Raw genomic sequence first — 72,089 nt, 5'->3', positions numbered from 1 at the left:
TTTCCATTCCTTGCTTTTTTTCTTTTTTTTTTTTCAACGTTTTTATTTTATTTTTGGGACAGAGAGAGACAGAGCATGAACGGGGGAGGGGCAGAGAGAGAGGGAGACACAGAATGGGAAACAGGCTCCAGGCTCTGAGCCATCAGCCCAGAGCCTGACGCGGGGCTCGAACTCACGGACCGCGAGATCGTGACCTGGCTGAAGTCGGACGCTTAACCGACTGCACCACCCAGGCGCCCCCATTCCTTGCTTTTTTAACACAATATATTCTAGACTCTATTCCTATCAGCACTTAGTGAAATTTTTTTTCTTTCTGAAGCTGCATTATATTCCATTTTATGAAAGTACTATTGATATTTCTTTTCAATGTACTTCTTAGTATTCTAGACACTTAAATTTTTTACAATGAATGATTATATATATATATATATATATATATATATATATATATATAATTCCATATATGTGTGTCCAAGGCTAGGGGAAAGGGAATTATAGGTTAAATGCTAGAAGTGGAGTTACCTGGTCAGAGGTAAATGCATTTTTAATTTTGATAAATATCGCACTATTGTCTTCCATAGAGATTGTAACATTTTGCATGCAAAGTATTTGTTCATTTATCATTCGTTTAATTGAACATTTACTATGCACCAGACACTGTTCTAGTCACTGGTAAGACAGTAGTGAACACAATAGACAAAAATTTTTCTTCATGTAACATACATTCCAGTGACTAAAAAAACAGATAATAAACTTTTAAAAGTACATCATAGTTGTCACAGACTTTTAGTCTGGAGTTCTCTCTTGTCTAGCAAGAGAGCAGACAAAGAATTAAGTGTGAGAGAGGCTAATGTCTGGGATGAGACAAAAGCCCTGAGTAAGGGTCCTTCCTCCATTTTTACTAGGATCAGAAGGCTTACAAACATGATGAACGTGCAGAAAGAGACAAGAAACAGTGAACATTAACTCATGTGTGTGAGACAAAAGGTGGGTTTTGAAGATATGTGGTGGTAAGAGGTTTGGGTCAATAGAAAACAAAATCGGGGCACCTGAGTGGCTCAGTTGGTTAGGCATCTGACTTCAGCTCCGGTCATGATCTCATGGTTTGTGAGTTCAAGCCCGTGTGGAGCTCTGTGTTGGCAGCACAGAGCCTGGAGCCTGCTTCGGATTCTGTGTATTCCTGCCTCTCTGCCCCTCCCCCGCTCACACTCTGTCTCTCTGTCTCTCTCAAAAATAAATAATAAACATTAAAAATTTCTTTAAAAAGAAGAAAAGAAAAGAAAAGAAAAGAAAAGAAAAGAAAAGAAAAGAAAAGAAAAGAAAAGAAAAGGAGAACAAAATCCCAGCACCAGGCAGATGGTTATCTTAGCTAGCCTAGAGGATAAGACAGATACAGCATGCTACCTCAGGGTCAACAAGGCACTTTAATTTTACTCATTAGCTCTGCTCAGGGTAATTTTACCCTGCTGGCCATCTATAGCCCTGTTTACCTGTTTACCTATTCTGGACCTTCTGTCCTGTGAAAGCAGCTTTCTGCTCTTATACTATGTTGGGGTACTTCTGCCCTGTTTACTTAATCTTGGGTGCTTTCATCCTAAGTCTTGTTAACCCATTGGTGCAAGCTCAGGGAATTCCTAAACTTATTCCCCACACACAGTATGTCAGAAGTTGAAGATTTGCTGTGGGAAAAAATTAAGCAGCAGAAGTTGCATGGATGGGGGCTAGAAGGACAGATTATAATTTTAAATAAAATAAATAGGCTTCCATGAGAAGGTATTTGAGAGAAACTTTAAGGAAAATGAAGTAGTAAGCCACTGAGGTATCTAGAGAATGTTTTATCCTGAGAAAGTAATTAGTGCAAATGTCCTGAGACAGTAATGCTGGAGGGATTCCAAGACAGCAGGCAGTCCAGTGTGACTGGAGGTGAATGAGTAACAGGAGAGTAACAAATGAAGAGGGCGGGTTATGTGGGGCCTCAAAGGCCATTGCAAGGAATCTGGCTCCTGCTGGAGCAAAATGTCAAACCAGCCATTGTGAAGGATTCCCCCAGACCCTAAGAGCATAGCTCAAGTGCAGGTGGTATGTGTTAGAACAAACTCCCAGGAAAGAGGTGTGAGGATACAAAGATTAAGACAGGAAAGAGGGAAAGCTAGTCTGAGTGGTCACAGTGATCACAGTGGGTCGTGGGCTCACTTTCTGTGGGAACACTCCAAGGAAGCACAGGGGATGCCTCTCAGAAGGTTCCTCCTGGGAAAAGAGGTGGAGCATTTTGTCCCCTGGTTTTTGTTCTTAGTTGAGGGCTGTTCCTAGGCGCACTCAGCCCCCTGCACTCACTGCTGCATTAATCAATTCTAGTTCCTTCGGGCTGGTAAACTTACAGAGTGGAATCAGTTACTACTTTTTAATGGCTAATGTCTCCTAAATTTTTGTCTTCATCTTAGACATCCCTTGTGAGCTCCAGAATTATATAAAGTGAAGTGGATAATTCCACCACTTTGTTCATAGATATTTTGAGTACAGTATGAGCACGATTGCCTCACCATGACCCTCTGCCCAATGCCATTCTCCTGTTCTTGCAATCTCAGTTTATGGCATTATTAGCACCCACCCAACTGCTCATGCATCTTTTCTCTGTAGATACCCAAGAAATTAATGACCGGGTTTTGTTTTTCTCTTTTATAGATTTGGTTTCCTTTGCTTCATCCCCATTACTTTGCCTTACGATAGCTGGTCATCCTTTAAGTTGATTTTTTTCTGTTTTAAGATGTTCTTCACTCCTGTTCTAGAGCATTGTTTCTGAAAGACAAATCTGGTCATACATAATACCGCCGGGGTTTACATGTATCTCTCTGTTGGTTCCCCATTACCCTGGCAGAGAATCTGAATGGGGTAAATGTCCTCTAGAGGAAAACAGGAAACCTATTTATAATTTCATCTTAAAAAAAAATAAAGCACTAAGTTTCATTAGTGTATTAGATTTCTGTTGCTGCCTTAACAGAACCACAAATTTAGTGGCTTAAAACAACATAAAGTCATTATCTTAGAGGTCTGAGGGTCAGAAGTCTCATACAAGCCTCTCCCAGCTAAAATCAAAGTGCCAGCAGATCTGCATTTCTTTCTGGAGTCTGTAGAGGAGAATCTGTTCCTTTGCATTTTCATTGTTTCCAGAGGCCACCTCCTATTCCTTGCATGATGTGCACCTTCCTCCATCTTCCGAGCAAGCAATGTCACATTCCCTGAGCCATCTTTTGTTGTCAGACCCAGCTCTGACCAAAGCTAGGAAATGTTCTGTTTTTAGGGATGCATGTGATTAGGATGTGTGTACCCAGATAATTTAGGATAATATCCTCATTTCAAAGTACTTAAACATTTTTAAAAATGTTTATTTATTTATTTTTGAGAGAGAGGCAGAGTGAGTGAGTGAAGGAGGGGGAGAGAGAGGGAGACAGAGAATCCAAAGCAGGCTCAATGCAGGGCTCGAACTCACAAACTGTGAGATAATGATCTGAGCCAGACAGACGCTGAACCAACTGAACCACCCAGGAACCCCCTCAAAGTACTTAACCTTAATCAAATCTGTAAAGTCCCGTTTGCCATGGAAGGTATATATTCACAGGTAGGCCACAAACATCTTTAGGGCACTATTATTCTATGTACCAAAATCAGTATTTTATTAACTGGAATTATATGTATATAATATAAATAAATACAAATTAAGGAATGAGAAAAATATTTGTACAATGTATGAGTGCCTCAAAATATAAGACAAAGGGCCATAATAATCATCTTTAACAACAGTCAACAGTTGTAACAACTATTACAGGCAGCAGTGTCCTACAAGGACATGACTACAGAGTTTACCCAGGAGGACTGGAAGCAGCTGGACCCTGCTCAGAGGACCAGTATAGAAATGTGATGCTGGAGAACTACAGCCACTGTCCCAGTAGCAAGCACACCTTACCATGTGACTTCCTCAAGAATGTATCTATTTGTTCTTTTTTAATATTAATCGCATTTGTAGAAGTATATTTAACAGCAATTTTTATTGTCCAGTTCACTGAATTTTGAGAAATAAATGCAGTTGATTTCTACCACCAAAATCATAGTGTCCTTGTAACCCTTGCTGTCATTCCCATCTTTCTTCTATTCCCGCCCCTCAGGGCCCTAGCAGCCACTAGAAACCACTCTTCTACTTTCTATCATAATTGTTTGGACTTTTTTACAATTATATATAATGGAATGATACAGTGTATACTCTCCTTTGGTTTATTTCACTTGGCATAATGCTTTTATAAGGCATGTTTATTGTACATCAGTAGTTTATTCTTTTTATTCCTGAGTCATATTCATTTGTGTACATATACCACAATCTGTTAACCACTTCACAATTGATATATATTTAGGGTTTTTTTTCCAATTTGTGGTCATTATGAATAAAACTTATGAATGTTTGAGTGCAAACCTTTGTGTGAACATGTCATTTCTATGTGTAAATAATGAGTTGACTTCCTGGGACCTTTTTTTTAGGTTTACTTATTTATTTTGAGAGAGACAGAGACATCACAAGTGGGAGAGGGGGAGGGAGAGAGACAGAGAGAAAGACAGTGAGAGAGAGAGAGAGAGAGAGAGAGAGAAAGAGAGAGAGAGAATCCCAAGCAGGCTCCATGCTACCAGCGCTGAGACTAGCTACAGGGCTAGAACCCACAAAGCTGCAAGACCATGACCTGAGACAAAACCAAGAGTCAGACACTTAACTGACTGAGCCACCTAGGCGCCCCCAAACTTCCTGGGTCTTAAGGTAAGTGTATAAGTAACTTTACTAAAAATCGTTGGTGTTTCTAAGGGGCTATGCCATTTCTTATGCCTATTAACAATGTATGAGAGTCCTAGTTTCTCTGCACCCTTACTAACATTTGGTATTCTAAGTCTTACTATCTTCACCACTCTGTTGGGTGTCTAATTGCAGGTTCTTAGGCTTTAATTTGCATTTCCCTAATAACTAATGAGGCTGTACATGCTTTTTGTGCCCTATTGCAGAGATCTCTGTCTAATGTGGAGTCACTAAGTGCAGTTTGGGAGGCCCCTGCACAAATCACTAGAACAACTCACAGAACTCACTAGAACAACACAGAAAAGCCATTGTACTCATAGTTATGGTTTATTATAGCAAACAGATGCAGACTAAAATCCACAAAGAAAAGAGACACGAGGTATATCTCACTTCCTATTCCAGTGAAGTCATGTGGGAAGTACTCTTTGTCCCCAGCAACAATGTATGGCAGGGCATGCAGAGTATTGCCAACCAGGGAAACTCAACCCAAGCTTTGCTGTCCCAGGTTTTTATAGGGGGTCATAATGTGGGCATAGCTGACCACCTGCTTGACTAACCTCAGTCTCCAGCCCCTCCAGAGGTCAGGTGATACCATGTGAACCAAGCCCCACCCACCATAAATCAGATAAACAAAATCTGATCAACTAGGGCATCCCAAGAGCCTAGAGCTTACCTCTCCGGGATCTGGACAAGGGCCAGACCTTTCTCTGGGTAAAGTGAATCCTCTACTGCATACTAAGGTTTTTCTCCTGTTTTCTTTGAAAATTGCATAATTTTAGGTTTAATATGAGGTTTATGATCCATTGCCAGGTAATTTTTCTATAAGATATAAAACTGGAATTGGAGTTCATTTTTCACATTTTGCTATCCAATTGTATCAACAATAATTGATTGCACAGATTATTCTTTCCCCATTGAACTGCCTTGACACCTTTGTCAAAAAAATTAATTGACCATAAAGTGTATGAGGGGTCTGTTTCTGGACTCTATTTTGTTTCATTGATCTATATGTCTATCTTAATGCTAATACTACACTCTTAATTAATGTAGCTTATAATACATTTTAAAATCAGGAAGGCTAAGTCCTCCAACATTGTTCTTTTAAGAACTGTTTTGGAACATATGGATTCTTTGTGTTCCCATATAAATTTTAGAATTATTTGCCGTTATCTTCAAAAACCCTCCTGGGATTCTGATTGGGATTGCCTTAAATCTGTGCTCAATTTGGGAATGACTCACATCTTAATAATACCAAGTCATTATGTTCCATGAAATGATGTGCTTTATTTTGATCTCCTTTTATGATCCCCTGTGATTTAGGATTTTTCTTTATCTTTGAAATATTTTATAGTTTTCACTGTACCTGTCTGTGTTGGTTTCCTAGTACTGCCATAACAAAATACCACAGACTGAGAGGCTTAACCAACAGAAATTACTTTCTCACAGTTCTGAAGGCTAGCTGTCTAAGATCAAGGTATCATTTGGTTTTTCTAGAGGTTTCTTTCCTTGGCTTACAGATAGCCACCATCTGCCTGTGTCTCCATATGATCTTTCCTCTGTACACACATCTTTGTTGTCTTCAGATATGTCTAAATTTTCTCTTATAATGACAAAATCCAAATTGGATGAGGGTCCACCCTAATAGCCTCATTTTAACTTAATGACCTCTTTATACACAGTCACATTCTTAGGTACTGGGGATAGGGCCTCAACATAAGAATTGAGAAGGAGGGACACAATTCAGTCCATCACACTATCTTACACATATGATGTGAAGTCTATTCTTTGTATCTTTATGATGTTTTTAAATTTTGATTTCCAGTTGTTTATTGGAAGTGTCTAGAAATATAATTGATTTATGTATATTTTTCTTCAATGAACTGGTTAGGACTTCCAATAACATTGAATACAAGTTGTGAAGGGGCACCTGGGTGGCTCAGTTGGTTAAGTGACCAACTTTGGCTCAGGTCATGATCTCGTGGTTCGTGGATTTAAGCCCCACATCTAGCTCTGTGTTGACAGCTCAGAGCCTGGACCCTGCTTCAGATTCTGTGTTTCCCTCTCTCTTTAACTCTCCTCTGCTCATGCTCTCTCTTTCTCTCTCTCTCAAAAATAAATAAACATTAAAAAAAAAATGTGAGAGGAGGCATCCTTGCTTTGTTCCTCATCTTAGAGGGAAGCTTTTGATCTTTCAGCACAAAATACAATGTTCCCTATAGGTTTTTCACAGTTGTCCTTTGTTGGGTTGAGGAATTTTTTCTCCTCATACTTGGCTCAGATTTTTTTCTTTTTTATATTGTCAGTGGGCACTGAGTGTTATTAAAAGCTTTTTCTTTATCTTCTGAGATGATTGTATGTTTTTTCTTTTTGATATTATGAATTACATTGATTTTATTATAATAGTTTGAGGTATGTTGCATAGCAGAGAATTCATCCATTTTTAAGTGTATAATTCAGAATTTTTTAGTGTATTCACAGAATTGTACAATCACTTCAATTAATTTTAGCACATTTTCATCACCCAAAAAAAGCCTTGTACCCTTTAACTGTTACACACACACACACACACACACACACACAGTTGTTCCCATTCCTCCCAGCCCTGGACAACCACTAATCTATTTTGTGCTTATAGATTTGCCTGTCCTGAACATTTCAGATAAATGAAATCTTACAAAATATGGTCTTTTGTATCTGGCTTCATTTATTTAACATGTGTTGAAGGTAGATCTAGATTATGGAATCTATCAGTGCTTACTTTATTTTTATTGACAAATAATGTTTCATTGTATGGATAAACTATATTGTATCTATTCGTTCATCAGTTGATGGACACTTAGATTGTTTCTGCTTTTTGGCTATTATGAATAATGCTGCTATGAACATTCATGTATACATTTTTGTATAGACATATTTTCATTTCTTTTGGGTATATAGCTAGGAATGGAATCATATGTAACTTTTATGTGACATTTATGTTTAACCTTTTGAGCAATAGCCAGACTCTTTTTCAGAGGAGCTAGACCACTTTACCTTCCAACCAGAAATGCATAAGCGTTTCAATATCTACACATCTTCACCAACACTTATTTCCTATGTTTTTATTGTGGCCATTTGAGGTGGATGTGAAAAGATATCTATTATGGTTTTGATTTGCATTTCCATAGTGACTAATAATGTTGACCATCCTTTCATGTGCTTATTGGCCATTTATGTATATTCTTTGGAGACATGTCTATGCAGATCCTTTGCCTATTTTTTAATCAAGTTATTTGTCTTTTTATCATTGCATTAAAAATTTATTTTTGGGGGCCCCTGGGTGGCTCAGTTGGTTAAGCGTCCGACTTCAGCTCAGGTCCTGATCTCACAGTACATGAGTTTGAGCCCCGTGTCGGGCTCTGTGCTGACAGCTCAGAGCCTGGAGCCTGCTTTGGATTCTGTGTCTCCCTCTCTCTCTGCCCCTCCCCTGCTCATGCTCTGTCTCTTTCTGTCTCAAAAATAAATAAAACATTAAAAAAATTATTTTTTTAGGTTTCCTTTAATTTTTATTTTATTTTTATTTTTTAAAATTTATTCACCGAATTCAAGTTAATTAACATACATGTAGTATTGGTTTCAGGTGTAGAACCCTTACATATAACACCCAGTGCTCATCCCAGCAAGTGGCCTCCTTAATTCCCATCACCCATTTAGCCCATTGTCCCACCCATCTCCCCTCCAGCAACCCTCAGTTTGTTCTTATGGTTTCTTATGCAGCCTCTTATAGTTTGCCTCCCTCTGTTTTCATCTTATTTTTCCTTCTCTTCCCCTACGTTCATCTGTTGTTTCTTAAATTCCACATATGAGTGAAATCTTATGGTGTTTGTTTTTCTCTGACTTATTTTGCTGAGCATAATACACTCTAGTTCCATCCACGCTGTTGCAAATGGCAAAATTTCATTCAGGGGCACCTGGGTGGCTCAGCTGGTTGAGCGTCCAACTCCTGGTTTAGCCTCAAGCCATGATCTCTGGGTCGTGGTGAGCCCTTGAGCCCTGCACCAAGCCTTGCATTGAGCATGGAGCTTATTTAACATTATCTCTCAGGTCACCTGGGTGGCTCAGTTGGTTGAGTGTCTAACTTCAGCTCAGGTCATGATCTCACTGCTCATGACTTCGAGCCCCACATGGGGCTCTATGCTGACAGCTCCCACTTGGGAAACTGAAACCTGCTTCACATTTTGTGTCTGTCTCTCTGCCCCTCCCCCTGCCAAATATAAATAAACATTAAAAAAAATTTTTTCTCTTTCTTTCAAAAAAAATAAACACTAAAATTTCCTTTGTAGGGGTGCCTGGTTGGCTCAGTTGGTAGAGCATGCAACTCTTAATCTCAGGGTCATGAGTTCAAGCTCTGTTTTGGGCATTGAGCCTACTTAGAATTAAAAATAATAATAAAATAAAGAATAAAATAAAATTTCTTTATATATTCTAGTGGTCAGAAGTGGAAGTCCTCATGCAGTGTCTTTTTTAAAACCCAGTACACATGGATGTTTCCAGATTTAATGTTATTTAGGCTTATGATTCAGGGGTTTAAGGATATTGATAACTTTTGAGCATCAGAATATTTTTTTTTACTATCCCCAAAAGGGATCACATAAAGCTGGACCTTCTTTAACATTCAGAAATATTGAAGCCTATGCAATTGACCAAAAGTTTACATTATTTGCCTTTTACAGGGTATCATTTCACAAACCTAAAAGTGATCTTCAAGTTAGAGAAAAGAAAAAATCCATGGTTATTACATGGATTATCACAGAAAGAATTTCTAAGCAGAAGATCCTCAGATGAGTTACTGAGTACTAACAGATGGTATCTAAGGGAAATTACATGCAAAGTAGACAGAGATGAGCATCTTCACAACCTTTATCTTTGGAAAAATTGAAAACTAGATCCAAAAAAACAGTGGAAGGGGAAGAGTATGACATAAGGGATGCAATATAAGCATGTTCATTTTTTCATCTTTATAACTGGGAGCCCAGTTATCTCATTTATAGCTGACAAATTAAATAATGCAGTTATATTTAAAAGAAAAAAAACTAAGGTTATAAAAGCAATTAAAATTTGTGTAAAATATAGAGGTGGGGGAAGATGACGGCACAGTAAGAGGATCCTAGGCTTGCCTTGACCCATGAATACAACTAGATAAATATCAAATCATCCTAAATATCCCAGAAGTCGATCTGAAGACTAGCAGAAAACTCCACAACTAAAGGGAGAGAAGAGGCCACATCAACGAAGGTAGGAAGTACAGAGACTGGGCTTGGGAGAGAAACAGTTCTTGGCAGCTGTGTTGGGGAGGGTGTCATGGTCATGGAGAAGTATAAGAGACATACTAGCACACACGGGAGCACACGGGGAAAACAGACCCCCATAGTAATTGGCTGACAGAGTGAGAGGGCCTGAATTTCATGAGTTCTTGCAACCAGTGGGTCTTAAAGCCTAGAGTTTTAAAGGTCAGCATGCTCTGAGAGAGCACAGAGGACATTGGAGCTGCTCATGAAGACAAGGGAGGGCAAACATCCTACAGACATACAGTGTGAAATAGTGATCAGAAGAGCAACTGGGGCACACAGTGGAGAGGTTAGTTGCTCATCTTAGAGCATGTCCCACAGAGGCAGCGTTCATGGAGAGACCCTCCAGAAATGAAGGAACTAGCCATTTCTCTCCCTTGCTCCTCAGCATAAGCACAGGGCCAACTGCAGGAACCAGTCACTTCCTAATTGCTTACACCAAGCCCTGCTTTCCAGTGCTTTGGTGGAACCATCATTCCCAGTCATGCTTGTCTCAATCACAGCATAGGAGACCTCTTCACCAAAGACCAGACTAAACCCCTCCAAATGCTGCATCTTCCAACCTGGGAATTTTGTGAGGCCTTGCTTCCAATGGCAGAGGTGACAGATCTCATTTCACAAGCAGACCAGAGCACACGCTGTTGAAAGGTACCACATTCAGGCCAGGGACAAAACACTGCCCAGAACAGGTAAAGACAGCCTCTGCAGATGACTGGCCTAAAGGATGAAACAGCCAGGACACAACAGCAAAGTGCATGCAACATGAATTGGAGACATTCCCAGAAGTTCCAGGCCCTGGGGAACAGAGGACACTACACGGCAAGACTCTACAGGACAAATAAGATAAATGAGAAGACAGAGGGCCAGAGATCTAAGCAAAACACATATAAGTACATGCCTGGTGGAGAATTTAAAGCAATGATAATAAGAATACCCACTGGAGGGGCGCCTGGGTGGCGCAGTCGGTTAAAGCGTCCGACTTCAGCCAGGTCACGATCTCGCGGTCCGTGAGTTCGAGCCCCGCATCAGGCTCTGGGCTGATGGCTCAGAGCCTGGAGCCTGTTTCCGATTCTGTGTCTCCCTCTCTCTCTGCCCCTCCCCCGTTCATGCTCTGTCTCTCTCTGTCCCAAAAATAAAATAAACGTTGAAAAAAAAAAAAAGAATACCCACTGGACTTGAGAAAAGAGTGGAGTACATCAGTGAGACTATTAATACAAAAATAAGAAAAACATAGCATAGCAGGGATAAAGGGTTAGTAAACAAAATGAAGAATATGCTTGATGGCATGAACAGCAGGCTGGAAGAAAAAGATGAATGAATCAATGACCTAGAAGACAGAGCAACAGAAAGTAATAAGCTGAACAAAAGAGAAAAAAAAATTTTCTTGGAAAACAAGAATAGACTTAGGGAACTCAGTGACTCCATCATATGTAATAACATTTGTATTGTAGGAATCCCAGAAGGAGAGAGAGAAAAGGAGGCAGAGAGTTTATTTTAAGAAATAATACCTGGGGAACCTGGGTGGCTCAATCTGTTAAGTGTCCAACATGAGCTCAGCTCATGCATGATCTTGCAGTTGAAGCCCCATATTGGGCTCTGTGCTGACAGCTCAGAGCCCGGAGTCTGCTTCAGATTCTGTGTCTCCCTCTCTCTGTCCCTCTCCTGCTCACTCTGTCTCTCTGTCTCTCTCTGTCTCTCTCTGTCTCTCTCTCTCAAAAATAAATAAACATTAAGAAAAAAGAGAAATGAATAATACCTGAAAACTTCCCTAATCTAGGAAAAGAAACAGATATCCAGATCCAGGAGGCCCAGAGAAACCCTAACAAAATTGACAAAAGCAGATTCATACTAACTTATATTGTAATTAAAATGTAAAAATCTAGTGATAAAGAAAAAATTTTTAAAGAAATACAAAAGAAAACAGTTACAGACAAAAGAAATTCCATAAGTCTATCAGCAGATTTTACAGCAGAAATTTTCCAAGCCAGAAGGGAGTGGCATGATATATTCAAAGTGCTCAATGAGAAAACACTGTTAGCCAAGTATATTCTATCCAGCAAAGCTATCATTCAGAATAGAAGGAGACATAGAGAGTTTCTCAGTAAAACAAAAACTGAAGGAGTTCATGACCACTAAGCACCCTACAAGAAATATTAAAAGGGACTCTTAGTAGAAAGGTAAGACCATAAGCAAGAGTATAAAAAAAAAAAAACACAAAAGAAGTAAAAATAAGTATACTTGTAAAAATCAGTAAAGGTATTCACAAAATAAAAGGATGTAGAATATACCATATACCTAAAATCTGGAGAAGAGAGGGGTAAAGAATGAGTTCAAGCTTAAGTTCAATCAATATAGGCTACTATATGCAGAAAATGTTAAATACAAACCTAATGGTAACCACAAATTAAAAAAACACTAATAAATATGCAAAGAAGAAAGAAATAAATCTAAATATATCACTAAAAAACCCCCAGCAAACCATGGAAGAGAAAAAGACAAGAAAGGATCAGAGAAAATCTTCAGAAACAACCATAAAACAAGTAGCAAATGGCAATAAGTCCATGTCTATAAATAATTACTTTGAATGTAAAAGGACTAAATGCTGCAATCAAAAGACAAAGAGTATCAGAATGGATAAAAAACCAAAACCTATCTATATGATACCTACAAGAGACTCATTGCAAACCTAAAGACACCTACAAATTGAAATTGAGAGGATCCATTACCATCTATCATGCTAATGGATGTCAAAAGAAAGCTGGATTACCAATACTTGTATCAGACAAAATAAACTTTAAAACAAAGACTATAACAAGAGACAAAGAAGGACACTACATAATTTAAAGGAGACACCTAACAAGAAGATATAACAATTTTAAATATTTGTGCACCCAACATGAAAGCACTCAAATATTTAAAAGAGTTTATAACAAACATAAAGGAACTAATCAATAATAATACAATAATAGTAGGGGACTTTAAAACCCAACTTACATCAATGGACACATCATCTAAACAGAAAATCAATAAGGAAGCAATATCTTTGAATGACACACTGGACCAGATGGATGTAAGAGATACATTAAAGCATTCCATCCTAAAACAACATAATACACATTCTTTGAAAGTGCACGTGAAATGTTCTCCAGAATAGATCACATATCAGCCCAAAAAACAAGCCTCAACAAATACAAAAGGATCAAAATCATACCATGCAACCTCTCTGATGACAATGCTATGAAACTAGAAGTCAACCACAAGAAGAAAATATGGAAAGACCACAACTACATGGAGGTGAAATAACATGTTACTAAACAATGACTGGGTCACCCAGAAAATAAAAGAAAAAATATTTTAAGTATATGGAAACAAAAATGAAAACACAATGGTTCAAAATCTTTGGGATGTAGCAAAGTGGTTTGAAGACAGAAGCTTATAGCAATACAGGTCTACATCAAAAAGCAAGAAAATTCTCAAATACACAACCTACCTTTACACCTAAAGGAGTTAGAAAAAAAACAACAAAACCTAAAACCAGCAGAAGAAAGGACATAATAAAAATTACAACAGAAATAAATGCTATAGAAACTATAAAACAATAGAACAGATCAATGAAACCAGGAGCTGGTTCTTTAAAAAAATTAATAAACCTCTAGAGAGATTTTTAAAAAAGAAAAGAGAAAGGACCCAAATATATAAAATCACAAATAAAAGGTGGTGGGGTTGAGGGAGGGGCAGACTCAAAGCCAATTTCCGATGAACTAAAGTCTTACCAGCTGGGAGGTCTTGTAGCAAATGCAAAAGGAATCGTCCTCCAGCCTTGTAGGCCTCAGACCTCCTAAGGATACCTGAGCCTCTAACACCTAACCTGGGGTGTGTTGGTTAGGTGTTCATGTGCTAATCTGTCCTACTATGTGCATGGCATTAAGAAGTCAAATGGTCTCTGTTACTCTCTGAGATTAGATGGTCCACTGAGGGAGTCTTCTGGTGACAGAGTCTTTAACGTGTTTTTTATTAGCCCATTCACCCTTGCAATTAGGCCTGCAGCAGTGGGACTGTATGACAGGTGGAAAGTCCATAATATGTCCCAGGCCTCTGTGCATTCTTGGACTTCATGGCTGGTAAAATGTGTACCTCGATCTGAGTCAGCATTCGCTACATATTCTCTAGTCCTGTGGTAGTGTCCACACAGATTAGTGCATACTTGGGCTCTCTGATACCGGCAAACAGCCTATGTAATCTATTTGCCATCAAGAAACAGGGCATATAGTCCACCCAATATGACCCAAGGTATAGCACAATGGCTCTCATCTGAGGTGGCACTGGGGGCACTACTTGTCCGCAGCTTATAGACCAGAATATCTTAAAGGCAAATATAATCTCTTTACTATTTCCTAAGTCGTTTTGGGATCTCGGTGTCCTGATTTATCACGGACCCATTTTGCTACATCAGACAGAGTCAGCATTTCCTCCAGCAGAAGGGTGTGTGCCTGAGCTAGAGTGGCTGCTTCATAATTGCCTGGTAGTATGGATGGGGAGTACGCAGACATGTGCCATACTTGGACAGCTGCATCCAGTTTAGTGCATACTTCCCCAATACCTTTCCATAGTTCTGCTCCCCACAAGGGAATATTTAATACAGACCAGACTTTTCTATGCCATTGTGGCATCCATGTTGTTAACCCTTTCCACTCTTCCCAGCTATCAGTGGCCAAATCAATGGGCATGGTTTCATGTGTCAACACAATTAATATTGCTCTTAATTCTGTGCACCAGACTACTTTTAGTTCCTTCTTCAAACCAAAGTACATCACAGTCCAGGAAGACAGCAGAGGAAGACCAAGTAGGGGAGTTTCCCAGGCAACTGCCATACGTGCACCACTACCCCTTTCTTTACTTGAGTGAGGGGAGGCACAAAGTCAATGACTGGAAGTTGGGTGGGGTCAACCTAAGTGACCAGCCCTAGTAACAAGCGCAGTTCATGAGCTGGGGGGTACGGGGGGGAGGATTGTAAGTGCTCCTCTGCTGTAGATAAGTGTGCCATTTCTGTAAGGTGTTTACGTGAGCACCTGCACTCTTAGGTTTGCTGAACATGTATTTAACCTGTACTCTTACTAAGAAGGAGGTTCATACTGTCACAGGCAGGTGGCTGTCAGTCCTTCCATCTGTTGCAGGGCAAGATAAACAGCTAATAATTGTTTCTGGGGGGGGGGGAGGTGAGGTCTATGCCTGGTTTCTCTTCCATAATTAAGGCCACAATTCTAATGGGATTCATTTCCATTTTGTCATTGCCACAGACCACAGCCAAACCTTTCTGGATATGAACTCACATCTAATACACAATTCACATCTATCATCAATACCTATAGGGCCTGTACTCATCTTACTGCCATTTTTGCCTTTTAGAAAGCCTCTTGTTGGTTAACACCCCAATCCCGTCAGCTTCCTTTCTTAAGTAAGGTATACAAAAGTCTAAAGATCTGCCTAGATGAGGACCAAAAAGTCTCCAGTAATCCAATAAACCAACAAAAGCCTGTAATTCCTTTACTGGTTCAGGGATTGGGAAGGCTTGTATTTTATCAGTGACTGCCTCTGGCACCACTTTTGCCTTACCTGCCCAGATGGCACCCAGGACACTGGTCCTGCCCTTGGATCTGGTCAGTATTTACTTCTCATCCTTGTGACTTCAAGTGCACCTGTAATGACGCAGCTGCTTGAGACAGGGAGGATTAATCTTCACAAGTTAACATTACATCATCCATATAGTGATAAAGCACCATCTCCTCTGGCAATACCCAGTTTTCCTCTGGCTACCATTCTATGACAAATTGCAGGACTATGGAGGCACTCTTGGGGCAATGCCTGAAAGAACCATCGTGTCCTATTGCATGTAAAGGTGAACTGGTCTTGGGATTCAAGTTCTAATGGAATGCTGATGAGGGGGTTAGATAGGTCCAGTACATAATGATATGTCTTAATAGATGCTGTGATTTTTTTTTCTAACAATAAGGCTATATTAGGCACCATGGCATGGCTACATGGAGTAACTTTACTGAGTTCCCTATAATCTATTTTCATTCACCAGGTTCCATTAGATTTCTTTATAGGCCGAAGTGGACAATTTTTTTTAACTTTTATTTAATAACTTTTTTTTTTTTTAGAGAGAGAGAGAGCTCTTAAAAGGCGGAGAGGGACAGGGAGAGAGAGAATCTTAAGCAGGCTCCACGCTGAGCATGGGGCTTGATCCCATAACCCTGGGATCATGACCTGAGCTGAAATCAAGAGTCAGATGCCCAACCCACTGAGCCACCCAGGTACCTCCAAAATGGATTAGTGAATGGGATTGTTCAGTAGGCCTTATTACACCCACCTTTTCTAACTCTCTAATATTGGCAGTGATTTCTTTATGCCCCCCAGGTAACTTATATTGTTTTATAGTTATTACTTTCCAGGGAACTGGCAGCTGTATAGGTTCTCATTTTGCAGGACCCACATAATGGGTTTCACTACTAAATTTGCCTGTAGTTGTAGTTTGATCCAGATCTTGTATAGATGTTTATCTATACCCAAAATATATTCTGGAATAGGGGAAATATGCACTAAAACAATAGCAAGGAGGAAGACTGACAGTCTGTAGGTAAAGATTAGTTTCTCTGACCTTGATAATTTGTCTCCCACAACTATCAATTGCCTTTATTTCTCCCTGAAATATTGAAGGGCTTCCATAGATAAGTGTGCATTGAGCTCCAGTGTGTATTAAAGGTAGTACAGTCTGTTAGTGGAAGACTAATAAATGGTTAATGCAAAATGGGGCCTCCAGTCACCTCCTCTTGCACACACTAGAGGGCAATGTTGGTCTAACCCCTAGTCTTTAGGGGTAGGGGTATCCGCCCTGAAATTCCTCCACTAGTGGAAGTGCATTTGGTGAGATATCTGGCTTTTTTGAGTCTTCCTTCCAGGAAGTAAACTGCTTTCCCTTAGGCTTAGCAAGACCAAACTGGGTTGTTTGCTATATTTTCTTCTGGGATCCCAGATAATATTAGATCTTGCCACAATTGTTTATAAGAGACCTTGATGGGCCCCTTTCTGCCATTTTATGGTGGGCAAGATCCTTTGTTTTTCCATTTCAACCCATCTGTTTCCTTTATCATGGATTCTTTTGAGGTCACATTAAGTCAACAACCATAGCACTTACTATAGCAATGGACCAATTAACCATAGGGGAAGAGACAGATACTGAAGTTCCATTCCATACCCCTGTGGCTGACTCTAAGATATGGTCTTTCATATCAGAGGAATATAATTCATCTGGGCCTCTAAAATGTTGGGCGTAAATGGTATGTTTGATTCCGAATTCACATACAATTTCTTTATAGTTCTTCCATAGAGGTCTAGCCCAACAGAGCTGGAGAAACATTCCCCTCGTTAGGTTAAGTCATCTTAATGTTACCATTTATCCAATCAACCAAATTAGCTAAGCACCTTCAATTCTCACCCATGCAGGCGGCACAAACCTTTGTTGCAGCGTGAGTTGTGCAGTAGCTGACCAAGTGGCCAAATCTCCCCACATGGCAGTAGCTGACCAGCTTGAGATTTCTCCCACAGACAACAGGTTTTTTTCACATGGCCTCTTTTACCCATGCTTGTTTCATTTTCCATCTCTTGGCTGGCTCAATAATTGTTAGAAGGTTGAGGAGGGTCAGGAAAGTATCCTACAGACTGAGAAGGCACTTTAAGACTGAAAAACAAAAGTAAGCCACTATATGACTATTTACACAGAGTTTTATTCAGGACAACTTACTGACAGAGGGGATCAGGTGGAAGGACAATACAGGCAGCATACAGCCATTCTTTACCCCCATTCTCTACCAAAACTGGACCTTAATCCCCAGCTTTTCTAGAATGATGGTGCAGTCATAGGGAAATTATCTAAAGTGGTGTCATAATGAGGATCTCTACTCATTATCTAAGTGGGGCATTCATGTACCACTCATCTCTTCTATTTACCTAAAGTGGAGCCTACTGTGTGACACTTTAGGGAAGACCAGAACAAGCTCTTCCATATTCTGGTCAGGGCATACAGTAACCTCCATGGGGCCTGGAATACATAATGTGGGGAAGGTCTTTGCATGGGCACAAACAAGATGGAGGGCCAAAGATGGAGTCAGTGTTATCAGCACTCCTACAGTAGGATAATTAAATAGACCCATGGAATAATAAAGAGCACAAAAACAAATATGCCTTAATCAGTTTTTTCCTGAGAAAGTATGGCAGAATGCATGGGAGAGCTATTCATATGAAAAATGACACTGTACCCATGCACTTTTCCATATAACATATGTCAATTTGGGGGGATTAAAGGCTGGCTCATATAAAGCAAAACTATAAATATTTTAGAACATAATATAGGAGATACAACCTTTATTACTCTGGATAGGGAAAGATTTGACACTAAAAAACACTAACTATACAAGAAAAGATTGATAAACTTAACTATATTAAAGTTCAGAATTGTAGACATCTAAAGACACCATAGAAAGGAAAGATTAGGTACAGAATAGCAGAATCTATTTTAGTACACGGAAACAAGACAGGACTAGTATCCAGATTACATAAGGCACTTCTACAAATCTTTGAAGAAGAAGGAAAGCAACCTAGCAGAAAAACGGGCAAACGACGTAATTAGTAACTTTTACAAAGAGGAAATCTGCGTGCCCAGTAAACATGGAGAAAGATATTTAACCTCATCAGTTATGGGAGAAATACAAAATGAAACTGCACCATGGTACCACTACAAATTTATAAAATTGGCATAAATTAAGAGTCTGACAATATCAGGAGTGGATGAGGACATGAAGTATCAGACTTCATCCACTGCTAGTGGAGTTAACTAATATGATTGCTTTTGAAATCAGTGGGCATTCTGTAGTAAATTAAAGATATATATACCTGTGGTAAACAGCAGTCTTAGTTCTAAAATTTTTCAATTACTTGGTAGAGCGATTAAGATTGCTAATCAATGACCTTAAAATAGGGAGACTATCCTGGATTATCCAAATGGGTCCAAGGTAATAACACGGGCATTTAAAAGTGGAAGAAGAAAGCAGAAGAGTCAGAAAGATGCCAAAGGGAAGTAGAGAGATTTGAAGCCTGGAGGGACTTGATCACCATTGCTGACTTGAAAAACAGAGAAAGGGAGCCATAAGCCAAAAAAATGTGGGTATCCTCTATAAACTGACTGACAGTGAACAGGAAAGAAAGACTTTAGTCCTCCAACCGCTAGAAATTGAATTCTTTTAAACAACAGAAATAAGCAAGGAAAGAGACTGGCCCCCAAGTATCTCCAGAAAGGAATACATCTGTGGCAGCACCTTGATTTTAGCCTAGTGAGAGCAGTGCTGTACTTCTGACCTGCAGAGCTGTAAAATAAGAAGTTTGTGTTGTTGAAGCCACTATGTTTGTGTTAGTTTGTAGATAACCTCACAGCCAGGCTATTCTGCTCCTGACATAGTCTATGGAGTATCATTGTAGCAAAGGGAATGGACCAACTTATTGCTACAAACAAGATCATGGATAAATCTCGCTATGTTAAGCAAAATAACCAAGACAAACATGATTATAATAAACTGTAATTCAATTCATATAAAGCAACTTATAAAACCAAGCTGTATTTTTGTAGGCATATATACGTGGGTTGTAAAACTTAAAGAAAAGGTAGGAAGTGATTACAAAATTCATGAAAGATGGGACCCGGAAGCATGAAAAACTTGTGCTCAAGAAAGAATACGTGATACTTCACAAATCTAATCACTTTATATTTCTTCACCTGGATGGTGATCCCTTAAATGTCCATTTTATGCTACTTGGCAACCTGCACAGAGTAGTTTTTGCACATTTGTTAGGTTTCATGTTTGTAAAAAGGCAAAATGAGATAAACCAATGAATGGGAGATGTCATCTGTTACAGGTACAACCCACACAGGGTTTGCTTTTATAAAAAACAAAGAATTCAGACTTCATTTTCTTAGTATTGCCTTCTATGACCACTCTATTTAAAATCCCTCACTTCAGTCTACTTTTCCCTTCCTTGCATTTATTCTCTGAAACATTCATCACCTCTTATTACCCCTGAAATCATGTATTTCAGAATTTCCAATTCTCTGCCAAAATTGAAAATTTTCTGTGGCACCACTTCTCTCCCACATAACTGTTCTGCTTCATTTGATGGTGCTTATCATGCTTCTTAAAATCCATCCAATTTGGGGTTAGACATGCTTGCCTAAATGCTTATTCTAATCTAGTCTGCCTTGTTTAAAGTTGTATTTCAGTGCCTAGAACAAAATAAAGTGCCCACTAGGGTGTGGTAGGCTGAAGAATATCCCCAAGAGTTACCCAGGTTCTAATCCCTGGAAACTGTGAATGTTACTTTATCTAGCAAAAGAGACTTTGCAGCTGTGATTAGGTTTAAAATCTTGAAATAAAGAGATTATTCTAGATTATCCAGGTGAGCCCTAAATGCAAGTGCATACATATATTCCACTGCCAGTTTCCTTTTTAAATAATTGTTTCTAAAGAATGAGAATGAAGGCATTATGCATTTGGTATTACTTTATTGTTGGAAAACTGGACCGGAAACCAGAGTCAAATAAAATAATACATAATAATATGTATATAAGCTCCATTCCAAAAGAAAAATGTTAAATTTCATACAGTGTTTCCAATTTTCTTATTTTTAAAAGATTGCCAACTCGATAACCTTTTCAAGAAGTGTCCAGAAAATTAAGACAAATGTTTGTAGGAAATTTCATTTACCAATGACAACACATTTAGAAGGCAAGCCTAACAGTAAGTACATTGAGAGTTCCCAAAGGGGAGAAATCCTATAAATGTAATGAATGCTCACGTTCAGTATGACTAAAATTTTCAGCCATAAATCAAGCTTCACAAATTATCGGAGTATTCACACAGGGGAGAAACCTTACAAATATACAGATTGTAAGAAAACTTTTAGAGATAAGTCAACCCTCATATACATCATAGAACACACACACAAGGGAAACCTTAAAAATATAATGAATGTGGAAAAACTTTCAGCCACAAATCAACCCTCAGAGATTATCAGAAAAATCCACACAGGGGAGAAATTCTATGAATGAAATAAATGTGGGGAAGCTTTCAGCATAACAACAGGTCTAAGAACTCATTTAAAAAACTTTATGAACGCAATGGATGTGGGAAATTTTTCAGTCACAAGTCATACTTAAGAGAATACAAGAAGACTAACATAGGGGATTAAGCATATGACTGAAATCATTAGGTCAGAAATCAAGCTTCAAAAGGTATCAGACACACACATAGACACACACCTATGGGTGGATGAGTATGAGAAAGATTTCAGCCAGAGGTCTGGGCTAGAAAATCGAAGAAGTTACACACAGAAGCAATCTTATGAACTTAATGTACATAGAAAAATCTTCTATAAGAAATCACTATATATCAGATAACTTACATAGAAGATAAAATCTTGAAATCTACTGTGGATGGGTGATTTTTAAGCCAGAGCACAATCTTCATTGGGTATCTGAGCATTCTCCCAGGAAAGGTCCCTTGAAGGCAATGAATATAGGAAATAATTCTGTATGAACTCAATCCTCAACAAACTGACATTGTGAAGAAAGTTGTAATAACCCACAAACTTTCTGACAGTGACTAAACTTTGTTGAACACCACATAAATCACACAATGAAGGAAAGTAATAAATATGTTGGCTAAAAGCCAATTTGTAGTATAAAAGAAATACATAGATGGGAGAGACCTCATAGTATATCAAAACACAGGAAAGAATACATTTCAATATCTAGAGAGAAGACTTTATCAATAAATTATTTCTCTTTTTTTATTATTTTTTTTAATGTTTATTTTTGAGAGAGAGACAGAGACAGAGCGCTAGCAGGGGAGGGTCAGAGAGAGAGAGGGAGACACAAAATCCAAAGCAGGCTCCACGCTCTTAGCTGTCAGCACAGAGCCCAACACGGGGCTCGAACTCATGGACCACAAGATCATGACCTGGGCTGAAGTTCGGACACTTAATTGACTGAGCCACCCAGGCACCCCAAGAAATTATTTTTCAATGAAAGATCACTAAAATGTAAATGTTTTGGATGTATGAAAGTTCTCAACAAAGCTTCAGACTTTATTATCTATCAGTGATTGTACTGGGGGGGGGGGAACTATAAATTTGTGAAAAATAAGTAAAAGGCTTTATCTAAAATTGTTCGTTCAGAACTCGTTTCATGTGTAATATAAAAACATTCACTATACAACAAAACATTCATAGATATTCACTAGAACAGGCAACTTCAAAAGGCCAGAAAAAAAGTTGCATAATTAGAACTGCATCAGATAAAATGTGAATATTCTCTGGTTCCTCAGCATTTGTGAGGACGTACATGTGTACACGCCACTTAGTTATTTGTTGTGTATATATTAGAATCCAACATCATTGTAGAAATTTAAAACTTTTACCTTCTTATTATTGTAACAAAACTATGACTTTCTACATATACATTAATGACAAATTACCCTAATGGAAAATACTTGAAAATGTCAACCATATCATGTCCTATTGTCGTCTGACATGTCTATATAGGGAAAGTTAGTGTTGCTCAGCTGTCTCTTCTACAAAGAAGACAATGTCTTCTATATTGTGAAAGCAGTGCATTTAGTATAAACAGTATTGATATAAAATATTAAAAAGTTGCACAATTATTGAAAGAACAAGCCTTATTAATTTTTAGAGCAGCTGTGAACCGTGATGTTCAGTAAGACAAAATATCCCTATCTTCCATATTTGATATGAAACCAGTGAGGTGCTTATAAATGTGGGATTGGGTAAATCTTAATTCTCTGTAGCCCCTGCAGTTTCTGTGTTTGTACTTAGTTATATAGTGACCTCTGTGAGTTTCTTTCTGGTGTTGACATGACACAGTAGTTGAGAACCTGTACTTGGAACCACAATACCTATATTGAGTTCCCAGATCCCTGTGAAACATTGAGTAGGTTATGTAAACTTGGTATCTTAGTTTCCTTAGCTGCAAAATGGAGACATCACATCATCAGATCATTAGGAGGCTTAAAGAAGTTAATCTAGCTAAATTAAATGGAAGAACACATTGCATGTGGCTACAGTTATGCACATGTTAAGTATTGTCACTGTCACTACCATCATCATCATGGCCAATATTTCTTCAATTTACTTGAAAAAAAAAAGTAGATGTTTTAATAGATTTAATTGAATAGATATCTACAAATCATTCCCTCCTTCTTCCTCACTGCTGAGCACACTCCCTCAAAGATAATAGGAATAAGCCCTTATTTTGAACTAAGTGTGGAAATTCACCCTCCTTATATCTGTTGCATAGAGTAGTGTTTCTCCACTTTTTTTCTCATTATTACTTCCCCATGGAGGCCTTTTAGATTTTTTTTTCTAATTGTCCTATCCAAATAATAAGATCAGGTCAAACATGTGTTGTATATCTATTTATGTACTGTATATTTGTGCTTTATACATAAAATGTAAGATTTTTAAAATCCCCACCTTACCTCCCTTACCCCAAAACCAATTTTCTGACTCCTTGACAATACAATTCCTGTTGGGAATACTTGGTTTAGAGTGATTATGACTCAGTTATCTCCAGAGAAACCTTGAAGAATGTAGGGGTTTCTTCAATGATTATATAAGTTATTCATAATATTACTGTGTAAAATAAGCATTTCTGTTTCATAGCTGCTGTTCTAGCACAAGAGGTTTTCTTAGTGAACTTACATGGTGTCAAGTTCCATGTAAAAGATATACAACACATTAAATTGAGTTATCCTTTACACTGTATGTTATGGCTTTTTTGATGGGGCATGAGTAGGCATCAACAGACATTTTCTTTGGGTGAATAGTTAGTTGTCCTTATACCATTAGATTATTCCATACCATTCCCACTGACTTGGAATACTTTATTTCTTATGATGAATTATCAGCTGTAGTGGTATAACAAATGTCTGCTAAGTACTTCCCCACTGTCTGCTAATAATAGATCCTGCAACAGGGCAGCAGACAACCCAGATGAGCCAAAAATCATATCTCATCCTTCTGCTTCCTCATTAATTCCAGACAAGGAATTTAATCCAAGATGTGCCAATGAGCATCCCCCTTGGACTTCTGGAATGAAATAGAAGGAAATAAAGTTTTATGTAGTGAAAAGCAAATACACCAGGCAGTGTTTGACTCCCTGAGGACTGCAACATCCATGGTCTTTCTGTGGTTTTCTTATATAGCCAATGAACTCTGATAACTTATATATACCTTGATCCATTTCTGAGTTATTTTTTCTCTCTAATTAAAAAAAATATATGATTTATAGAAAAGTTGGAAGAATACAAAGTATGACTTTCACCTTGACTTCCCAAAATGTTTACATTTTACTACATTTGCTTTACGCACACTCCCATAGAGAGATGAATGGATGAATAAATGGAGTTTATAAGTTTTCCTGAAATGTTGAAGTGCAAGTGGCAGACATGAGGCCCCTTAAATACTTCAGTGTGTATAACCTAAAAACAATTAATTTTCTTAAATAATCCCAGTACATTTATCAAAATCAAAATTGATATTAGTAAAATAGTATTATTATGTAATCTATAGACATTATTCACATTTTACCAGTTCTTTTAATAATGTCCTTTACAGGGGCGCCTGGGTGGCGCAGTCGGCTAAGCGTCCGACTTCAGCCAGGTCACGATCTCGCGGTCCGTGAGTTCGAGCCCCGCGTCAGGCTCTGGGCTGATGGCTCGGAGCCTGGAGCCTGTTTCCGATTCTGTGTCTCCCTCTGTCTCTGCCCCTCCCCCGTTCATGCTCTGTCTCTCTCTGTCCCCAAAATAAATAAACGTTGAAAAAAAAAATTAAAAAAAAAAAAAAAAATAATGTCCTTTACAGAAAAAATAAATAAATCTAAGATTATTAATTGCATTCTGTAGTCATGTATCTAGTCTCCCTTCAACAGTCCCTCAGCCTTTCTTTGTATTTCACAACACTGGTATATTTGAAGAGGTCAGAGTGTGTTCTGCTGAATGCTGTTCAGTTTAGCTTTGTCAGATATTCCTTTGTGACTAGATTTAGGCTATACCCCTCTGGGAGCAATGCCACAGAGTGCTGTTGGGTTTTCTCTACCAGTGAAGGTATGTGCCATCAGTTAAATTACTGGTGATATTAATTGATTAATTTTTTTTAATTTTTAATGTTTATTTTTTGAGAGAGACAGAGACAGAGCAGGAGCAGGGGAGGGGCACAGAGAGGGGGAGACACAGAATCCGAAGCAGGCTCCAGGCTGTGAGCTGTCAGCACAGAGCCTGACGTGGGGCTCAAACTCACAAACCGTGAGATCATGACCTGAGCCGAAGTCGGACGCCCAACTGACTGAGCCACCCAGGTGCCCCACTGGTGATATTTAGAACATGTTGTTAAAGGGGTATCTTCTAAGATTCTCCACAATGAAGTTACCCTTTTACTCTTTGTATTAATAAATAGGAGGAGAGAATTTTCGGCTAAATATGTCCTCTTACTTCTCAAACATTCACCCATTAGTTTTAGCATTTATTTATGATCCCTGCTGAAATCAATTTTGATAATTGCCAAAAAGTGATCTTTTTTTAAAGATTTTTAAAAAATGTTTATTTATTTTTGAGAGAGAGAGCACACATGCATAAGACAGAGGGAGGGGCAGAGAGAGAGGGAGACAGAGGATCTGAAGCAGGCTCTGCACTGTCAGAGCAGAGCTGACTTAGGGCTCAAAGCCACAAACCACGAGATCATGACTTAAACTGAATTCAGACACTTAATTGATGGAGCCACCCAGGCACCCCAAAAATGATTTTTTTAATTCCATAATTCCTTCTGCATTTATGATGACAGGAAAGTTTTCTTCCCCATTTCTTTATTTATATATGTCTCTATAAATATATATATATATATATATTAATATATATATATATGTAGGCTTAGAGACTTTTTACTTTATTTATTTACTTTTAAATTTTTTAAAGTTTATTTATTTTGAGAGAGAGACAGAGAGCACACAAGTGGGGCAAGTTCACAGAGAAGGAGAGACAGAATCCCAAGCAGGCTCTGCAACATCAGTGCAGAGCCCAATGTGGAGCTCGAACCCACAAACCGTGAGATCATGACCTGACCCAAGATCAAGAATAGGAGGCTAAACCGACTGCGCCACCCAGGTGCCCTTTACTTTATTTAATAAGTTATAATCTTTGGAGCACCTGGGTGGCGCAGTAGGTTGGGCACCCAACTTCAGCTCAGGTCATGACCTCATGATTCGTGAGTTCCAGCCCGGTGGGCTCTGTGCTGACAGCTCAGAGTCTGAAACCTGCTTCAGTTTCTGTGGCTCCCTCTCTCTCTGCCCCTCCCCCACTCATGTTCTGTCTTTCTCTCTCAAAAATAAACATTAAAAAAAAATCTCCCAACAAATAAAAGTCCTGGGCCTGGGCCAGATGGCTTTCCAGGGATATTCTACCAGACATTTAAAGAAGAGTTAATACCTCTTCATCTCAAACTGTTCCAAAGAATAGAAATGGAAATCTTCCAGACTCATTCTATGAAGTCAGCATTACCTTGATTTCAAAACCAGATAAAGACCCCACTAAAAAGGAAAGAATTACTGGCCAATATCCCTGATAAGTCTGTAAAAATTCTCAACAAGATACTAGCATATCAAATTCAACAGTACATTAAAAGAATTATTCACTATGATCAAGTGGAATTTATTCCTGGGCTACAGGGCTGGTTCAATATGCACAAATCAATCAATGTAATATACCACATTAATAAAAGAAAGGGTAAAAACCATATGATACTTTCAATAGATGCAGAAAAAGCATTTGACAAAATACAGCATGCTTTCTCGTTAACAATCCTTAAGAAAGTAGGGATAGAAGGAACATGCCTCAACATCATAAAGGCCATATATGAAAGACCCACTGCTAAAATCATCCTCAATGGGGAAAAACTGAGAGCTTTCCCCTTAAGGTCAGGAACATGACAGGGATACCCATTCTTACCACTCTTATTTAACTTAGCACTGGAAGTCCTAGTCCAAGCCATCAGACAACAAAAAGAAATAAAGATGTACAAAGCGACAAGGAAGAAGTCAAGCTTTCACTCTTCACAGATGACATGATACTTTATGTGAAAACCTCAAAGACTCCACCAAAAACTGCTGGAACTGATACATGAATTCAGCAAAGTCACAGGATATAAAATCAGCATACAAAAATCGGTTGCATTTCTATATGTCAATAATGAAGCAACAAAAAGAGAAATTAAGGTATCAATCCCATTTACAATTGCACCAAAAACCGTAAGATACCTAGGAATAAACCTAACCAAAGATGTAAAAGATCTAGGGGCGCCTGGGTGGCGCAGTCGGTTAAGCGTCCGACTTCAGCCAGGTCACTATCTCGCGGTCCGTGAGTTCGAGCCCCGCGTCGGGCTCTGGGCTGATGGCTCAGAGCCTGGAGCCTGTTTCCGATTCTGTGTCTCCCTCTCTCTCTGCCCCTCCCCCGTTCATGCTCTGTCTCTCTCTGTCCCAAAAATAAAATAAACGTTGAAAAAAAAAAAATTAACAAAGATGTAAAAGATCTATACATTGGAAATTATCGAAAACTTATGAAAGAAATTGAAGAAGACACAGAGAAATGGAAAAACATTCCATGCTCATGGATTGGAAGAAGAAATATTGTTAAAATGTTGACACTACCCAAAGCAATCTACATATTCAATGCAATCCCTGTCAAAATAACACCAGCATTCTTCACAGAGCTAGAACAAACAATTTTAAAATGTGTTTGGAACCAGAGAAAATGCCAAATAGCCAAAGTAAGGTTGAAAAAGAAAACCAAAGCTGGAGGCATCACAATTCTGGACTTCAAGCTGTATTACAAAGCTATAATCATCAAGACAGTATGGTACTGGCACAAAAACAGACACATAGATCAAGGAACAGAATAGAAAATCCAGAAATGGACCTACAAATGTATGGCCAGCTAATCTTCGACAAGGCAGGAAAGAATATCCAATGGAAAAGAGACATTCTCTTCAGCCAATGGTTCTGGGAAAACTGGACAGTGACATGCTAAAAATGAAACTGGACCACTTTCCTACCCCATACACAAAAATACATTCAAAATGGATGAAAGACCTAAATGTGAGACAGGAAATCATCAAAAGACTAGAGGAGAAGACAGGAAGCAACCTCTTCGACACAGGCCACAGCAAATTCTTACTAGACATATCTCTGGAGACAAAAAAAATAAAAGCAAAAACGAACTATTGAGACCTTATCAAGATATACAGCTTCTGCACAGCAAAGGAGAAACAATCAGCCAAACTAAAACCAACCAACAGAATGAAGGAAGATATTTGCAAATGACATATAGGATAAAGGGTTAGTAACCAAAAGCAATAAATAACTTATCAAACTCAACACCCAAAAAAACAAGTAATCCAGTGAAGAAATGGGCAGAAGGCATGAATAGACACTTTTCCAAAAAAGACATCCAGATAGCTAACAGACACATGAAAAGATGCTCAACAGGAGCACCTGGGTGGCTCAGTCTGTTAAGTGTCTGACTTTGGCTCAGGTCATGATCTCACGGTTCGTGGGTTTGAGCCCCGTTGGGCTCTGTGCTGAGAGCTCAGAGTCTGCAGCCTGCTTCAGATTCTGTCTCTGGCTCTCTCTGCCCCTCCCCTGCTTGTGTTCTCTCTGTCTCTAAAATAAATAAACATTGAAAAATTTTTTTTAAAAAAAGATGCTCAACATCACTTATCATCAGAGAAATACAAATCAAAGCCACAATTACATGCCACCTCACACCTGTCAGAATGGCTAAAATTAGCAATGCAGGAAGCAACATATGTTGGTGAGGATGTGGAGAAAGGGAACCCTTTTGCAGTGCTGGTGGGATTGGAGACTGGTGTAGCCACTCTGGAAAACAGTAGGGTAGTTCTTCAAAAAATTAGAAATAGAACTACCCTGCAGCCCAGCAATTGCACTTCTAGGCATTTATCCAAAGGATACAAAAATGCTGATTCGAAGGGGCACATGCACCCCAATGTTTATAGCAGCACTATCAACAATAGCAAAAGTATGGAAAAAGCCCAAATGTCCATCAACTGATGAATAGATAAGGAAGATGTGGTTTATATATATACAATGGAATACTACTTGGCAATCAAAAGAATGAAATTTTGCCATTTGCAACAGCGTGGATGGAACTAGAGTGTATTATGCTCAGCACAATAAGTCAGAGAAAGACAAATGTCATATGGTTTCACTCATATGTGGAATTGGAGAAACACAACAGATGAATCTAGGGGAAGAGAAGGAAAAATAAAGTAAAAACAGAGAGGGAGGCAAACCATAAGAAGATAAGGAAAAAGATAGAAAAGAATAAAAAGTCTTATCCAAAAGAAAAAAAGAGAGACAGAGAAGAAGAAGAAATAAAAAAGACAAACAAGAAACTATGAGCCTGATTCCAAGAGAAAAAAAAAGAAGAAAGAAAAAAGAAGAAGAAGAAGAAGAAGAAGAAGAAGAAGAAGAAAGAAAGAAGGAGGAGGAGGAGGTGGTGGTGGAAGGGAAGGAGGAAAGTAAGCTTGGTCCTTTTCCACCAGAACTGCATGTGGCACTTGAAAGCATTCAATTTTCAATATACATGGTTCATGTGGGGTGGTTGCCATGATGGTTTTCTGGAGTAGAGATTTGTTGTGTTGGCTCAGAGGAGTCTTGCCCTAGTAAATAAGCAGTTGCCAGGCACAGGGGGGTGGGGCTTGGTGTCAGTGGGTCTTGCTTGCATGGAGGGCCACTATACTGCTCTCTAAAGTCCCACTGTGTTGGTGTTTAGGGGAAAACACCCAATCTGTCCTCCCCAGAGTGGGGATCTCACACCCTCCTCTGTCCACGATGACTCCTGAACTTAGTGGGGGCAGTAAGCTCGCCCTGCGCCACAACTCTCCTGCATTTTTCTTTGGCGCTCAGCTGGGATTCAAAATCCAAAGTGTTAAAGGAGCCTGCACTGCATGGATCCACACCCTTCCTCCACAGTAGAGCTTCTCCATGCTGTATGAAGTCCTCTGTCCCCGAGAAACAGTCCCACACCTGCACAGTGCACGGAATCTATGGTGTAGCACTGCTAAAAGCAGCAAAAGTTATATGCCTCCTTCCTCTGCTGATGAAAGGCCTTTTGCTGGCACCTGCAGGATCTTTTGACCTTGGGAGGCAATAAACCCTCTTCCAAAAGTACTCTAGGAAGAGGACTGTTTCCCAGTGCACCCCGGAGATCGCTACACCAGGCTATGCACTCAGGGGCCAGCTCCCTCCTTCTCAGGAGATCATGCCACAGCCCCCTCCAGAGAAAGTTGCACACTTCCAAAAACTCAGAGTTTGAGCACCAAATACTGCTTGCAAAAAAAAGTCTGTGACACTCAGTACTTTTCACTCCCCAGTCCATGGTCCAGAGAGGTTTCCCTCTGGTGCGAATTCGATGCCACACTCTCTCAACCTCTCTCTCTCTCTCTCTCTCTCTCTCTCTCTCTCTCCCTTTCGTCTCTCCACAGAAAGGGTTCTCTCTCCTCCATGGCACTACAGTTATTCTTTCACACAATTCACTTCCTTGCACCTTGCACCTGCCACGCTGTCTCCCTCCAACCGTGGAGATCCTTCTGCCACTCCACAGATAGATTTCCTGGGCATTCCAAGTGATATGACCTCAATATAGCTGTGTTTGAGGGACAAGAAAAGCCCAGGGTCCCCTACTTCTCCACCATCTTAACTCCTCCCCCCAAAACTTTTCTTTTCAATGATCTGTGAACACTACAGAATTTCATATATTTCTCAAAAAAAAAAAAAAAAAAAAAACAGGTTTAGAGCAAGACCTCTGTGTCAGATTTCCAGATCACCCCCAGGCTTGATGATTCACTTGAAGGACTCACAGGACCCAGAAATTGTTATACCACATAATTAATGTTTATTATAGCAAAAGACACAGAGGAAAATCAGCAAAGGGAAAAGGCACATGGAAAAAAGTCCAGAGGAATCTAGTCACAAGCTTCTGAACATTCTCTCCAAGTGGACTTGCATAGAACAGGCTTAATTCCTCCTGCACTGATATATGACAACAGGTGCAGAGTGTTGCCAACCAGCGTAGTTCATTAACGACAGAGCTCAAGGTGAGGGGCTGGTCACATATATACCCTCTGCCTACTATATACTAAAATTCCAGATCCCCAGCAAGAAAGGAGGTGTTTAGCATACACCACATTGTTTGTACAAAGTTTAGGCAAAATGAGCCACACTTATCAGTTAGAGTTTATGAGAGCTGATGCAAAATCCAAGTTCTAAGATACCAATCAAGGGCCGTCCTTGTGAGCAGGCCTTTCTAAGGATGATATCCCAGGCCTGCTATGGTAATTCTTTTCAGTAAAGTCCATCCCTTGGCCCTTGGCCAAACTGTCTTTATAGCAAAATAATTATCAGTAGGACTCCGTGCAGCAGGGTGAGATCACTTATTATTATTGATCTCAGTTATGCCCCTTGAGGTTTAACACAAATCCCATTAGTTATAAAGCTCTATCTTAGAAAGGCATGTGGCTTCCTCCACAAGTTTCTGTATGAATCTTTTTTATGTGACCTGAGGCACGAGTTCAGGCACAGAATCAGCCTGGCTATAGGTTGAAGCTAATCTAAATGGCTGCCAGCTGAGGCAGTGTCATAAATGATGAGGAGCCATCCAACCTCTCAGGGCATACTTTAACTGTTAGTGCAACCTAAGCAGGCCACATGTGGGCCCCCAGGTTAACAGAACACTCAGTGGGTCCCCACTGAGGCCTCCAGCCCCAGGATTTCCAGTTCAGTTGGAAAAATTTAGTCGAGTCCTTGGTTTTAGAGGGACCGCAAGAAGGCACTCAGTTACAGTTTTGTTTAGCTGTGACACCAGTTCACCCACCCCCTGAGTGTGTTTTGCACTAAAAGTCCAAGAGCTGGGGCCACCCAAGCTGTCCCATAGCCAGCACTGTTGGATGTGATCTAGCTTCCTCAGTCTGAATCAGAACTTTCTCAGCAGTTTGGAAAGGCAGCACAACTAGTTTCCTTGTTTCCTTCCGGAGAAGGGGAAAGCTTCCAGGAACAGTTTTGAAAAACAAAGGTCATTAATGCTGCCCCCAGCTCCACTGACATCCAGATTTTGGTTTTGTTTTTCTCATTGTTGCAAAATCAATGTGTCCTTTTCAGCAATCATAAATTTATGTTTTTTTAATCATCCCTTACTCTTATCCAGACATTTCATCAAGAAGAGTTGTATGCAAAAGTAATACATGTATTTTCACAGGAAAAAATATTTTTATACAACTCGAATAGAAAGGTCGTGTCCAGGAATCCATCAGGAGAAAATCTTGAATTTTTAAAAATTTCAAAGTGGGTTTTCATAACCTCCCACCCCTTCCATCCTGATGATGTATCCAGTAAACACCTAGAAAAAATTGATCCTTTTTGAGGGATTGCTGCACTTAATGATCTGTTTGCTATACTAAAGTATGTGTACTAGGAGAAAAACAAGGAAAATTGGGTCAGCTTAACAGTACTGCTGCTGATCCACAAAGCCAAATATAATCATCAACAGGGAGCTGTCCCTGAGAGGGGGTCAAGCGTCCACTCCACCAGGAGTAGGCAGAAAGTTCACAGTCCCTGCAATGCGTCCTCCACAAACTTATACGTAGTTCTTGGAAGAAATCAAAGGTTGGAATGCAATTCGTTTTGTGTCAGAAATATAAAGCCGATCAGCAGCCTGATTCCAAATGGTCCAAGTAGGGAACAAGCCCTTTCCTGTAGACACTTGCATGTGACCCAAGCAGTCCAGACAGCGTCCATGGTGTTTTCCGTTTGTGGCCCCACACAGGGGTGTTCCGAATCTGCAACGATCCCTCAGCCTGAGAGATGTCTGCTTTTCATCCAGCACACTTTGTGCTGAGGCTGAAATAGCCCACAGCGGATGGTTTCAGGTTTCAGTTTACAGTCAGGCTCAGGCAATTAGAATCTGTGAGTTAGAATTCCAGGAAAAACCCATCAGCTTTTGTTCTGCAGCAGCAAAACAAAAACCCTGCACAGATAGCAGCTGGGTTCTAAATCCAAGTGACAACTAAGGCTTTCTTAAACCCTGTTAATCTTGTTTTCTTAGAATCCAAACTGATCCATTCAAAGATATGCACAAAGGCCAGAAAATTATCAGCCTCTATCAGAGGTCTGATTTTGTAAGAGCTCATTAGCAAGTAAAAACTGCTTTTTTTTTTAATTCTAAAAATACATCTCCATTTAGGGACTATCTCTCTCTCTCTTTTTTTTTTTAATGTTTATTTATTTTTGAGAGACAGGGAGAGCATGAGCAGGAGGGACAAAGAAAGAGAGGGCAACACAGAATCCAAAGCAGGCTCCAGGCTCTGAGCTGTCAGCACAGAGCCCGATGTGGGGCTCGAACTCACAAGCCATGAGATCATGACCTGAGCCAAAGTCAGGTGCTTAACAGACTGAGCCACCCAGGTGCCCCAAGACTACCTCTCTTTTCAGGTTACTTTCCCTCTTTTCTTTATAGAACATACCACACATGGTACACAAAAATTAAACCAAAATGGATCATAAAAACATTATCCTAAGTGGAAGAACCCAGAGACAAAGGGCCAAATTTATATTTAATTTGTATAAAATATCCAGAGTAGGCAAATTCTATGTAGACAGAAAGTAGATTAGTGGTTATCACTAGGTGGGATGAGGTGTGGCAGCTAACAGGTACTACGTTTCTTTGGGGAAGAATAAAAATGTTCTTGATGGTCCCACAACTTTTTTGCATATAATAAAAACTGAATTGTACACTATGGTATGTGAATACTCAATTTTTAAATACTTAGTACTTTAAAAAAGTTCTCAAGGCAGTGTTTTTAAGTAGAGAAAATTAGGAAGTAATCTCCAGATAGGAAACTTGTAATAAATTTTGTCAGGTTAACATGACAGCATATTTTTCAGATGTTAAAATTATGTTTAAAAAGACCTTTTGTACAACACTAAAGGTGTAATTCATTTTTTAAAAAAGGACTTGATAAGCCGTACTTCATTAATTAAATATGTCTTCTCTATAAAAGACAACATCAAGAGAATGAAAAGACAAGCCACAGACTGGGAGAAAATATTTGTAAAAGACATACCTGATAGAGGACAGTTTTCCAAAATATACAAAGAACTTAACAATAAGGAAACTAACAACTCAATTAAAAAATGGGCCAGGGCGCTTGGGTGGCTCAGTCCATTAAGCATCCGACTTCGGCTCAGGTCACGATCTCGCAGTTCGTGAGTTCAAGCCCCATGTCAGGCCTGGAGCCTGCCTCGGATTCTGTGTTTCCCTCTCTCTCTGCCCCTCCCCTGCTCTCTCTCTCTCTCTCTCTCTCTCTCTGTCAAAAATAAACATTAAAAAAAAAATGGGCCACTAAGACCTTAACAGAGACCTCAACAAAGAAGATATACAGATGGCAAGTAAGCATATCAAAAGACACTCTACATCATATGTCACGGAAACGCAATTAAAGCAACAATGAGATACCACTGTACATCCATTAGAATGGCCAAAATTCATAATATTGACACCATCAAAAACTGGTGAAGATGCAGAGCAATAGGAACTCTCATTCATTGTGATGTCACCAGCTAGAACCCAAGATCTGACCTTTATTGCCCACCTGCTTGTACTCACCCACCCTTGTTCCACATTTTTCCCTAAGCTCTTTCCAGTTTATCTCTTAACTCAGGCAGATGCAAAGTGAAACCACCCCTCCAGCGATAGCCACTGCTCTGACAAGACCTCCAGCCAGACCAGACCACCGAGACCAGTTTGAGCTTAACCTCTGACTCACATCTGCACAGATGGATGATGGAGTGACTTCTAGAATGAGTGACAACTACTTTTACTTCCTTATAATACTAAAATCTCCACCCAAGGAGGAGCACAAGCCTCCTATACATAACGTACAATGTGTGTATAGGAATGTTTCCTTAAAATGCATGCACAACCTTATGCCCACCTCTACACACAACAAGACTTCTCTATCTAAATATTCATCCCATCCCTGAATAAAAAGAACGTATCCATCCTTGCTTGAGGCATTATGGCTTTGGAAGCCATTCCTGTGAGCTCCTTACTTGCTGCAAATTAAGTTTTCTTTGTGTAACAACTCAGCCTAGTGCAGTTTCTGACTCACCAAGGAGCGAACTCATGTTGGTTCAGTTACGCCGGTAGGAATACAAACTGGTACAGACACTTTGAAAGACAATTTGACAGTTTTTGACAAAACTAAATATATTCTTACCATAGAATTTGGCAATTGAGTTGTTTGGCATTTACGCAATCATTTGAAAACTTATGTCCACACAAAAACCTGCACATGGACACTTATGGCAGTTTTATTCATAATGCCAAAACTTGGAAGCAACCAAGATGTTATTTAGTAGGCAAATGAATAAGTTGTGGTACATCTAGACAACGGAATATTATTCAGCACTAAAAATAAATGAGCTATCAAGCCATGGAAAGACATGGAGGAATCTTAAATTCCTATTACTAAGTGAAAAAAAAATCTAAAAGGCTCTGAAGTGTATGATCTCAACTAGGTGACATTCTGGAAAAGACAAAACTATGGAGACAGTAAAAAAGATCAGTGGTTGCCAGGGGGTTGGAGGAAGAGAAGGATGAATAAATAGAGCACAGAGGAATTTTAAGTCAGTGAAACTATTCTGTATGATACTACAATGCTAAATACATGTCATTAATTTTTTTTCAAAACCCATAGAATATACAACACCAAGAATGAACCTTAAGGTAAACTATGGACTTTGGCTGATAATGATGTATCAATGTAGGGCCATGGATTGTAACAAATGTACCACACTGGTGCAGGATGTTGATAGCGGGAAAGGCTTACATGTGTGGGGTGGGGTTATATGGGAACTCTCTATAACTTCTGCTCAACTCTCTATAACTTGTGCTCAACTAAAACTGCTCTAAAAAATAAAGTGTGTGTATATATATATAAAGTATATATACGTATACTGAATTCTCTGAATTCTTCAGATAAGCTACATTTGATCAGCATATATTGTCCTTTTTATGTATTTCTGGATTCCACTTACTAATATCTCACTGAGGATTCCTGTATATATTCGCAAGGAATTTTGGTGAATTAATGAATTGATGATTTAATGATTTGGTGATTTTAGTTTTATTTTCTTGAAATATCTTTGTCTGGGTTTGTTATTAGGATAATGCTGGCCTCCTAAGTGAATAAAATATACAACCATATAAAGGAGTAGCATGTAGCAATGAAAAGGAGCTACTAATACACATAATGGTATTGATAAATCTTAAAAGATTATGTTGAGTGAAAAAGGCCAGACACAAGTGAGTACAACTCTATAAGTCTGATTATACAAAAATTCTAGTAAAGATGAATCTAATCTAGAAGGATAGAAAACAGATTAGCAGTTGCCTGGGGGTAGAGGTGGGAATTGACTAGGTAGGGAAACAGGGGACGTTTTAGGATGATGGAAAGGTCTAAATATAGATTGTGATGGTGATTACACAGCTGTATAAATTTTCAAAACTCATCCAAGTATATGGAAAATTATATACATTATGGTATGTAAATTATACATTGACTGATTTAAAAAATGATATAGGCGAGTCATTTTGTGGGGAGATATTCAATTCTGAACTAACCAAATTGCTTGGTTATTATTCCCTGCCCCCTTCCAGATGGCTACTTGATCTTGGGCAAGTCATGTTTCATCCAAAAAACTCAGTTTCTTCCTCTGTGAAATGGTAATGATTACTATTAACCACATTCTTTTAAGGAATGTGTTCTGAGGTCATCTACACCAATCACTGAAAACAATGCCTGACATAGAGTAAGTGATCAGAAAGTAAGAATTCTCACTGTTACCTATTTTATTAGTGTTATTAAAAATCAGAGTAATGATCTGTCTTCTTTAAAGGAGTTTGACATAACATCATAGCTCATATAAAAGAAGAGAGTAAAGTTAGGGCTAAAAAAAGATACCCTTGAAGGTGACAACTGTGCAGGAGGTCCTCATGCCATGGGAACATCAGTTTTTTTAGAGTACTCTTTACCTGATGATACTCATTCCTGAAATCTTGAAACATTAGGCTTTATGTATTTCTGTCAACAGACTATGATTCACCTCAAAATACTTTCAACAGATATAGTTCTCTGGAAACTTATTTTCCATAAAGGTAAGAAAAGCTCCCTCTCTATAGGGCACTGTTCCCCTGGAAGCTTTTAGACACCACAGGGAGCCGGGTGGGCCATAAGTCAGTCCTGGGTTCTCTGTGATAGTCTGTGGTAACAACTATAAACCAGATTAAAAGATTTTAGAGGGAAAATGCACTTGAGGGTAGTGCTTATATCAATCACACACATACATCTTAAATGCCCTAACCTGTAATGGAGGTGATTTTATTTGTTTCCTGTGGTTCCATTTAACCCATGAATTTGCCCGGCATTCTCTTGGGCTAGTGGAATGACAGTACAGTGCCCTCTCTGTTGAAAGAAAATTCAGTGACTGGCCGCTGCTTTGGCTCTGACTCACTGTCAAAAGTTGTAAAACTTCATGACTTTAGTAGTTACCTATTGCTACATAAATTACCACAAACCTAGCGACTCAAAACAACACACATTCCTTATCTCACAGTTTTTCCCGGAAGGAGTCTAGACACAACTAAGCAGTTCCTCTGCTCCAGGGTCCCCCCTAAGGCTGTAATTCTGTTGTCTGACAGGCTTGGCCAGGAAAGAATTCGCTTTCACACTCACATGGTTGTTGGCAGAATCTCAGTTCCACAAGGGCTGAGGGGACTTGGGGCTTCTGTTCCTGGTGACTATTGACCTGAGGCTGCCCTTAGCTCCTTGCCAAATGGGGGTGTGAAATTTCTCAGTCCTGTGCAGTGTAGGAGAGGGCATGTGCGCAGCAGATAGCACCTGAGTGCTTTATAGAGGTAATCCTGGGGAAGGAAGCACTGGCTAAGTGTGAAACTATCTATCTAAATGGAACAAAATCGGTACTGAGAGGGCAAACTCATTATCTACTGATAAATACTTCTTTGCCTAAAATAACTATTTTGCCTTAATTTTTTAATTATTGCTTATTTCCCCAACTGTTGGATGTGGACCACCCATCTTTGCAAATGAAAATGTCTAAGGCCTTCCTACAACTGTAATTCTGTCCCAGCTAAGGCCCTGCATTTCTCATTTGTTTTAATTTCAAAGGAATACATTGAAAAAAATATATAATACCTCAAAATACAAAATAATATAAAAAGAATCTCCTAATCCTCCTATCATTACTAGAGATAGTTTGCTACCTATTTTCATGGACCAGAGTTTCTCAACCTCACTATTCACTTTTTGAGTCAGTTAATTCTTTGTTGTAGGAACCACCCTATGCACTGTAAGGTGTTTAGTAGCATCCTGGCCTCTACCTACTAGATGCCAGTAGCACCCTTCCTCAGTCATGAAATTCAAAAACATTTGCAGACATTGTCAAATGTCCCCTGGGAGGGCAAGGCAAATCTCTTCAGGTTGAGTACCACTGTTCCAGATTTTATGCATATACCTACATCTACGTGTCAAAGTACACACACACACACACACACACACACACACACACACACACACAGTTATCTTATTTTGTTTTTTAATAGAATCATATTGTGAAGTGTTCTAAAGTTTGTTTTTTGCACTTAGAGTTATATCATATCCTTGATACATTTCTATTACACACAGATATAGTTCCTTCTTTTATTTATTTTTTTAAAGTTTATTATTTATTTTTGAGAGAGAGAGAGAGAGCAGGAGTGGGGAGGGACAGAGAAAGAGGGAGATACAGAATCTGAAGCAGGCTCCAGGCTCTGAGCTGTCAGTACAGAGTCCAATGTGAGGCTCAAACTCACAAACTGTGAGTTCGTGACCTGAGCAAAAGTCAGATGCTTAACTGAGCCACCCGGGCGCCCCCAGTTCCTTCTTTTAAACCATCATATGTAGGGGCACCTGGGTGGCTCAGTCAGTTAAGCGTCTGACTTCGGCTCAAGTCATAATCTCATGGTACATGAGTTCAAGCCGCACTGCACTGACAACGTAGAGCCTGCTTGGGATTCTCTCTCTCTCTCTTCTCCCCCACTCTCTCTCTCTCAAGATAAATAAATAAAACCTTTAAAAAAAATTTTAAATAAACCATCACATGTAACCATAATTAAATACTTCCCCACTGATGAACATTTAGTTTATTTGCAGGTTTTTTGTGTTTTGTTGTTTTTGTTTTTGGGGGGGCTTTTTTGCTATTACAAACTATGCTACAATTAAAGTCTTTGAAAATGTTAAATATGTAATCTCCATATTTATGTGACTATTTTGTAGGATAAAAGTGGATTTGTTAAGGCAAATAGTATGTACATTTTTAAAATTATAAACATTTCCAATTTTTTGGTGAAAAATTGCATCAATTACCAGCAAATTTCCATTTCTCCACACTCTCTCCAACCCTAAATATCATCAATCTTTTTACTTTTGCAAAACCGAAAGGTTAAAAATAGAAAGATAGTTTATTTCAATTTGCCCTTCTTTGATTATGAGAGGGTAATCATCCTCTGCTATTTTTGTCTCCTTTTGCTCATACTCAGAACAAGACAGGCCATGATGTGGAATCCATGGTGGGAACAGGGTTTACCCTCTAATTCCTTGACTCAGAATGTTTTCATCAGAGTAGCAAAAGCAAGGAGACATCAATGTCATCTAAGATAGCTGCAAATTGAAATGTTTTGGAGGACCCTGCAGGAAAATGCAAATAAATGCTGAAGGGGAATCAGTAGAGTTTGGTGAGGGTTTTGATAACTGGAGAGTGGTGACGTTTTCACATTTGTAAAGTGTTAATGATTATTCAAACTGAATAACACCTGTCTATGAGCCAGATTTGGCCAGGAATTTGCAACCCCTGATCTAAAATAATGAGCCTGATTGTCCAAAGAAATACATCTAAGTACTAGATTTTGGCTTCTGTAGAAAAAAAAAAAAAAAAAAATCCCTTATGTTCAAAATTCTAATATTTAGCTAAACTTTTTGTTTTACATATTAATTTAAGGTTATGACTTAATTTTTGTTCAAAAATTAAGAAAAAACTTAATTTTTTAGAAAACATATGAATACTTTTTTTTTTTTTTGCCTCACCTACACGCATAAAAGATTAACTGAAACTAATTACGAATTTGCCAGGAAGCAAGTATTAGGAATTTGCTTCTTTAGTATTTATCTATGTTTTTATAGATACATTCCAATTGAAAGAATTCTTGGGGCGCCTGGGTGGCTCAGTTGGTTAAGCTTCCAACTTAAGCTCAGGTCATGATCTCACAGTCTGTGAGTTTGAGGTCCACATCGGGCTCTGTGCTGACAGCTCAGAGCCTGGAGCCTGTTTCGGATTCTGTATCTCCCTCTCTCTCTCTGTCCCTCCCTGACTCATGCTCTGTCTGTCTCTCTCTCACACAAATAAATAAACATTAAAAATTTTTTTTAAAATACACTGGATGGAATGAATGGTAGACTAGAGACTGAAGTGCTAATACTCATATGAATTAGTTTATTTATTTTTATTAGCTGATTCAAACTTCTTGCTTCATCTTTTTGTTTGATTGCCAACTCACGCGGGAGCCAGGTTTTGGTCGAGCCTGCACCAAAGGAAACAGCGGTATCTCTTTAAGGGTCTGCTTACAGGGTCAATGTCATTCAAAAGTTCTTCTCTCTCCCAAAATGCCTTTTTGGCTCTGATTAGAAATAGTTAACACTGGCAGGCAAAATGTTTTGTGTTGCTCTGAGGTATGAAACATTACCTGTTCGGTGAAGCAACATCACATAACTGCTGTGCCAGGCCTCTTCCACCAAATGATTCATCAGTTTCATGGAGTCATTTGTCAACATCATTATCCTGATCACTACCAATTAGCATTTGTAGAGCATCCACACAGAGATGACACTATACTTGGTGCTTGACAGATTACAAGGAAGACAAAGAGTACAATTTATAAAGTATACTGCTGGAACTGTGCATTTGAATATGAAACATAACACAAACATACCTGTAAGTCCAAGCCTACCTGGGCCACAGATAGTGGAATAAACTCATTGAAACTCACCACTGAGCTTCACAGTAGCTATTTGTGTTGCATCAGAGGACGGAGCATATGGTCCTTTCACAGGAAAGATCCAGAGAAAGGTTCCCAGTCTCCTTGGGGATCCCAGAATCAGACTAAAGATTCGGGAGGGCTTTTGCTGAAAAGTTGAAATCTCCAGAATCCTTTTACAATGCCTCTGGCCAGTGAGTGACCACCAAGTCTCTAAAGATTTGGGGAATTTGAAGATTCCAAAGAAGATTCAGTAGGTAAGCCATGGGAATTTCAAAGAGCTCTACAAAAAACTCTGGAACACAAACACACTTGAAATTATCAGAGGAGAACTGTTGTACAAACGTTTTCAGTTAATAGCTTTAATTAGAGACAAAGTAGGCACTAGAGTTGAACCAAGACTATTTTTCACCATTGTCATCATTCTCATTTTAAAGTATCCTTGCTGCTTGTATATCCTCTTGTGCTAGATAGAAACAAAATAAAAAAGCTGAAGAACAAAATCTAGTAGTGCCTATCTGAGAGCTCACTGAAAGCTTACTAGGGGAGTAAACAGGGTAACCCTAATTGACAAGCAGGTTGTATGCCCTTAGTGGGTGTCCAATGGGATGTTTGAAAAACAAGATGCATTTTCCCCAGGGACTGAGTGCTTGGTGGTTAGGCACCGAGGCTGGTACAGGATAGCCCACTTGCCAGGAAGTGTATCTGAAGTCACCCAACAGAAGTCACCCACACAATGTCACCCAACAGACCCTAACCCCTATGGGCTACATGATCTCTCTGGGAAGCTGGGCACACAACCGTCCCAGTGCAGTTGATCAAGGCTTGCCCTTCTTCTAGCTGCCCAGAGTGGGGCCGTGGGAGATGTGGGTTCTTCCCAGCACCCCAACAAGATGGGGCAACCTGGGAAAGAGGAGAGATAGGGGTGGCATCCAGGTGGCCTCTGGGGCTGGAGTGACCTTGTCTATCCCAGTGGATTTCCCATCACCCTTTGTTCTCCCAGCTCCACAGACCTGCACAGGGTTCCCTTTACACTAAGGATTTCAAAGTGGCCACTTGGGAGAATGCCCTGCCCTGTGAAGGTTTCCTGAGTGTTTGTGGTGGGTAATGAAGCGGAAGGGGATAAGAGGACAGTCCCTCTCCCACTCCTTGGTACATCCTAGTGCACAGGACTAAAAGGAGGCTTGGCTGCAAGTTCAAACAAATCCAGGTTTTGGTCATGCAGGGTCTCTGGTCCTAGGGCTGGGAGCACAGGTTCAGGGACCACAAGCAGGGCTGGGCTGTCCCTCTGCAGCCAGGAACCACCCACTCCAAGATGGATGCCAAGGAGCAGGGGTATAAGCAGGTGCTCTGTGCTCTCCTTTTCCTCCCAAGACCCCGCTTCCCCACTGGGCACTGTGAGAAACAGGCCAGCCTTTGCATGTCCTCAGCAAGCTGGCAGGTGGAAAGGAGACAGTACCTCCAGGGGGCAGACAGAGAAAGAATGGCAAGCATCAGTGGCCATCAGTTTCAAGTGGGCCATTTGGTAGGAGAAAACACTCAAGCAGTTTTAGGAAAAATAAACTTCCAAATTATTCACTGAGTTTTTAAAAATATACTTCTATACATTTATAAGGAAAAGATCAATGACCCAATAGAAAATGGGCAAAGGACATAAAGTTTTTTCAGAAAAAATACAAATAAGCAATATGAAATTATAACAAAATGCACTGATAATCAAAGATATAAATCTCAAAAGCATTGTGCTAAGTGAAAAAAGCCAGACACAAAAGAATACAGACTGTATGAGTCCATTTATATGAAATTCCAATAAAGGCAAAGCTATAGTGGCAGAAAGCAGTGAATGCCAAGCACCGAGCTTGGGGGAGGGGATGGATGGCAAGGGCAGGAAAGGAACTTTGTGGGATGATGTGGTGGTTATACTACTGGGTTCATTTGTTAAAAGTCGTCCATCTGTACACTTAAAATTGACAAAATTTGGGGTGCCTGGGTGGCTCAGTTAGTTGAGTGTCTAACTCTCAGTTTCAGTTCAGGTCATGATCTCACAATTTCAAGGTTCAAGCCCCACATCAGGCTATGTGCTGACAGTGCAGAGCCCGCTTGGGATTCTCTCTCTCTCCCTCTCTCTCTGCCCTTCCCCCACTCACACGTCTCTGTCTCTCTCAAAATAAAAAAATAAACTTTAAAAAATGTTTTTAATTAACAAATTTTACTGTTTATAAATGATATCTTAAAGCCGACAATAAAAAAATATTTTAAAGCCTAATTATGGATATAAAGCAAACTCATAATTCTAGACTTTTTTGCCTTGAAATAGTCTTTAGAGACCATCTGGTATAACTTCTTCCCTTTATGTCAAATGAGTGAGGAAATGAAGGTCCGCAGAGAGATTATGTCGCTTATTCAAAATGATACATCCTGCTGGTTGTGGAACCACATCCCATCACCCAGTCTTTTCAGATTTATCTCTATCCTGCCATCCTCCCCCAGCACATTTAAACTGTAATTGTATCATGACATCACACAATTCATAGGTACCCATAAAATACCTTTCAGCTATATAGTACTTTTCATTTTTAACACACCACCATTGTGTCCAACCAGAGAGGCAGAACCAGTAAGAGGTAAATATAGTAAGTTTTATTGGAAGGAATTAGTTCATGTGATTATGGGGCTGGTTAGGCAAGTCCAAAATCTGTGGGGCAAACCATCAGGGAAAACATGCTAGAACTCTTAGGCACAACTAAGTCCACAAATGGGATATCTTTTTTCTTAAGAAGGACTCAGCTCTGCTCTTAAGATCTTGCATCTGGACCAACCAGACTATCTAGGGTAATCTCCCTCACTTAAAGTCAACTGATATGAACTTTCTTCAGCATAGCAATATCTAGATTAGTGTTCAGTTGAATAGCTGGGGACTAGAGCCTAAATTGGCACATAAAACTGACCATCACATTCATGTAATAGATAAAAACAATGTTACCACTTCCATTTTTCTACTCTGGGAATGGAAGCACAGAACGCTTGAATCATTTGCCTAAGGACACACAGCTATCTCACATTTTGTGGTGTTTTTTGTTTTTAAGTGTGTATTTATTTATTTTGGGGGGGGGGGCAGAGAGAGAGAGACACAGAGAGAGAATCCCAAGAAGGTACTGCACCATCAGCATAGAACCCCACACAGGGCTCGAACTCACACACCATGATACCACGACCTGAGCCGAAATCAACAGTGGGACACTTAACTGGCTGAGCCACCCAGGCACCCCTCATATTTCGTTTTTCAATTGTAAAATGGTTAGCAATTCTTACCTCACATGATTGTTGTGAGGAATAAATTAAATCACTTCCAACTGTGTATGTAAAGTCTCTGCACATTGAGTTCTCAATGTTGTAAAACAGCAATTAGATGACATTTTGCTTATAAATGAGATGGTTTACAAATTCTGAGGAAATGGAAATTTTCATTTGCTACAGAAGGGAATACACATTGGAATCACTTTTTTCAGCAAGTAGCTCCATTTTCAGAAGTTAGTTTTTTGGTTTTTGGGGTTTTTTTTGTTTGTTTGTTTGTTTGTTTTTTTGAGAGAGAAAGAGGGAGGGAGAGCACATGTCCATGCAAGCAGGGGAGGGAGAGAGAGAATCTTAAGCAGGGTCCAGACCCAGCCTGGAGCCCTACTTAGGGTTCAATCTCATGATAATGAGATCAAGACCTGAGCCGAAATCAAGAGTCAGACACTTAACTGACTGAGTCACACAGGCGCCCCCAGAAGTTAGTTTTATAATATTTACACACATCGATACAGATACATGTGCAAGGATATTCATTGCAGTAGTGTCTGTAAATGAAAGAAACAAATTCTAAATGCTCATAAATAAGAGAAAAGGAGAGTGTTTAGGTCATTACAGTATGGGTGAACACTGGAATGCTCTATGTGTTATCAAGGTAAGGTATCTATGCTATAGTATTAAATCTAAAATAGAAGAGTTTAGGGGCGCCTGGGTGGCTCAGTCAGTTAAGCAGCCGACTTCGGCTCAGGTCATGACTCCGTGGTCCATGAGTTCGAGCCCCGCGTCGGGCTCTGGGCTGACGGCTCAGAGCCTGGAGCCTGTTTCAGATTCTGTGTCTCCCTCTCTCTGACCCTCCCCCGTTCATGCTCTGTCTCTCTCTCTGTCTCAAAAATAAATAAACGTTAAAAAAAAAATTAAAAAAAAAAATAAAATAGAAGAGTTTGTATTATTTGATGCCATAGACATTTTGCCAATTGCTTTGGTGGTGGACAGGAGATGGATTTTGCGCCCATTCTGTTCAGGTGAACATTTTGCCTCCTGAGAAAGAACTCTAAGGTAGTGGCAGTGTTTTGGTTAAAACTTCAAAGGCTGCACCAAATGCTACTGACTGACTGTCCTCTCAGATCAGAATATCAGCTCTTGTTTTCTCTGTGTACACAGGAGGACCTACAAAGGTTAATAGTGAGGTCACCAGAGGGACTTTTTGGGAGGGCAGCCTTAGGGTCAATGGTGCAATGAGGCGATTCCTTCAAAACTGAGACCAGGCAGCAGGTCACAGTCAAATGAGCTAGAGCTGAACCAGGTGACAAACAATGGATCCTATGGTTAGGGCAGAAATACCTGAATCAACCAGACGCATCTGATCCATGATAGAGGGCACTATGTAGCGTTGGTTGCAATGTCTTTTATTTCATGTTGTTCAGAACTCCTCTTTTTCCTGATGAGATCTGGAGAAGAGGAGGCTGCTATATTTTCTTAGTCTCCCTCTATCGAGAGGATGGGATGATTACATGGGAACCTCACTACTTGGGGTCCCACATAATGAGAAACTGCCAAGACTTTCAGGTCAATGGCAAAGAAAGAAAGCACAAGTCCACATACTATCCAACAGGAATATTTGCTTCATACCTACTACTTCATTGGATGTAAGCTCCTCCATTACAGGGAATATATCAGTGTTTGTGTATCCTTGATTCCTCAGAACAGGACCTGACATAAAAGGGACTCCATAAAGATTCATAGAGTGAATGGCAAAACATCATTTCCTGAATCCAGCCATTGTACTGTCATCCCAAGCTCCCCTGCCCTTCCCATTCCAACACCTTATACAGTACCCTAGGAGGAAGAGAGTGCAGGTCATTTGCAAAGGAAGAAATAGAGAGGACACCCAATCTCACAGGCCTGGCTAGAGAGCTAGCAGTAAGGGCAAGGGCCAGTCTTTCATGTCACTCTTGGCTCAGGCCTGGCGCTCTCAGCCAATGCTGAGCCTCAATTCCTCAAGACCTTCATCTCACACCTACCACTTTTCTTCAAATAAAATATATTTTACAATTCTATCATTGTTCTTAGAGGATTTCAAATGCATTCATAAGTCCAAGTGAATCCCTGGAGGGGAGAGCTTCCAAGGACAATAAGGTAAAAAATGGAAGAAATCTGACAGAGGATCATCCAGAATAGGAAGGATGCCAGCTCCCATGGTTTTATGATTCCCTGACTCAAGTTACAAACTTCTCTAATGCTTTACAAGAGGATTCTAGATATGTAAGAATGGCCAAAGCTATAAGCACGATCAGTATACAATATCTCAATGAGAATAGTTTTTGCTGCAATTGGATTGAATGTTACTTCTCAAAGATACTGCAATTTGTAAGGCAGAAATTCTATAAATGGCTGCTTATATCAACACTCATGTTACCTCATTTAGTTTTTAATACAACCTTATGATGTCATTAGTATTATCCACATTTTATAATAGGTGAAACCAAGGCTTGGAGAGGGTAAATTATTTGTGCAAGGTTTATGCCTATCAAAGATAAGATTGGAGTTATCTGCAGTACAAAGAAAGGGCAATCAGGTAGTAAGTTGTGTCCAGAATTACTGGAAATTGTTGCTTTTATTGGTCTGTCATTTTGCCATTGACTGTTTTAATACAGATATGGTTGTAACATCAAAAGGTTTTAAAATAGAAGCTCTGGGATATTCTTTATTTTTAGTTATTAAAGTTTAGTATTTCCAGCAAACATCCTTATTTATCAGCTCTCTCCTCTACCTCAGCCAAAATAATAAAGAAAAAAACATTAATGGTTTTTCATTGCTTCTCCAAATCCAAAAAGATAAAACAGAAATGAAATTCAGTTAACTTCCCACCTTTCTCCCCTTTCATAAACTGGGCAAAATGACCAAATCATCCGTTTTTAGATGTCAAGTCCCCATTGTGCTTACAGAAAGGTTTCATTGCCTGTTAAGTGCAATGTCTACATCTTCTGAGTTCTCAATAGGGGGAAATGCAACAATATTACACCAAATGACTTTATTATTATTCTCATATTCTTGGAAATCAATAAACACTTAATTAATATGATTCTTCCCTTCATGCTTATTTTTACCATTTCTCTCACGCACCCCAAACTACTTATTTTTCTCCTCAGCGTCCCACTAGGTTTCACCAAGGAAAGAAACAGCAGAAAAGGGTCTCCACTCCCCAGGATCAGGCAGGCCATGGTAGCCACTTGGCTACATCACAAGAAGTCACCTACAGGGACCTCTTGCACTACCCTGGTGGACTCCAACAGAGTTCTAGAATCCACCCTAAGGATGGAGTGTTCAGGCCTTAAGAGACTTTTGATGGTCAGTTTCTGTCTTGGGAACTCTCTAAGGATTGAGGTAGTTCTAAGTTCCTTGTGGCATTTCTAAGCATCTCAAGGACAGTGAGGAGGATCTAGGATTCTGTGTCCTGGGAGCAAGAGAAGTTTCCTAAGTACACCTGAGACCCACTAAACTCTGGGTCAAGTGCGATAGTCCCCAGGGAGCTAAGCCAAATTGGCAACAATTCTTCTCTTGGCCCACAAATTGCCATTTTGCAGTGATATTTACATTTGCAGTGATATCTATCACACTCTGGGGACATCAATACTATAAAACAAAGTCTCTGTCCCTTGAGACACTTTTGTTGGGGAGACAAGACGTGTAACTTCGTTTTGCTTGTCCTCCTGATATAACTAAAACACTTTCTCATGTCATTCAAATTTTCATTTAGTTCCATTTCCCTCTTTGAACTTGGAGGAAAAATTCTTCTTTTACCACTTCCCAAATTTTTTCAGTCAAATTCCACTTACTTTCCACAGTCATGCAAACCATCACTTGACACATCAAGTGTCACTTCTACACTGAGCCCATGGAAATGTACAAACTAGGCAAATGCGAGGGGTAGGGTACTGTGAAAAGGAGTGAGTGGATTTATAAGACACACATGCCATATCCACAATGTAGATGCTAATTAGCTTTGGAATGGCCACCTTGTGTGATCCTGCTCCCTGGATGAGAAACCTGGGATGATGGGCAAGGAAACATTCAATCAGTCAGGACACCAGACTCCAAGCCTTACTAATTCAAAGTGCATGGGAGCTACAACCTGAGGGGACTTGTGTATTCTGCAATGTGCCTGATTTATCCTCCTAGAGCGGAAGAACACCATCTGGGCACAGGATTCTATTAATAATAAAATGCATTTAAAAGGAGTAGTTGTAAAAATAATAATAAAAGAAAATAAAGAAAATAAAATAAAATAATAACATAACATAACATAACATAAGTAGTTGTTAGGGTGCCTGGGTGGCTCAGTCGTTTAAGCATCCAGCTCTTGATTTTGGCTCAGTACATGATCTCACAGTTCATGGGATCGAGCCTCATGTTGGGCTCTGTGCTGACAGCTTGGAGCTGGCTTAGGATTCTTTCTCTCTCACTCTCTCTCTGCCCCTCCCCTGCTTGTGCTCGCTTGCTCTCTCTCGAAATAAATAAATTAATTTTTAAAAAAAGAAGTAGTAGTGCTTTGTTGAATCAGAACCATCTATTCTATACTGAACTCTTACATGCTATTTCATCTGACCATGTTAGCAGCAATCTTGAAGAAAAATCAGATTCCTTATTCAAAGGGTAAGTTAGTTCTCAAAAATGAAATCTGGGTTCCTCGGTGGATGCTATGGATTTGAGGATAAAGTTTAGATGTACTTGAGACCACAGTTATAGGTCTGCTTTGAGGACAATGAAATCAAGATAGGGAGGCAGCAACCATTGGGTTGATGAGCAAGGGCAGAGAGGGAACACAAGACAAAAGAGAAAACAAACATAAACCACCAGAGTGGAGTCAGTGACTCAGCAAAATTACCAAAGCTTCTGGTTTTGGTTTTGGTTTTTTGACAGGATCATATAGGGAATTGGGGATGCTTGATTGTATAGTTTTATTTCCTTTTTATGGTCTCAAATCTTTTTTAAAGAAAGCTTTATGTATGTGTTTTTAGGATTGGTGAATGAATGAACCTCACTTTTTTAATACCTGAGCTTCCCAAAACCATGAGTCATCAGCATTGTCATCAGAGGTAGGCTTAAAATCTGATAATGAATTGACCATAGCTAAGGTACAGTTTTGTCTCCAAGAAATGATCAAGCAAGGAAACACCTAGGAGGCACAGGGCAAAACACCTTCCTGGAAGTTGGTAGAGCAGGAAGATGTGGGGGCCCAGCCCAATAAGGGCAGCAATGCCTTCTGCATGGCTCACCTGTCTCCCCTCCTCTCAGCCTGATGCAAGGTAAGCCTACATTGAAGTCCAAGTGGAGAGCCTGGCCCTGGGGAGCTTTAGCACTGTATCTCGCTATGGCCTTGGTGTGCACATTTCATTTCTCTTGCTGCGTCTGGAACCCAGAGTCCAGTTTGCCAAATAGGTAATGGGGACTGGGGCTTGGGGAGGAGGGCAAAGTCCCCAAAGCCCAGCTTCCTTTTCTAAGCCCTGGTGACCTAAAGTACATTTAAGTTCTTTCTTCACTCCAGAGAGGAACCCATGCCACCCTTGATTTTGTATACCCCCTGCCATGACCATCCCCATCTATAAAATGGGGTGTACAATAGCACCTATCTCCTCAGGCAGGGGTTCTCAGAGTGGGTCCCCTAACCAGTAGCATCAGCATTGCTTGGGAACTTGTTAGAAAAGCAAATTCTCAAACCCCACTGCAGACTCACTGCATCAGAAACTCGGGGGTTGGAGGTCACCAATCAGTTCTCACAAGCCCCCAGGTAATTTAGATGGTCTCTCAAGTTTGAGAACTGCTATAACAGGGTTGTTGTGATGAGTAAATGATGGAGAAGCTAGAAGATGCTCAGTATGATGCCTGGCACCTAAGTGTTATCTAGCTGTTAGTATCCTCATCGTGGTTACCATCATCATTATCATCATCACAATCATCATCATCGCAAGAATCCTTTCTAATAATGCTTTAATTTCCAGGAGTAATGAGTCCTCTCATATGAAGATGCTTTTCCTGTGGAACAAACCCCTGGCACATGCATGTGCAAGCTGACTCTTAACAGTACAGAGGTCTTTTCTGTCTTGACCACTTACCATAATGATGTAGGGTGTCAAGGGGAAAAATGCAAGAATGTACATTTGTAAGGAAAGACTTTATTAATGGGGACAATTGCCATAGGAATATGCTCAAAGTCTAAAACCAGAATTGTCTTCAGGAAGGGATGGATAAGCAATGCTTTTATATGCAGAGACCCTGAAATGATGAGTAGCTGTGGAACGAGTAAGGAGGGATGGGGCGAGGAAGAGGTAATAAAAACTGTGTGGGAGTCTTGAAATTCAAAAAGCTATGTCAAACATTGATTGCACTAACAGTCAAGGCAGGAAATGTCTGTAGTCAGGGACATCAGCAAAGTTACAGAGTGGGAAGTTCGCATAGAGTTTAGGGCCTGGTTGTCCTAGTCAAGTAAGCCTAAAGATGTTAAACACAAGTTGTGATCAGCCTTGTCAAGAAAATTAATATGTATGTATGTATGTATGTACTTATTTATTTATTTTTAGAGAGACAGCACAAGCTGGGGAGAGGGGCAAAGGGAGAGAGAGAGAATCTTAAGCAGTCTTCATGCTCAGCACAGAGCCTAAAGTGGGGCTTGATCCCACAACTCTGGTATCATGACTTGAGCCAAAATCAAAAGCTGAACGCTCAACTGATGTGGCAACTGAGCCACCAAGCACCCCAAGAAATTAGTTTTTATTTATGCCATGTTGCAATGACTAAATAATGGTCCCCCAAAGACATCAGATCATAATTCTTGGAACCCATCAATGCTACCTCACATGGCAAAGAGTTTGCAAATGTGATTAAGGATTTGGGGAGGGATATCCTGGATTATCTGGATGAGCTCTAAATGTAATCACAAGGGTTCTTATAAGAGGGAAGGGGAGGGAAATTTGACACAGACAAAAGAGGAGAAAGCAATGTGACCACAGAGGCAGAGATTGGGGTGATATGCCACAAACCAAGGAGTGACTAAAGCCACCAAAAGCTGGAAGAGAAGAACACGTTTTCCCCTAGAGCCTCAAGAGGAAGCACAGCTCTATGATACCTGGTTTTCAGCCCAAGTGATACTGATTTTGGACTTCTGCCCTCCACTAACTGTGAGAGAACAAATTCCTATTGTTTTAAGCCACGAAGTTTGTGGGAATTTGTTACAGAAGCTGTAAGAAACTAATACATCTTGTTTCATGAAAAGACTCTTCAGATTTGAGGATGAGATCCTCTGGGAGCCAAAGGAGAGTTTGTGGATTATAGTTTTGGCGATAGGGAAAATCCCACAAGTCAGCTCTTTTGGTACCTACTGGACCAAGAAGTTTCGCCATGTTATTTAAATGATAGTAGGCTATGCTCATATGTTGTAAAATCAAGATTACTGTAGTTAGGGGAACCTGGGTGGCTCAATCAGTTAAGTGTCTGATTCTTGGCTTCTGCTCATGTCATGATCTTAAGGTTCATGAGATCAAGCCCCGTGACAGGCTGCATGCCAAGAGTGGAGCCTGCTTAGGATTCTCTCTCTCTCTCTCTCTCTCTCTCTCCCCCTCCCCCACTCACATGTGTGTTCTCTCTCAAAATAAATAAATAAACTTAAAAAAAAGATTACTGTAGTTAATCTCAGATTTTAAAATGGAAAGGCTGAGTTTCAGTAAAGCTGTTAGTGAAGTTACATGTAGAATGTATCTAAGTAAATTAATAAACTACACCAGGAGAAGACAATGAGCACCAACTAAGAGTTTAATTAATTCTTGTTATTGATTTATTTAACAAATTGGCTGATTGTTTAACCCTATAGGAAAAGCAAGGTTATAGTAGCTCAAAAAAATAATTTCATAAGTCGCTTCATGTAAACATCCAATTCATAAACAGGCTTTTTTCCATAAAATTATTAATTATAATAAACCACTTTACAAATTAACAGTTGCCTGTTATGTGATGTGTTTAAAAGTAAGTCTTGGCTCATTGAAATTTAAATAAATTGGAGAGGTTGTTATTTTGGGGAGAGGTGTTAAGTGGCCTCAGGGTCTTGAATACCATCACATTGGATTTATTTATTCCTCTATGGTTTAAAACTTCCAGAGATGAGGTATAGAATTATACCTTGTTTTACCAGTGAGCAAAAGAAACCTGGACATGCACATGAGAATATACTTTCACAGAGACTTAATTTTAAATAGGAATTGGAAAATTCTGCCAACTGAATTTTATTAAAGGCAGAGCTAAGTCTTGGTTGCTTGACTAAAATGTAACTATTTTAATACTAGTACTCATCTAAGTTATTTGGCAAAGGAATAGCAAATAGAATATGAAGAAAAAGAACACAATGGTTAGTAATACACATTCCTGCGATACTTTATTTTACAGATTATGTATATGTAGATGTCATGAGTTGGAGCAATAATATCTTCTACTCTTTTGCTTAAAAGATTTTCTCCTATATTTCTCCTAAATATATACATTTTTTATTTAAGTTTAGGTTTTGAGCATATTTGCTAGAGAGACGATTTCCCCTACAATGTGAGGTTGTATCACATTCCAAGAAATAAAGGTGATGTCATTCTTTGGAGCAGCACCTGCCAGGCAGCCTCCCATTCAGGCTATTGCCTAAGGTGCAGGAGGAAGTCAAGCAGTAGCAGGTTTTTCCACCTGTGCAATCCTTTGGAGCTGTGACCCCCAAGGCAACTGTAAAACCCACGTGTTAGAATAATTTAGATCTCTTGTGATAGACTGAGTAAACAAGCAAACAAAGGCCAAACTTTACATGATGAAGAACTCTAACCCACAAAAGAAACTTCTCCAGCAACCATTTTGGAATAGTCAGGCCTTACTTGCTCAATGGCTATCAATCTATTTTTGCCTCCACTTCCAACCCAGGACAAACCAGAAAAATCCAAATATTCTCCCCAAACCAACCACATAAGATGTTCCATTTCTAGTTATTCTTTCTCCGGCTTCCTCTTACAGAATTCTCCCTGTTTTGTCCTTGTAAAGCTTTTCCTCACCCTGGCTTCTTTTGAATGGTCTCCTTTTTGTAGCAAGTTATCATGTGGGTGGTCTTCCTTTACTTCCACATGTGGATGCTTGTGTGACCACCATGATTAATTTTTTTTTAAGCATAAAACAAAATCAAAGTTCATCCATATGCAATACACTTTTGTAACCACGTGAGAACTTTGGACTCCCAGCTGTGTGCGAGAGGAAAACGATTCTACTTCAAAGGATATAAAACGAAATCTTCAACAAGTTGACTTTTAGAAATACTTGCCTGATTGTGCTTCTATATAAGTTATCAATTTAATTTTAACTAAGTACAAATCGACATGCACTATGACTCCATAAAACATATAGATAGATCTATAGATCTATAGATAGATCTATATCTATCTATAGATAGATCTATCTATATACATCTATATACATCTATATACATATCTATCTATATCTATCTATATACATATCTATCTATCTATATCTATCTATATCTATCTAGATAGATAGATATAGAAAGAGAGAGAGAGAGAGAGAGGAAGGAGTTATGGGGAAAAGGACAAGGGTGTTCATTTTCTAAAATAGGTTTTCTTGGGGCACTGGGGTGGCTCAGTCAGCTAAGTGTCTGACTTCTGCTCAGGTCATGATCTCACTGTGAGATCAAGGCCCGCATCCGGCTCTGTGCTGACAGCTCAGAGTGTAGAGCCTGCTTCAGATTCTGTGACTCCCTTTCTCTTTGCCCCTCCCCTGCTCACGCTCTAAAAATAAATAAAAATTAAAAAAAATTTTAATATATTTTCTACAATAAATATGCTCCTTCTGCAATTAAAAAAGAAACTTTTAGAAACATTTCTGATTTCCTTAAATCTCTATATAGAGTTAACCCTTGACAGGGTTTGAAATGTGTTCACTTACACCCAAATTTCTTTTGATTAATACATTATAGTACTATAAATGTATTTTCTCTTCCTTGTGATTTTCTTAGTAACATTTTCTTTTTTATAGCTTACTCTAAGAATACATAATATATAACACATACAACATACAATATATGTGTTAGTCAACTTTCATAATATTGGTAAGGCTTCAGGTAACCGGCAGCTAATTAGTAGCTAAGGTTTTGGCTGTTGAAAAGTTATAATGCAGATTTTCACCTGCAAGGGGAGTTGTTGCCCCTAACAACCATGGTGTTCAAGAGTCTGCATATAAACACACACACACACACACACACACACACACACACACACACACAAATATATTTATATCTATTTGTTCTCCAACGGAAACACTTCTTCAAAGTGCATAACCACGTTAAGTGTTATTAAAGTATGTATATTCCTTATATCTCAAGAGAAGCACTTTGGATACTGAGTAAGACCTAACAATCAATCTCTAATGCAGAGTTTAAATAAATTAGTTTCCACCCTTCTCAACCACTTTTCCCCTTTTTATGAAACCATTTTTTTTTCCCTGTAAGTAATTCCTTTCTATTGGTTTTGTGAATGGCTCGAGAGGTAAGGGAGGGGGCGGGGAACAGAAGAGAAGCATTACGAAATGGCCATACCTCTGTACACCCATCCAGTCCATCCCCTTTCCTTCCAAGGACTAGGTCTTGCCCATTGCGTCCCATATTTTGGGGATTTCCAGTCCGCTCCAGATTCTTCCAAAACCCAGAGGCATCCCATCCTGAAACACTGATAACAAATCTGTCTGTGGGTTCTGCATCCTCCACCCGCCCCATTTTTGCTTGGAATAAACAGGAATTCTGGACTAGAATATACCGTTCTCAGTCCTCCGGGAGATTTTAACCAAAAACTTCAGCACCTAAGGACCCGCAAAGCGACGCGCTAGGGGCTCCAGTACGACCACCCGCCGATCTCATGAATTCGGGGGCAGTAAGTTGATCCGGGTCCCCAGTGAGGTGCCTCACCCCCTCCTCAGCGATGTCCGGAGCGCACAGAAGCAAGGCCCAGCAGTCCTGGGACAAGTTGAGACTGAGCCGCGTCACGCGCTGGGAGTCCCAAGCCTGGAGGCCCCGCCCACAGGCCGGTGCAGCCAATCGCGGCGCGAGCAGACCGTAAGGGCGGGCCAGGCGTGCAGAATTCCCGAGGCCTTAAAGGCTGAGTCAGGAGCAGCTGGGCCACAATCCCCGGCCTCGGCGATCTGGGAAGGGTTGTGTGTGTGTCTGTGGAGTGCGCCTGCGCAGCTGTGGACGCCGTAGGTCAACTTCTTGGTCTGGGGACCGGTACTGGAGGAGGGGATTCACCCCAGGGCACGGGCAAGTGCCGGGCGCGACCCGCGGGAATAAAAACATCTACTTGCCTGGAGTTGGTGAGGCTGAGCCGACGCTGCCTGGATCCTGTAAGCCTTGAAGATGGGAAGTGGGGGCAGGGCGGTTCGGGGAACCCAGGGCGACACTGAGACCACGGGGAGGTCCTAGGCTGTGCAGCAGTCGGTCCGTCTCAGGGCCGTGGCGGGCACAGGTCTGGCAGCCGGGCCCCCACGGGACTGGGCCTGGCCAGGAGGTACAGGGCAGGCTGACCTCCGCAAGGGCTGTGGGGCCCGGCGCTCCCTGTACCTCGGTCTGTGAACATCGTCTGGAAGCTGAGGGAGGCGAGCGGGGCGGAGAGCCTCCGGCCTGGCCCCGCCTGCAGTGTCCCTCTGGGCCAGGCCCGAGAAGGTGCTCTGAACTCCAGGAGAGCGTGGCCCTGTCCCGGTCGGGAAATGGGGCTCTGGACGCCCTCTTGCCTCGTGATTTCTTCCTCAGTTTGGGGGTAGTTAATGGCGGTGCTGGCGGCAGAGACCAAATGTGGGGACAGCAGAGCACTGGGTGCAATCCTGCCCACCTTCTGGGAAGGTCTTTCAGAAAGCTTTCAATTCAAGAAGCATGTCTCACCCCTTGCTGTATATTTGTCAAAAGAAAGATGTGAGGTGGCTACCTAACCCCTGGGGATCCCTGTCCCTACTTGGGATCAGGTGTTCTGACAAATAAGATTTCCTGGGTCACCTCGGTATTTTCAGTAAAGAACTTGGACCAACAGCTTCTTAGTTGCCTTAAGATTCTGAAACTCTGATCAAAACCTAAATTATCATTGCACTATTACAATGAAGTCTGTTTCAATTCCTATAGCACTTGTCAGCCTGTTTTTAATTTTGATGGCTGAATCATATACCTCCAAGTCCTTGGCCTGTTTTTCTCCACCCACATCCTTAGCCTTCTTCCAGGGACCTGTAAATATTTGCGAAGGTACTTTAAATGTTTTTACTCTACAACATCTCAGGAGAAAATAGTATGGCTTTTTTAAAGGATTGGTCTCGTCAAATACTGATTTCATTTTCCTTTCTAGGTTTTTGAAACATGAATCCTTCACTCTTCCTGACTGCCCTTTGCTTGGGAATAGCCTCAGCTGCTTCAAAATTCGATCAAAGTTTAAATGCACAATGGTACCAATGGAAGGCAACACACAAGAGATTATATGGCATGGTAGGTAACATATGAAACTGTCCAAAGGGGCCCCCAAAGAGAAAGAGTCCCCCAAAGAGAAAGAGTCCCTTGCCGTTGGGAGTTTATAGCCAGAGAGTAGCATGTAGAAGTCAGCTTTCACCAAGGCAATAACTTCATCGCACCCATTATTGAGCACAATATGGGGCATAATTCCTGTTGTGTGGTTGCTAGAGAACAGCTCCCAGAAATATAAGCCATCCTGGGCCATGGTTTTTTTCCCTGTCTGCAAATCCACTAGGTGAAGATGGGCTGGTTTTAAGTAGGAATAAAGATGGTAAGTTATATATTTGCCTCTAGAATGAAGAAGGATGGAGGAGAGCAGTGTGGGAGAAGAATATAAAAATGATTGAACTGCATAACCGAGAATATAGCCAAGGGAAACATGGCTTCACAATGGCAATGAATGCTTTTGGTGACATGGTGAGTGTCAGCGTGGATTGCTGTGCTTTTTGTGCTTCCTGTCCTCTGTACTTTAGCAAAATAACCTCTTGCCTTTTCAACATTTTACTTACTTTTCCTTAAAGACCAATGAAGAATTCAGGCAGGTGATGAATGGTTTTCAAAACCAGAAGCACAAGAAAGGGAAAGTGTTCCAAGAACCTGTATTTGCTGAGATCCCCAAATCTGTGGATTGGAGAGAGAAAGGCTATGTAACTCCTGTGAAGAATCAGGTATGATAATATTTAGCAGATCTCCTTCCAAGAATAAAGCCAAAAAGGAATTAGTGTCCTTGCTTTGGTAGACAGTGGAGTTTGTTTGTTTTGTTTTGTTTTGTTTTAAGAATATTCGGGTATATGGGTTATTGTGAATCTTTGTATTTATCTTATAAACTGATAATTTTTTATTTTCAGGGTCAGTGTGGTTCTTGTTGGGCTTTTAGTGCAACTGGTGCTCTTGAAGGACAGATGTTCCGGAAAACTGGCCAACTTGTTTCATTGAGTGAGCAGAACCTGGTGGACTGCTCTCGGCCTCAAGGCAATGAGGGCTGCAATGGTGGCCTAATGGATAATGCCTTCCGGTATGTTAAGGAAAATGGAGGCCTGGACACAGAGGAGTCTTATCCGTATCTTGGAAGGGTAAATGGAGCTCCTTATCTTGTTATTCCAGCTCAGCTTTTGAAAGCTGAACATTTTCAAAGATAACAGACACTTTACTCAGCGTTCACATTTTAGATGCAAACTGACAGAACTGTCACTATAAATTATCAGCCTTAGCACAGGTTCTCTGATTAGATGGTTAGCACATAGCTGTCCTTAATTCTGTGTAACTTGGAGGCTTTTTATACACCATTCTGCACATAATTTCTGCATAGTGAAAAATTTCTTATGGACAAGTAGGCCTAAGGGGTTTCACTGAAGATAACATCTGCTAAGTTTTCAATTTCAAATCAGAAACATTTGGCTATTAACTCACAACAAAGCTGACTTGGAAATCATTAAGCTGCAAACTGCTGAGTCTTGAGGTCCTAGAACTGGAGGTGTGGATGGTAGTGATCAAGTTTCTTTCCCATTTACCTTTAAAAGGACTCAGAGCCCTGTAACTACAAGCCTGAGTGTTCTGCTGCCAATGACACCGGCTTTGTGGACATCCCTCAGCGGGAGAAGGCCCTGATGAAGGCAGTGGCAACTGTGGGGCCCATCTCTGTTGCTATTGATGCAGGCCATCAGTCGTTCCAGTTCTATAAATCAGGTAGGTGTTTGTATTTTTATTATAGAAGTTCAGGCAGGCAAAATTGGAAAACACCACCATAATTGTTTGGTGTTAGGTTTGGAGTCCTGCTTTCCAAGACTAGAATTTTGAGTGTGTGCATTTAATATAGTGATGTTTCCATTTGACATATTTTAGACATTTTCTCAGTGACAAGCTCTCCTTAAGTATTTTTAAATGGCTGTGTAATTCTGCAAATACAAATAATTGATGTAAGTATTCTCCAGTTGTTGGACCTTTTTTCCAAATAATGTTTACTATTGAACTGTAAAGAACCTTGTGGCTCAAGTGTTATTTTATATTGTGCTGTTTCCTTAGTTGGCATTTTAGAAGTAGAAAGGATTATGCTAAGTAATATTAGTAGAAGTAGCTAAATCGTCGTAGCCTTGATAACTAGATCTTATTATTGGAAATCCTTTTCGAATAGAAAATATTTTGGGTTTAGTGGAATTTTGTTGATTTCTAGTGAGTTGAGTTTATTAGTTACCATAACTATTTTTGGTAAATATTTAAGCTTTATATGTAATTTGCTAATGGCATTTCATTGAATTTTGAGATGTCTCTTAACGGTGGTAGATAGGGTTACAGTCATGTGTCAATTGAAGCTTCTCACCCCAAATTTTACTCCTCTAGGCATTTATTATGATCCAGACTGCAGCAGCGAAAACCTGGATCATGGTGTTCTTGTAGTTGGCTATGGCTTTGAAGAAACGGATTCAAGTAAAAAATTTTGGATTGTCAAGAACAGGTATAAAACTCCAAATGTTATATATTAAATTGAAAAGGGAGTGCTTGTTTGGAATCAGTATTTGATTTCAAATCCAAAACTCATTTTGAAATCCCAGAACTTAGAGTGAACACTCTTGACATTTTTTATAAGGGTAAAATGTACTGATGTTTGATTACAGGATTCTGTAGCAAGTTTGTTGGACTTATTATTACATATTTATAATATTGCGTTTCCAAATTTTGAAAACTTTATTCAGAAATACATCTGGCCCCAAGAGTTTAGATAAAGGATTTTGCACCTGTAAGGTTAAGGGCTGGTTTCCTTTTTTGTGTCCAGTTTTTCAACAAGGTATACTGAGCAGAAACAACTGCTGACTCTTTTAACTCTGAAGGATTTTCTAAGAGTCCAGTGGGCTCTGTATGTCCTTCCTGTTACCATTTGTTGCCCTGCCATTTTATTCTACTTCCCAATTCCCAGAGGCTTTGAGGTCATCTGGATCCATTTTCACTGCTAAAGTTCTTTGAGAGGGGGTATAAGATAGCCTGCAGAAACAAACTGCTACATTGGAATCCTAGCCCTGCCTCAGTTTCCTATCTTAAAAAGTTAAGGACCTGTGGGAATTGACATACTTACCAATATATGTAATAGCACTTAGAATAGTGCTTGATAGCACCTGATATGTGGAAAGCCCTATTTTAAGTATTAGCTATTACTAATGAAGCTAATATGTACTTGATACTTTGTATAAAACAAAAAACATCTTCTTTTTTCAGTTGGGGTCCAGAATGGGGCTGGAGTGGCTATGTAAAAATGGCCAAAGACCAGAACAACCACTGTGGAATTGCTACGGCAGCCAGCTATCCCACTGTGGAAGCTGGTGGATGGGGATATTAGAGGACTTCAGGACAGCATATCTGGAGGAATTTTTATCTTAAAACTGACCAAACCCTTATGTAAGATAAGACACTTGAATCAGTGAAGATCCAAGTTGTGATTTGAATTCTGTGACATTTTTATAAGGGTAAAACTTTACCACTACCTTAATTGCTGTTATAAATAGCTTTATAATGTTGAAGACTCATTACTTAATTCTAAGACTTTTGAATTTTCATTTTTTCAAAGGATATATAAAACTTTACCTTTTAAAATAAATTTTAACTCAACATGTAGAGGTGGAACTTCTCTGTTTTCAATGCATTAACTTTTTGTGTAGTTATAAAATCTAATTGGGCTATAAAGATATAACTGGATATGCCAGTGGTGCATTAGGACGCTGGGTGGTTCTCAAGATTTTCTAATTAACAAATATGCAGATTTTATGTCAGCTGCCTATTGGCTGTGTTGACCCAACCCTGAATCTAGCAAAACATAACAATCTGGAAGGGCAAAGGTAAATTGTTTTAATAATTTAACAATTCACTCTTTAGGAAAGTGAGAAGACATTAAGATCTTAGGTTTTAGACACTAGAAAAGGAGATCCTCTTCCTTTGGCTCAAGATGGTTAAAACCTAGTAAGATTATGGGAAAAAAGTCTCAGAGCCAGTTACTGAAGCATCTCCTTGAATTGCTGGTAAAGACCATGTGACTACTTTGCAGTTGAATAAGGACCAGATTCTGGATTACCAAGTCTGTTTTATCTTTGTTCTGCCAAGTCTCTGATGGCTTTCACATAACTCTTCTAGGAAAAGCCTCATTTGTTGCCTAGTGTTAGCGAAAGTATATTTAATGTCTATGATGAACAAGTCTCTCATGTTTGATAGTAACTGGAAAAATGTGTTAAAGATCCACAAGAGATGACTGTGGACTACAAAAATAGGCTTCTGGCCTAGGAAGATCACTGGGTCAAAATTGGGGGCTTAGCTAGCTACGTAATCTCTGAATTAAAACTAAACTTGGAAGGGAAAAAAACAGCCTAAGCATATGGTTGCACAGGTAGTAAATACAAATAAGACAATATATTTGTATATTTAAAAGATGGAAAGAAAATATGCCAAACTTTTGAGTGGGTTATGGATGATTATTTTCTTTAACCTGTTCCACGGAAGACATGTATTTTTATTAGTAGGGGGAAAATTGTGAAAATATACCTACATTCTGCAGGCCAAAGAAGCAGGTGTACGTGTGTTTAAAAATCTCATGCTCCCAGTCAATAAGAAAACACAAGGACTAAGCTGGTGAAATATTTAATATAGCCATACTCAATTATGAAGGGCATGAGAGACCGAAGACAACTGGAACCTTATAGCCCACAAAACCTTCAATAATTTTTGTCCATACATCAATATAATGTACCATATTCAATCTGAGTTTTCTCTAAGAAAGGATTCCTTCATCTTGCTTTGCAACAGCAGGCACTGCTTTGCAACAGTGGTGTCCACAGAATCCTGGAACAACTCAAGACTCTAAGGAAACATCTGGGTGCTAAACTGAAGGGAAGCATGATGGCTTTGTATTTTAAAAAGTTTCAAGTCTGTCAAAGCAGAGGACACCTCAGATGTCTAAAGTATTTGTTTTTGTAACTTCCAAAGACCTTTATATTTTAAGTTGTGAAAAGTTCCAAACCACATCTATCATCTAAAAGAATTTCAAAGGAGCCAATAGACTTGAAATAAAGAGAGCTGGAAATAAATTTTATCACTACAAAATCTAGTCTGAAGAACAGGCTACCAGTATTTCCTATGGTCCAGACATCCAAATAGTTACTTATCCTAGTTAATATTTCAGAGGAAGTAAGGAAAAGTGAGACAATTTGGCAAGTTATGAGGGAGGAATTGGCTTACGTGGATTTGTAGCTGTAACACATGGACATCTTGTTAGGGGAGAGAATGGGCTCAGAGTATAGTAGTCCCTCCTTAATTGCAGTTTTGCTTTCCATGGTTTTAGTCAACCACAGTCCAGAAGCAAATGATCCTCCTTTTGACAGGTGAGTAGGAGGTCAATAGTAGACTGATGCTATATCACAGTGCCTGTCATTCACGTCACTTCATCTCATCACATATTATATATAAAATCACCTCTTACATCACAAGAAGGATGAGTATGTACAATAAGATATTTTGACAGAGACCACATTCACATAACTTATTACAATATACTATAATTCTATTTTCATGTTGATTTTATCCTATGCCTAATTTACAAATTAAATTTTATCATATATGTATAGGAAAAAACAGTGCAGTTGATCCTTGAATAACGTGGGGCCTAGGGGTGCCAACCCTATCCCCATCTAATGCAGTTGAAAATCTGTATAACTTTTGAATTCCCGAAGTCTCTTTTTGACTCCCCAAACCTTAACTAATAGCTTACTGTTGGCCAGAAACTTTACCAATAATACAATTAACATGTATTTTAGATGTTATACGTATCATATACAGTATTTTTACAATAGAGAAAAATGTTAAGAAAATCATTAGGAAAATACATAACTGTAAAAGAATCCGCGTGTAAGTGGGCCTACATGCACAGGATAAGCCGTATGCTTAAACCACTGATACCACATTGCATATATATAACTTCAGATAACATTTTTGAGATATAAGTCTGTAAACTTATACGTAGAAGCATATTGGAATACTCCTGTGCTTAACTCACTGAAAGTACACTTTGTACAATATATCTTTCAAGTGACATTTTCATTAAAATACAAGGGTTTGTAAACTCTTGTGTAGAAGCATGTGAGAGTAGCATCATGTTTAACTCATTAAAACTATACTGTATAAAAAAAAGTGGGCCTACACAATTCAAACCTGTGTTGTTCAAAGGTCAAACGAGTGTGAGTTTGGTACTATCTGCAGTTTCAGGCATCCACTGGGAGTCTGGGAATATATTACCCACAAATAAGGGGAAACTACTGTAATTAGAAAACTCATTTTTTGCACTTAATTTTCATCACCATCTCCAAGGTATACTTACAAAATCTTAAGCAAGTATAGACTTCCCTATTTCTGTTAGTGATTTATGATTGATGAAAGTTACAGTTAAGTTACAGTTAAGACCACATTTATATGTTTTGCCTATAAAATTTGAAATTGGCTGTTTCCTAAACTCAGTTACCTTTTGGCTGATATAAAAATCTAAAACAAAAAACTTGTGGGAGTTTAAAGAAAAGCAAGTATTAGTGTATATATACATGTTTACATACATACATATGTATGTATGTGTGTATGTGTGTTTATCTCCCATCACTTTACAGAATTTCAGAAATGTTCATGGTCATCACTATTTTTAAATAACTTAATAAGAAACTATTGCCAAGAGCTGCTCCATGGTCTCTTTTCTCAGTACTACATAGTAAAACTTTTGTAGTTAATATATTTCCTCATTCAACTGTGCTGTCGGTTCTGGGGACACAAGAACAAAGGTATAGTCACAGTCTGTCTCTTGTGGAGCTCACATTCTCATATTGCTGAACCCATGCATAACCTCCATCTTTTACCGTAGCCACCATTCATGAGCCCATTTGCAATCACAGGAGTGGCTGGGGAAAGAATGGTAGTCACAGAACAGGTCATTTTATTCACTTGATTTACTGAGGTTACCTTTGGTGAGCATTTGCATGGGACAAAAATATAGTCATGCTTGTTACCCATTCAGAGAGCTCTATTCACACACCTCTTCTCTAGGTCTCTTTGTCAGCAATTTTCCAACCATCTTTCTTCCAAGACCCTGATAATCCAGCCAAACCATGGTTACAGCTCATGAATTAGTATATAATAGCACTTCTGGCCATTTTTCCTTCCAAGCAAAATGAACAACCAGATGTTCAACGTTCTGCTCACAGGGAGGATTTCCCTTCACCACTGTCCTTTAGGGATGTCCCAAAAAGGGGTCATAGTGTGCTACAGTTGTCCACTTCAGTTAGTGTCTGCATATCACATAGAACCATCTATAAACCAGCCCAAGCTTTCTTTTCTCAATCAACTGATTTTAGAGAATGCCCTGTGAGACCATAGGTTGAGGCTGGGAGCGAGAAGGCAGGAGTGGGGGCCATGAGCATTTGGCCCCTTCCTAATGTAACTTCTGCCTTGAGGGCCTGCTTATACCCAATCCCATATATACCACTTCTACTTAATGATGGAGTGCTGCAATGCACATTTGGCTTTGTGGCTTGGTGGGTCAGATAATACACAGTTCATGATGAGCAGCTCATGAAATTGGTGGCCCATTTTTAAGCATTTATTCTCTAATACCCAGTAGCCAAGCTAAAAGCTGTTTTTCAAAAGGAGAATAGTTATCTGCAGAGGATAGCATGACTTCACTCCCCAAATCCTTAAGGGTCTGCATTATTATTTGCCTACTCTAAACCCCTACTCTGATATATGATGTATGAGGTTGCCTATCAGTGGCTCCAAACAGCATCTCTACTACTGATACTTCAAGCATCATTGAATTTACTGAATCATATGGTCCAAGGGGCCCAGCAGCTTGCATAGATAGCAGCCTGGACCTGTTGCAGCCTTATCTTGTTCTGAGCTCCACTCAAAATTTAACAGTGTTTTTGGGTTACTCAGTAAATGGACCAGAGTAGCATACTCAAATGAGGAATATGTTGCCTTCAAAATCCAAAGAGGCCCACTAAGCATTCTCTTTTTTGGTTATAGTGGAGCCAGATGCAACAATTTATGCTTCATCTTAGAAGGGATATCTTGACATGCTCAGCATCACTGAACACCTAGAAATTTTACTGAGATGGGAAGCCCTTAAGTTTTTGTAGGATTTATTTCCCACCCTCTGACATGCAGATGTCTTACCAATAAGACCAGTAAGTCTAGAATAGTTGCTACTTCCTGCTCACTAGTTCTATTTAGCATAATGTCATCAATGTAATGGACCACTATGATGTGGGGAAAAAAGATAATCAAGATCCCTGAGAACTAAATTATGATGTACAGCTGGAGAGCTGATATGCCCCTAAGGTAAAGGTGTATTGTTGGCCTTGCCAACTGAAAACAAACTGCTTCTGGTGGTCTTTACTAATAGGTGTGGAGGGGAAAAAAGCATTTACCAGATCAATACCTGCATACCAGGTAGTAAGGGATACGTTAATTTGCTGAAACTATGTGACCAGATCTGGAATAGCAATTGGAGTTAAGTTTATGGTTATTTTATGATAATTCACAGGTTAAGTTTATGATAATTCACTGTCATTCTTCAAGATCCATGTGTTTTTTTCACAGGCCAAATAGATGAATTGAATGGGGATGTGGTGGTGAAAATCACGATCCCCGAATCTTTCAAGTCCTTGATGGTGGCCCTAATTTCTGAAATCCCTCCAGAAATGTGTCACCACTTTTGGCTTACTATTTTGCAAGGTAGAAGCAGTTCTGGTGAATTCCACTTGGTCTTTCCTACTGTAAGACCCCTAACTCCACAGATCTGGGAACCAGTGTGGGAATTCTGCCAGTTGCTGAGAATGTCAATTCCATTTATCCATTCTGGAACTGGGGGGAAAAACTATACTGAACCCACTGAGATGGACCTGAGCAAAAACTCCATTGATCACCCTTTCTCCATAAACCCCTACTCTGATGTATGAGGTTTGGGTCTCCTAGAATTAGTGTCAGTTCAGAGGCAGTATTGAGTAGTTCCCAAAATGTCTGATTGTCTTATTTTTTCCAAAACATATCACCTTTATAAAAGGCTATCAGCCTCTTTGGAAAAGCCTGGGAGAAAAAATGAACAGTAAAAAGAGTATAAACAGAATAAAAATCAACAGTGTAGTGGGGACCCAGGTTCCCTTTCAGTTAAGGGTTTGGAGTCTGTAAACTGTCTCAAGTTCTGGAGTTAATTGAGGGGCTGTAACTCTTTTTTTTTTTTTTCAAGTTAGACTTCTGCTGTTCAAGTTAGACCTAGAACTCATCTGCTTTTACAGATGATATAAGAATTTAGTAGACTGCCCACCTGTTTCTCTTCTAGGGACACTATTATCAGCTAGCCAGTGCCATAGGTCCTTGTAAGTCAGACTGTTCTAAGTACTGCAGCAACTCTGCTGTCCACTTTGGTAACCATGTCCACTGTGGTGTGTTCCAGTTGGGTGGGGGCCAGTGGCACTGGCAGTGAAAGAATTCACCCGAGCCAGAACAAAGGAGATAGAAATTTATTGAACACACTGCAATGGGACAGTGGGCAGGACAGCAAAGGAGAAACTATCTGCCACAGTGGTGAGAGACTATAGTTATAGAGTGGAGTGAGGAAATATGGGAACATATGGAATTTTCCCTTTTTTGGTACCTGTGCCTGGTTGTAAGTAGCTCATTGGTCAGTTAGGGCCTATGGCTATGTCGATGTTGGTCACTCAGCCTGTTTACATCCGCTCAGTAGTCACTGTGGGCCCTTTTGTCTTGCTCAAGTTTCTATTGCTCAAGCATGTCACCTAAAAGTGGCCTCTACATCCACCTTATCTTTGGTGATTAAGTGCCACCATTTGGCTCCTGCCACCCAGGATCCACTTACCCCATTGCATTTAAGAATCTCAATTCAGTGGCAACATTTTCCACTGTAATTTCTAATCTGTTGAGAAGAGTGACCACAGAGCTTTTCAAAGATACTAGGATTTCCCTCACAAATTTATTTCTTACAGTCATAGTGGAAGAAGGTGTGTCCTCTATACCCTTCTGTGGTGAGTGAGCATTGTTACATGACAAATCCACTCTAACATTTGAAACTCCCAAACCTTTGGATACCTTTTCTTCTACAATATACCAAAAGCATCTAGACTACATTTAGTGTAGGTGTAGGAGAGCAGACTGATTCTTTGGCCTTCCATCTTGTTCCTGTCCCTGCAATGATCTCCCTCAGGGATACTTGTTCCAGCTCCTTGGAGGTTTATGTATCCCCTAACCAGAGTGCAAGAAGGCTTAATCTGATCATCCCTAAGGTTGTTTAGATAACTAGTAGAGATAACATTGTTTCTTCCCTTCCCCCACTCTGGTGCACAGATGATCTGTTAAATGTTAAACACTTTGACCCCACAATGGCCTCTGCACACCCCCTTGCTCTATAAAATCTGTGGATTAAGCTCCAGACCTTGCAGACAACAGCTGCAAAGCACCTGGATCGTCATCCACCCAATCCCCATATCAGTAAAACTGTGTGTAAATGGTATGGAGTGGCTTACTTCATTTTTAGGTTTCAAAGTATCTCAAAGGATACTTTACTGTTCCTCTTCCATCTTCTAACAATTGGTGAGCTAAGCTAGAGACCTAAAACAAAACAAGCAGAGATAAAGGGGCTCTGTCAGGGGAAAGCCCATAGTCCGTGGGGGAAATCCCATTGTCGGTGGGGGAAATCCCAAGCTGGCCAGCCACTGTCATGTGGGAAGACTCAGCTAGGTTTTTTGAGCATTTTGGAGCAGTGCATGAATAGGAGGATACCCTGAAATGGCCCAAAGGATTGTTAGATATCCTATCTAGAATGGTAGGGAAAAGGGAAGGGAAAGTGAACAAGCTATTGTGGCAGTAGCTTGGCCAGAGATATGTGCATTATGAGACACTGCAGAATTATAAGTAAGGAGAGAATTAGAACAGACTAGAGAAGGATTGACTTTGGAAAAGGATGTACAAGCCACATCTAATATAGATATCTTATCCACAAGAATACAACAGCAGGAGAAATGCTTAGAAAGTATGGCATGTACAATGGCAAAGATGCATGGGTGCAGGCTACCATACACTAAAGTGAGAATTATTATATTTCAAGAGAATTGGGACCCTAAAGCTTAGGATCCCTGGAATAATGACTCCGCTTATGGGGAGGAAAATGACTTACAGTCATACCCTTTGATTCAAACAAAGACCCAGGCCCCTCATGAGCCTTGAGATAACCAAGAATAAATTCCAACAAGTCAGAAAATGACTATGAGGTGAATTAGTGGAGCTAATGAGGCATTTTAAGCAAAAAGGCCAAGAAGGGATGCATCTTGTATGTTACAACTGTGGAATATTGGGACAGATGGTATTGTGTTAGAGGGTCTGAGACATCAAAAATGGCCTCAGTCACTGCTCAACCTGCCTTGGAACAAAGGTTATATACCATGCCGCAGGCATGGGTAAGTACTTAGCTAATTTGATTGATTTGATAAACTCTAGCGCGTTAAAATGACCTGGCCTACAAAGTATGGAAAAAGCCCAAATGTCCATTGATGAGTGAATGGTAAAGGAGATGTGATATATATATATATATATATATATATATATATATATATATATCACTGTATATATATATATATATCACTGTATATATATATATATATCACACTGTATATATATAGTGTATATATATATAGTATCACACTGTATGTATATATATATATCACACTGTATATATATAGTGTATATATATATACATATATATATAGTGCATATATATATAGTATCACACTGTATGTATATATATATATCACACTGTATATATATAGTGTATATATATATACATATATATATAGTGTATATATATATAGTATCACACTGTATGTATATATATATCACACTGTATATATATAGTGTATATATATATATATAGTATCACACTGTATGTATATACATATATATATATCACACTGTATATATATAGTGTATATATATATACATACACAGATGTGATATATATATATATATATATATATATATATATATATATATATACACACACAGTGGAGTAGTACTCGGCAGTCAAAAAGAATGAAATCTTGCCATTCACAACTATGTGGATGGAACTAGAAGGTATTATGCTAAGCGAAATTAGTCAGAGAAAGATAAATATCATATGACTTCACATACATCTCCCTTCTAAGATGAAGCATAAATTGTTGCATATGAAGCCCATATGACATTTGGAAAAAGCCCAAATGTCCATTGATGAATGAATGGATAAAGAAGATGTGATATATATATACACACATATATATACGTATATACATATGCATATATATGTATATGTATATATATATATATGATATATATATGTATATATATATCATATATATACACACAGTGGAGTATTACTCAGCAGTCGAAAAGAATGAAATCTTGCCATTCACAACTACATGGATGGAACTAGAGGGTATTATGCTAAGCGAAATTAGTCAGAGAAAGACAAATATATGACTTCACTCATATGAGGACTTTAAGATACAAAACAGATGAACATCAGGGAAGGGAAGCAAAAATTATTTAAAAACAGGGAGCGGGACAAAACATAACGGGACAAAACATAAACAGACTCTTTAAATATGGAGAACAAACAGGGTTACTGGAGGGGTTGTGGGAGGGGGATGGGCTAAATGGGTAAGGGGCATTAAGGAATCTACTCCTGAAATCATTGTTTGCACTATATGCTAACCTGGATGTAAATTTAAAAAAAAAAAAAAAAAAAAAAAAAAGATGACTTGGCCTAATGAAGGGGATTTTTCCCTTCCCTCCATTACACTGGACCTCTATGGAAGAACTATAAGAAATTATATGAGAACTGGGAATGAAACATGCCATTTACATTCAGCATTTTAGAGGACCAAATAATTATTTTCCTCTTATATGAAAGACCATGCCTCAGGGGCATGTTATGAGACTTTAGTATCTGTCCTTGCACCTATGGTTAATCAGTCCATTGCTACAGTAGTGGCTATGGTGGCTGACTTACATGAAACCAAAAGAATCTGGCATAGGGGAAATAGATGGGTTGAAAAATGGAAAAACAAAGGATCCTGCCAATAATAAAATGGCAGAAAGGGGGTCCATCAGGGTCTCTAGTAAACAACTAGATTTACTAGTTGTAAACTCTAATATTATCTAGGACCCCAAGAGGAAATATAGACAAACAATCCAATGGGTCTTGCTAAGCCTATGGAAGACATTGACTAAAGGAAAGCAGTTTATTCCCTTGAAAGAAGGCTCAAAAAAGCCAGATGTGTTCCTGAGTGCCCCTCTGCTAACAAGCGAATTTAGAGTATGGGTACTCCTTACTCCTAGAGATTAGAAGTTAGATCAACATTGCCCTCTGGTGAGTACAATAGGGGTGACCAGAGGCCCCATGTTGAATTAATCATTTATTAGTTTCACACTAACAGACAGACTGTACTAGCTCTAATGTACACTGGAGCTGAATGCACACTAATCTATGGAAACTCCTTGATATCTCAGGGAGAAATAGAAGCAATTGATACTATGGGAGACAAATTATCAAGGTCAGACAAACTAGTCTCTACCTACAGATTGGCAGGCTCCCACCCTGCTGTTTTCTAGTGCATGTATCACCCATTCTTCAGTACGTTTTGGGTGTAGATGTTTTACAGGATCTAGACCCAACTACCATGACAGGCAAATTCAAGTTGCACATTGGAGTCGTAAAACCCATCACTGTGGGTTCTGCAAAATGGGAATCTATACAGCTGCCAGTTCCTCTGAAGAATAATAAGCATAAAACAATATAAAGTACGGGGCATGAGGAGCATAACAAGTTTACTGACACCATTAAAGAATTAGGAAAGGCAGAGGTAATCAGGCCTGCTCAAAGCCCATCCAATAATAGTCTAGTTTGGCCTGTAAAGAAATCTAGGGGCGCCTGGGTGGCTCAGTCGGTTAAGTGTCCAACTTTGGCTCAGGTCATGATCTCATGGTTCATGGGTTCAAGCCCCACATTGGGCTCTGTGCTGACAGCTCACAGCCTGCAGCCTACTTCAGATTCTGTCTCTGGCTCTTTCTGCCCCTCCTCAGCTTGTGCTCTCTCTGTCTCTAAAATAAACATTAAAAAAAAAAAAAAAAAGAAATCTAATTGGACCTGGTGAATGACAATAGATTATTTACATGCAACAGGAGACAATGGCTCTTCCAGGCATTGCCCCAAGAGTGCCTCCATAGTCCCGCAATTTGTCATAGGATGGTAGCCAGAGATCTGGAAAACTGGGTATTGCCAGAGGAGATGGTGCTTTATCACTACATAGATGATGTAATGTTAACTTGTGATGATTTATCCTCCCTGTCTCAAGCAGCTGCATCATTACAGGTGCACTTGAAGTCACAAGGATGGGAAGTAAATACTGACCAGATCCTTCCTGGGTGTCATCTGGGCAGTGTAGTGGGTGTCATCTGGGCAGGTAAGACCAAAGTGGTGCCAGAGGCAGTCATTGATAAAATACAAGCCTTCCCAATCCCTGAACCAGTAAAGGAATTGCAGGCTTTTGTTGCTTTATTAGATTACTGGAGACCTTTTTTGTCCCCATCTAACCCAGATATTAAGACCTTTCCATGCCTTGCTTAAGAATGGAAACTGATGGGATCGGGAGGCTTTCTTAAAGGCAAAAATTGTAGTAAAT

The 72,089-nt window shown here is 39.6% G+C and overlaps 1 protein-coding gene, 1 long non-coding RNA gene and 1 pseudogene across 3 annotated transcripts; 1 reads left to right on the top strand and 2 right to left on the bottom strand.

Annotated features, from left to right (window-relative positions):
* Nucleotides 1-40,925: 40,925 nt before the first annotated feature.
* Nucleotides 40,926-55,850, bottom strand: LOC123593858. 2 transcript variants are annotated; one of them, XR_006710564.1, is made up of 4 exons: nt 55,768-55,850; nt 46,410-46,490; nt 41,199-41,784; nt 40,926-41,036 (listed from the first exon to the last, which is right to left on the bottom strand). It is a non-coding gene; the product is annotated as an uncharacterized LOC123593858 (long non-coding RNA). The 2 variants fall into 2 exon arrangements; XR_006710565.1 differs by having other exon boundaries at nt 40,926-41,784.
* Nucleotides 55,851-55,932: 82 nt separating this feature from the next.
* On the top strand, nt 55,933-60,948 carry LOC123593856 (procathepsin L). The gene is made up of 8 exons (XM_045470435.1): nt 55,933-56,198; nt 57,185-57,321; nt 57,640-57,762; nt 57,867-58,013; nt 58,194-58,418; nt 58,866-59,031; nt 59,683-59,797; nt 60,553-60,948. Exons 2-8 carry the CDS (start codon nt 57,196-57,198, stop codon nt 60,671-60,673), a joined length of 1,023 nt encoding a protein of 340 aa, XP_045326391.1. The 5' UTR covers nt 55,933-56,198; nt 57,185-57,195; the 3' UTR covers nt 60,674-60,948.
* A 3,897-nt stretch (nt 60,949-64,845) lies between these two features.
* LOC123592699 lies at nt 64,846-71,632 on the bottom strand (annotated as a pseudogene).
* Nucleotides 71,633-72,089: the final 457 nt, after the last annotated feature.

Source organism: Leopardus geoffroyi, chromosome D4, assembly GCF_018350155.1.
Source record: "Leopardus geoffroyi isolate Oge1 chromosome D4, O.geoffroyi_Oge1_pat1.0, whole genome shotgun sequence".
Lineage (NCBI taxonomy): Eukaryota > Metazoa > Chordata > Mammalia > Carnivora > Felidae > Leopardus > Leopardus geoffroyi.
This window is presented reverse-complemented; position numbering and strand designations above follow the sequence as displayed.

Excerpts from the sequence above, each read along its gene's own strand:
- LOC123593856 (XM_045470435.1), top strand. The coding sequence starts at position 57,196 with ATGAATCCTTCACTCTTCCTGACTGCCCTTTGCTTGGGAATAGCCTCA. Across the intron at positions 57,763-57,866 it reads TGAATGCTTTTGGTGACATG|ACCAATGAAGAATTCAGGCA; the intron begins GTGAGTGTCAGC and ends TTTTCCTTAAAG. Across the intron at positions 58,419-58,865 it reads CTTATCCGTATCTTGGAAGG|GACTCAGAGCCCTGTAACTA; the intron begins GTAAATGGAGCT and ends TACCTTTAAAAG.